A 57,595-nucleotide genomic window follows, 5' to 3' on the forward strand; every position below is an offset into this window, starting at 1 on the left:
TCCATCATGATCTGGGGTGGTGTGTCACAGCATCATCGGACTAAGCTTGTTGTCATTGCAGACAATCTCAACGCTGTGCCTTACAGGGAAGACATCCTCCTTCCTCATGTGGTACCCTTCCTGCAGGCTCATCCTGACATGACCCTCCAGCGTGATAATGCCACCAGCCATACTGCTCGTTCTGTGCAGGATTCCCTGCAAGACAGGAATGTCAGTGTTCTTCCATGGCCAGCGAAGAGCCTGGATCTCAATGCCATTGAGCACGTCTGGGACCTGTTGGATCAGAGGGTGAGGGCTAGGGCCATTCCCCCACAAAATGTCGGGAACTTGCAGGTGCCTTGGTGGAAGAGGTGGGTAACATCTCACAGCAAGAACTTGCAAATCTGTTACTTTTGATTTTGACCCCCCCCTTTGTTCAGCGACACATTACTCCATTGCTGTTAGTCACGTGTCTGTGAAACCTGTTCAGTTTATGTCGCAGTTGTTGAATCTTTTGATGTTCATATACATATTTACACATTAAGTTTGCAGAAAATAAACGCAGTTGACAGTGAGAGGACGTTTCTTTTTTTTGCTGAGTTTATTTCTTTCTTCGTTTTTTGAATATATTTGACGTTCACATTTTTTTTTTATTTGCCCTGTTGTTTTTTCAGTTACATCAGTGTATTCATTCAATTTTATAACTTGTTACTTCACTGTTATTCCTCTCTTTCAGAGTTCACAATCATAGACTGTGGCTTCATTTGCAGAAGTGCGACACCCTTTCCTTGTTGCTTTTGCATGGCAACAATAAACAACAGAGCACGGTTTCTGAACACCTGATATACCATCAGCATCCAGTGGTCCCTCAAAAGCACCCAGAGGCCCTTAAACAGTGGCCAGTGGCCCCTCAAGAGCACCCAGAGGCTCTTAAACAGTCCACAGAGAGACTGTGTTATGTGTTATGGTATGTTGTTTAGTAAAGTCTCTAATCTCTACTGGAGCTGGTTTAACTGCATGTACAAAGCACATTCAGCTTGTCAGTATGTCTATGTGGTATAGTCTGTCTCCATTATCATGAGGAAAGTAAATTGCATTATGAATCAGGGTAGGTAGTAACTGTATATATATGCTCAATGAAATAATATAATTACAAAGTTATAACACAATTTTAACAGTACATGACATACATAACAAGCCTGTTGTTCGCTGCAACAATGTCAGTAGTGGCACGCCCTGGCCATAGAGAGGTTGTATTCTCTATTTTGGTTAGGCCAGGGTGTGACTCGGGTGGGCATTCTAGTTTCTTTATTTCTATGTTTTCTACTTGTTTTTTTTTTGCAGAGTGTGGTTCCCAACCAGAGGCAGCTGTTTATCGTTGTCTCTGATTGGGGATCACATATAAGTTGTCATTCTCCCTTTGGTGTTTGTGGGATCCTGTTTTTTGTTAGCTCTGTGAAGCCTGCAGAACGTGACCTTCATTATTATTTTGTTGTTTTGTTTGGTGTTCTGAGTAAACAAAGAGTCATGAACACGTACCGCGCTGCACCTTGGTCTCCTTCCGATGACAAACGTTACAAGTAGCTTGTCTCAAATATAGCATGAGGCAAAAGTGGTAATGTGCTGGTACCACTTTATATAATATTTCTTATGATCCTCAAAAATGAAATACGTTCGTATTTAACGCGTGCCGTCCACGCACGTGTGTGTTTGTATTCAGTGCGTGACTGTCAAACCTCCGCCCACATTGAGCCCGGCCCTGAACTGGGGTACATGTATCTTTCTGTGTGTGTACAGTACTCAATGCCACTACTACTATTATGAGCAGTATTCTTTTCATTGGGGGACTGGAGCTGCGAAGATCTCTTCTGTTGATATTTGATTGATTTCGTCCTTTGCTGCCATCGCCCCTTCATCCCCTCCACCTCTCGTTCTGTGACAGCATTATGAATGCGAAAGCCCCCCTCCTCCAGAGAGATATCAGAGAGCCTCACAGCGCCAACCAAAATAATCAAGTCATTTTCATAATGAACCGTTGAAAGAAAAAGCACCATATACCTTCTTGGGTCAGAGGAGATAAAAATGGCCAGTCTCCTTTACAACATTTGTATAATATTTTAGTGTGAGCCAGCTGGTTTGTCTTGGCTCAATGGAGTGCTGGTTATTTGCCATCAAATCACTCAATACCTCTCCATAGCTCTTACACCTAAAGGACAATATTTGACCTTCATCTACACTGATTGTTTCAGCTTCATCATCTACCTTAGCCAGCCAGATGAGTCACCTAGAACTGGGATTTACCCCAAATGGCACCCTATCCCCTGTATTCGGCTCTGGTCCAAAGTAGTGCGCTATGAAGGCAATCAAATGCCATTTGGGATGGAGACCTGGGCTTGGGGTAGCAAGCTCACGGGAAGGGAGGGGCCAGGAGATGACGGATGGCCCATTACACCAGTCACGCGACTGCAATACTCATCGGGAGGAGAAAGCAAGGGAGAAACCCCTAGCCAATTAATTGTGACCACTCAACTTTCTACATGTGGCTGAGTACTGAGAGGGAAGGAGGTTGTAATCCAGAAAAGATATGTCGGCTTGGTGGTGGTAGAATCCACTGTGACAAGTGAAATTATTAATACATTTTTTTTTACCCCCACAACCCCCCACCCTGCTCCTTGTTATTCATGGGAAGTGGTTAAGAGATATTGCATTACAATCACAGCAGCATAGTACTACCTATTGCAGAATAGTACTACAGTATAGCAGAGCCAGTGTGGACCGGGGCTTGGCCTGTCTCCCCTTCTTACAGGAGGGTTCACGATCGTGTGCTCGATGAAGACGTACTCAAGGAAAATACGGTCAGATTTCCAGACAAGGTGGTGCTTCCTGTTCCTCTGACCGTGTGCAAAGTCCATCCATGACTCAAGGTTGCTCTGACTGGGAATCAGAGGTGGGAGTCAGCACAAGACAAGGTACATACCTATTGTATGTATAAAAGCCTGTTGATAACGCTGGCTAGAAACAACGGCAACAGACACTGTCCTTCTCTGGCCGATGTTCCATTGAACGGCCGTTGTGTTGTTTGTGATTAATTGATCAACAGATAGGATCAATAATGAGAGACCTGTACCTCCCTCTCTTTCTTCTTCTTCTTCTCTCTCCCCCCTCTCTCTCTCCCTACTGTTGTGAGCTAGTATGATGTTTACCAGAAGCTATAAGTGCAGTGTAACACTTGGCCACCCAAGTGGTGTTATGAATTACCCTATGTGTATAAAAGCGTGTCACGTTGGAGCAAAACACCCATCATTTCAAATCGCCATACACCCGTCGTAGGCCTCGTTCGTAAGTTGCCGCAAATCAAACTACAGTACATTAGGCCATTATACATGTGATTGCTGAATATATATGGCTCTGCAATGTTGACTCGCTTTCAAATGAGAGTTGTTGATCATCGACAGTCAAGATTCAAATAGATGTAAAAAAGATTGCCTATAGCGTGCACTTTGAGTACACTTTTCCAATATCTCCAGCTCGTGGATATGATCCCACCTCACATGGGACGTCTTTAAAATTGCATTACGCAAGTAGATATTAAATAATGCATAAGGTTTCGTATTTATATGATATGGGTGTATTGACAGCAGCAGTCTATGTGGGTCCCTTCAAGAGGAAGCTCTGTTTAAAAGCCAGTCTTAATCAAAGAGGCTCATTCATCTTAGCTGGGATGTTATGGCTGGCTCAGTGTTGATCTATACACATTAGTGTCAGCTCATGTGGGTGGTGTGCTCCTAACCAGAAGACATGTCAATACTTCTGTATTCATACGTAGAAGGAATCATAGCAATATAGCAATCTGTTTGATATTGTATTATTGCATTAATAATGTCAATAGATGTACAATTCTATACTATGAAATGAAAATGAAGTATAATTTTGCTACAGTACAGAGGATATTAATATATACATAACAATTAAAAGCATTCCACCACCCACATAAACAATAACAATCACAAATGCAAATTCTCAGCTGATCAACTATAGGTAGCATAGTGAGTCACCAGTCAATATCTATAAATGTCTATATCATATACCCAGCTTATGGATGTTGCATAAGATAGTCTTTAATAACCCTACACTGACGTTCAGTACTATTGAAAATCCAATATACTGTTATCGTCCAGGTTTTTACCCTACTACCGTAGCTCAGGCCTACTGCCAATTTGTTGCCATGGACATGGGCAGATTGGAGTGGTATAAAACGGATTGATGGTCTGACAGTAGTGATTGTGGATTCTGTCTGTGGCTGTGTGATTTAAGAACGTAAAAGTCCTCCTGGGCCGTGTTTCTGAGGCAGAGCACCTCCAGAGTGCAGCACCTGTCACCAGTGCTACATTCGGTGTTCCACCCAACATCCCTGCATCCCTGCACAGAGGTAGGTCATCATTGTAAATAAGAGTGTGTTCTTAACTGACTTGCCTAGTTAAAATAAAGGTGAACTAAAAATAAACCGAGAAGGGATCCCTAACTCATGGAGCACCCTGCCCTGAACCACGTCCTCCTCCTGCCCAATCCTCCACTCTGTTCCTCTGTCTCTCTCAACCCTATCACAACCTCTAAATGTCTTTCTCACCGTGGTCTCTCCATCTCTCTCTACCAAGACTCAGCCCATCTCTTTCTCTAGGCAACGTGCATGTACTATTATTCTTTGGGGAATTGATGATGTCTTGTGCTTCCCGAGATACACAGAAGAATATTTTGCACTACTATTTTGCAGCATGTATTGTACATCCAACATATGCATATGCACGTATGTTTCCATGACTAAGGATAAATGAATGGATGTACAGTGTATTTCCATGGACAGTCGTGAATAAAACAACAACAAAGCAACAAAGTTTAACTGGAGTAACACAACACACATATCTCAGGCAATATCTGCAGTGGTGAGTTTGAAACCAGGAATCCTCCATAGGGTAGCATAAATGTTGCCTTACTGGGGGGGGGGGGGGGGGGTTACTGAGGAAAACTTTGAGCTGATTGAGACTTAATGACTTCCAATTTAGATTAAATTAGCTAACTAAGAAATGTAGAATACAGTACTCATTTGGTTCGTCTGTGGGGAATAGGCAAGGACAAGCTGAATTAATCAGTGACATTCTCCATTGTAAGCTCATTAGGGACAAGGAGTGTAGATTTCTGCTAAGTCACCTTCACATGGAGAGAGGGAAGAATTGCTCCTAAGATGCTCTGTTTATTTACTACTACAAAAAAATACTAGCTGCCGGCTAAATATAGATAAAAATATATATCTTTTTTTTATAAATAATGATTAGAACAGAGATGGTGAAATTAGAACATGAATCAAATGACAAAGCTACGTCCTTTAATATGTATTATACTTAGGTAGACAGTAGGCCTTTAGTAGTCAGGTAGAGACAGAAATAGATCATTTGAGCATAATAAAAGGCTCAGTTGCTCAAGTCCTCCTGGAATTCACTGACAGTTTACTGATCCCCTTGAATCTATTTCAAAATATGAATAACAGATCTGTAATTCCTTGTATTATATTCTTCTGGCTAAGCTCCTTGCAATACAATATTTGAAATCATATGGCCTAAAGAAATGTTTGTTTTGTAACATTAGAATATTATAGCATAATTCAAGGGAACATTTTGACAGATGTGTATTGCATTTACGTGCTGAAAATAAAGCATTACTATAAGTATAAAGGATTTGATGATGCATTTGAAACATAGCTTGACCTTTATCACTGTTCAAACAGGATGTGCTGCAGTCACAGCTTAAGGTATTAGAGGTTTTAAATGTCAAAGCATTACCTCTGTTTGTCATGCTGCAGACCACATGGAGATTTGTGTTTGAACAAGTGCACACGCATATATCAACACAAACCGTTGTGACGTACTGTACAGTATGCTTGGCAAGGCCAACCACCCTCTTGACAGTGACTGTCATCTTTCATAGAACTCCACAACAAAGGAGAGCCATCCGTAATTCAGTGGGTAAATGTGTAGACACTCTCTCTCTCTTTCTTTCTCTTTCTGTGTGTCTGGGGGTGTTGATGAATAGTGGTGATTAGTTGTGAGAGGCAATGTGGGAGCAGGTTGCAGGATTACAAGCCATCACAAGGATGGAAGACGATCACTGAGGCAGAAAATAACTTTCATAAAGAGTCTACATTTAAATAATACACACCACATACAAACAAGACCTGATAGGCCCAGGGTGCTGTAATGGGCTACGTAAAAACAATTTCAACATGGACAGCTGAGGAACAAATTAAACCCCAATGCTGGTTCCCAACAAGAAATATAAAACCGAAAAAAATCATTGCCATGTTTCAAATCAAAACCAGCAGTCACTGGTGAGATCAGCGTGTCAGTGTTATACCGTTCAAAACTCCACAGCTGAAACGAAATAACATAGAACGTTTATGGAAGAAAAACTGAGCATTGTTAAATAAGTAAAACAATATGTACTATAATAACTGCATGTTTACAACTACATTGGTTGGCTTGACTGTCATCTGTATGCGGTGTACTTGAGAAAAGCATAACTTATGCAAGGCTTGCGGTCATTCAAATCCAGTTGTATTTGTCACGTGCTTTGTAAACAGCAGATGTCGACGAACAGTGAGGGACCCTCCCCAACAATGCAGAGAGAAAGAAAATAGAGAAATAATAGAAAAGTAAATAAAGTAATAATAAAAGTAATAATAAATACACGAGTAACGATGACTTGGCAATACACAAAGATGTTGTGACTTGACTTTCATTACAGTTTTTCTCCATTGCTAAAACACTAAAACCCATTGGCTGTACAAAGTTCTCAGTTGCCTGGACTCATTTAGCTAATTATGCAGTCTGTTGTCAATACCTTAAACCATTTCACATGGTAAAACACAATTTGCAGATCTCACTTAGACTTTTAAGCAAAGCTCTAAACACATTCTCATTCTCAAAACACACTCTGCACTCTAATGCACATGTCATCCATACTGGTAAACACAAGTGGCAACAATCAAATACAAATAGAGAACATATGTCATTGATTGAACACAACCACTCAAAACTGATTTAACCTGTTTCAAATGCTGCGACACAACCAATATAAGCCAGTTCAAAGAGCAAACAGGTTGTTGAAGGTGGGAAGGAGAAGGTCTGAGAATGGATACTGTAGTACAGTGCATTGTAGGCTGTATACTGTACAATGGACAAATTGTATGGCCCTGAACATTGTGCTTTCCATTTATTAACAGTACTGACGGCTCAATAGATGTTGACTGGTTGCAGGTTCATATCAACAAAGAACAAGAATTACAGTATCACAGAGACAATGGACAAGTTTGTGAGATGCAGGGTACAGTACTGTAAAAATAGGGGTACAAGGAGGAGGAAGAACAAAAAATAAAATTGCAAAGAGCAAAGCAGAGTAGTAATTTCTGATCAATTGTGAGCTACTATGATAGAACATGTTTTCGTTCATCAAAAGACAATGACAGAAAAATATGATTTAAAAAAAAATAAAAATGTATGAATTGTATGTTTCGAACAATGTGTTTTCTATTTTTCGGTGTATTGTTTACTGACTGCTTGAGAGTGTATATCATTTTGATCACTTTGTTTATGATTTGAGAGCAGTGTTTGATTTTGAACATTCGGCTCAAACTGTTTTGAGGCGAATGTTTCATTTTGCAAGAGGAGTCAGAGGTTACGTAAATAGTGCTTGAAGATGAGGTTTTGTGTTGAATGTTTTCAGGAAATGGAGCAAGGTTTCAGAAATTGTGTTTTAGCAATTAAGAAAAACTGTAATCTCATGACTGTTATTTATTTAATCCAATAACTATGTTTTTTTAAATGTTTTTTATTTATTTAACCTTTATTTAACTAGGCAAGTCAGTTATGAACATATTCTTATTTTAAGTGTTACCCGATTAAATGAATCATGTAACAATTAACCCATTAGGAATTTGGGGCACCACAGAAGAGCTTGTTTAAAGAGTTAACGTCTCCTGAATTAAATTCTATAAGGTGTGTATATCTATTACATCGATAAATAGTCATCTTATTAATCATTACCTCTTATCATATCATCATTCTGAATAGTCGTAACCTTCTTGGATCTGTAAAAAACCCAGCCTCACCTATGATTCAGTACTACACAAATTGGTTTCATTATTTATTTACTAGCTAACCAAATAATAACAGGATAACATGCACACTTTATACATGACACAAAGGTCCCTAGCGGACGTTTACAAGATGGCAACTTTTTACGCAACAACGAGAGAGAGAGAGAGAGAGAGAGAGAGAGAGAGAGAGAGAGAGAGAGAGAGAGAGAGAGAGAGAGAGAGAGACTCTTACCGTTTATATATTTCAGAACTATCCTCATAGTAGTCACATAGTTTGCACACAAACGCCACCCATTTGGAAAAAGAAATCATTAATGTATTTACGTGTGAATGCCTTTGTTTTCTGTTCATCTCTGTCGGGAACCAGCCCTCCTTAAGAAGGTTGTTGGCCTTTCAGCGGCAAGATTGTATGGCTCTGATTGTCCGAAAGGGGTCACCCCTTTCCCGTCTTCTACTGTTGTTCCCTCTGGAAGATAGCTAGCCAGCCGTGTCGATGGTTCCCATTATGTGATGAGCGTAGTAGGATAGTCTCACTTAGATGAGCTTTTCTAGATATTTGACTCAAGACAGGTAATTAGCTGTCTCAGTGATTGTCTGAGAGGGGAGTTTGTTTTTCCCCTTGTGTTGGTATTCAGGATTCGGACCACAATGGACATGAGCTGCAGCTCGCCGTCTTTCTGGTCTAAAGGAAGGACAGTTTATTTCTTCACCTCATGTTGAGGTTCAAAGTTCAAACCACTTCAAACGTGTAGCTCCTGCCTCACGTTTCCTGGTCACTGAGATTCAGTGTTTAAACCACTTTAGACGTGGGCTGCAATTCCTCGTCTTTCATGGTCTGAAATGTTAACTCTCAGCCAGTCCTTTTAAGCACTCTGGTCAAAAAGGATGGTTCCATCAGGCTGAAACGCTCTTCTGACCTCACTCGGGGCATGGCTACTTACTATGCACAAAGTTTTGTAAAACTATTTTCTCTTATGGTTCCTAAAATCATGTCCCTATCTTAACAATAATACTTACATCATTTTTCATATTACATGCACAATGTATTGGATGGAAACTTTCCAAGTTACTGTATTTCGTCCATACCATTTTTAATGGCATCACAAAATAAAAACCAATATGGCATTCTTCTTCTACCTTAATTTACAACAGAGTGTGGAGGTGTTAAAACCCCAACACCAGTTCCCTCCTCCCCTCTCCTGTTGGTGAGAGAAGGTCTGGTTACTGTCAGCCATTGCCAAGCTGATCTGACCCATTCTGATCCTCACAGGCCAGTCATGACACAGAATACCTGTGCTGAGTCGATGTGTAGGGGTACAAGGTAATTGAGGTAGATACACAATAAATACAAAAGTATGTGGACACCCCTTCAAATTAGTGGATTAAGCTATTTCATCTGCAACCGTTACCTACTGGTGTATAAAATAGAGCAAACAGCCATGCAATCTCCACAGACAATCATTGGCAGTAGAATGGCCTTACTGAAGAGCTCAGTGACTTTCAATGTGACACTGTCATAGAATGTCACCTTCACAACAAATCAGTTCGTTAAATTTCTGCCCTGCTAGAGCTGGCAACTGTAAGTGCTGTTATTGTGAAGTGGAAACGTCTAGGAGCAACAATGGCTCAGCCATGAAGTGGTCGACCACACAAGCTCACAGAATGGGACCACAGAGTGCTGAAGCACGTAGCACTTAAAAATTGCCTGTCCTTGGTTGTAACGACTTCCAAACTGCCTCTGTATGCAATGTCAGCACAATAACTGTTTGTCGGGAGCTTTATGAAATGGGTTTCCATGACCGAGCAGCCACACACAAGCCTAAGATCACCATGCACAATCCCAAGCTTCGGCTGGACTGGTGTAAAGCTCGCCACCATTGGACTCTTGAGCAGCGGAAACTCGTTCTCTGGAGTGATGAATTACACTTCACCACCTGGAAGTCCAACGGACTCATCTAGGTTTGGCAGATGCCAGGAGAACGCTACCTGTCCCAATGCATAGTGCCAAATGTAGAGTTTGGTGGAGGAGGAATAATGATCTGGGGCTGTTTTTCATGGTTCGGGTTAGGCCCCATAGTTCCAGTGACAGGAAATTTTAATGCTACAGCATACAATGACCTTCTAGACGATTCTGTGCTTCCAACTTTGTGGCAACAGTTTGGGGAAGGCCCTTTCTTGTTTTAGCATGACAATGACCCCATGCACAAAGCGAGGTCCATACAGAAAGGGATTGTCGAGATCGTTGTGGTTTAACTTGACTGGCCTGCACAGAGCCCTGACCTCAACCCCATCGAACACCTTTGGGATGAATTGGAACGCCGACTGCGAGCCAGGCCTAATCGCCCAACATCAGTGCCTGACCTCACTAATGCTCTTGTGGCTGATTGGATGCAAGTCCCTTCAGCAATATTCAAACATCTAGTGGACAGCCTTCCCAGAAGAATGGAGGCTGTTATAGCAGTTAAGGGGGGACCAACTCCATATTAATGCCCATGATTTTGGATTGAGATGTTCGAAGAGCAGGTGTCCGCATACTTTTTGTCATGGAGTGTATGTACACATAACTAGGAATAAAGGGAAAGATAATAAACAGTAACAGCAGCGTATCTGATGAGTCAAAAACGTTAGCGTAAAAAAGGGTAAATGCAGATAGACTGGGTAGCTATTTGGTTAACTATTTAGCAGTCTTATGGCTTGGGGGTAGAATCTGTTCAGGGTTCTTTTGGTTCCAGACATGGTGCATCAGTACCGCTTGCCGTGAAGAGAGCAAAGTCCATGACTTGGGTGGCTGGAGTCTTTGACAATTTTCAGGGCCTTCCTCTGACACCGCCTGGTATTGAGGTCCTGGATGGTAGGGAGCTCAGCCCCACTAATGCACTGGACTCTGGACTCTACGCACTACCCCCTGTAGCCTTGGATGTCAAGCAGTGTCCATACCAAATGGTGACGTAGCCAGTCAATATGCTCTCAATGGTGCAGATGTCGAACTTTTGAAGATCTGAGGTTCTGAGCGCCCATGAGAAATCTTTTCAACCTCCTGAGAGGGAAGAGGCATTGTCATGACTGTATTGGTGTGTGTGGACCATGATAGATCCTTAGTGGACACAGAGGAACTTGAAGCTCTCAAACCAATCAAATGCAGATCTGCATGCAGCAAAACCTACTGTACTACGATATGGTTTCTTTCTTTCTAGAGTAATTGGAGAACTTCCTTTACTAGCTTTGTTGGTGACTTAATTTCCTCCATGACGTTATTATGATTATTTATTTGAGGTATGCCATATATGACTTCATTGTCATGATGGATGTCTTGCTGCACTTTCAATGCCGTGGTTGTTTTTATGTGCACTTTGGAGAATGCATCACCATAATTAGATAATTTCTCTTATAAGTGAGCTGAATGAAAAGTCATTAGTGTGAAGCAACGCAGGCTGGAGGATTGTGTTACACTCTTTCACAACACCATTCATCAGAAAGCGTCAAAAACTCAATTCATTAGTGTTTTATGACGTGGTGTGAAGGGAGAGTTAGTTAACATTAGCCTATAGGTATTACATTGCATATTTGATCATATTGCAGCAACCAGGGTGGTTTCAGCGATTAAGCTTCCACTTCATCCACTTGTCTTGGGATGTTTTCCTCATAATAACAGCAGTGTGCATGTGACCATCCCACAGACCTGGTGGATTTTTAAAGAAAACACTTGGCACATATTTAAAGGCAAGTGGTATGGTCAATCACTGAGGAGAGCAATAGTGAATCCGTTCTCCAAGGAGAGGGCACACTTCACAGTGCACAAGGGAACAAACATGACTATATTAGGCAACAGTTTTGTCAATGTGTCTTTTGATTGTATGTAGCCTAGTGGAGGTAGTTGCATCTAGCGTCATGCAAGGATGCAGGGTTCATAGGGGTGGCTTCCAGGTTATTCTAGGCGTCTCCCTCCCTGTATAGGCCTCTTTCCATGTATCCTGGCCAGGGACTCTACAGTGTCAAGTGACTGTCGCTGTCCACGCTGTCCTGGTGCTGAAAATAGGAATTCCGATTATATCGCTGAATCGCCTCAATAATGCTGAATTGCTTGTTTGTTTATTTACTGCCAATGAATCCCAACAGATAAAAGTGAGCTATAGGTAGCCTGCTGTAACCCGATGGTATCACTGACAGTATTGTTCCAGATTGTGTGGCAGGTGTAAACAAGTGTTGTACTGAGAGGCAATCCAGCGTTGTCTTTACTTTACTTTGCTCCTATAAATCGCTCTGGATAAGAGCGTCTGCTAAATGACTAAAATGTAAATATAAACTTCCTGAGGTGAAAAAAATAACTTCCTCAGCAAACTCCCCATGACTTTGAAAGGCTTTGAAGGACATGCTGTCTCCCCCTCTCACGAGGATAATTCATTAGCTAGTATTAAATATGAGCAAGACTATGTGATTTATCAAATACACCCATGTATAAAATACACCTAGCATAGCCTAGGCTACTGGCTATTTAGCGTTAAGCGCAACAGTATGGTTCTCATTCACGGGTTATTGGGAGTGATTTCAGGAAGTGCATGTGGCCATTGTGCCAGCAGTGAATATTTCACGACTCTTATGGCTATTGCGCGTGTTCCTAAAATAACCCACCATCAGCATTTCTCCGTCTTCCCCCTTCAACCAGCACATGGTTACAGTCAAGTAGGCGGCACCAATAGTGTAGTTAGAACTAGGTATGCAAGCACATCAGACAGCCGCAGGTTGCTGCTATTGCAGCAGGAGCAATAGGACTAGTCACGGATCTGAGGTTAATAAGTGGGAGGAATGGCTTGAGATTAAACAACAACTACAAAAAGCAACGAGAGATGAGCAAAATCTGAGTCTTGTCGGGAATTGCTGCAGTGCTCTTTTCCCAGGTGTAGTGTATTATCATACAGATGAACGAAACTGGGCAACGGAGTCTCGTGTCACATGTGCTTCATAGGAAGAAACGGGGCATCTGCAAGCTGGATCTGGAGGAGGATGCTGCGGCAAATGATACACAGAGGGCTCAAAGCTTCTTTCTACTGGCTGGGCTTATTTGTTAGTAGGCATCCGGTTTTTTTCCTCACCGTTCCCGCAGTCTTAACCATCATTTTCGGATCTACAGTCCTGAGCAGATTCAAGCCCGAAACGGACCTCGAGATACTGGTTGCCCCGACCCACAGCTTTGCTAAAGTAGAGCGGAGTCTTGCGAACAGCCTTTTCCCCATCGACCAGTCTAAAAACAAGCTGTATTCCGACCTGCACACCCCCGGCAGATATGGCAGACTGATTCTACTGGCCAAGTCTGGGGGAAATATATTGGAGCTAGCCGACCAGGTCCTGCAGGTTCACAAGCAGGTGTTGGATTTGAGTGTTAATTACAAGGGATTCAATTACACTTTCGCTCATCTCTGTGTCCTGAGCCATCAGGATAAGCGATGCATCTTGGATGATATAATTACGATATTCGAAGATATCCGTTTAGCTATTCTGTCGAATTATACTTTCTCGAAGGTGCCCGTGAGCTATCCAAATACAACCTTAAAGGTAAGAAGGCGAGAATTCTGTTTTATTATAGTAAAATGATAGGCTACAATGTTTCTGTTGGCCGCAAGCATCAATTACAGATTAGAGTGTCAGAGAACGTGACTGACACGCTGTGTTATTTAAAAAACCAACGAATTACTTGGATTAGCAGTGGGACAATGTTTCTGTAATGAGACCATAGCCCACTGTCTGAAACATGCAATAATTTCTCAATGAACGCAATAGTTGTATTCACTAAGCCTATTGTGTAGGTTGCTGATGTCTTCCTATCATGCAGTCAAGGCAAGGAAACACTCAGAATAGATTGATTGAATTGCGGGTGTGTAGGCTAATTGTTAGCTGCAGGTTGTGAATTGGCGGCACAGCCCTGCACTGCTCCAGTATACAGGGAATATCCCAATTCCTATTCTGATGCAGTGTCTTTCTCCCTCTCCTGCACATATATAATGACATAGCTGATAGACTAGTAAGGGCCTGCATCCCGTCTTCCCCTGTAAAATATTGTTATGCCTCCTAAATGTATGCTGTGATTGCAGCCCTCTGCAGATGTATTGCTAGGCTGCTAGGCTATCTATGCCCATGTCATTTTAAACAGTAGGTTATAAATTAGGTTTATATTTTAATCAGCTGTTACACAGTTACAACAGGTAGCCTAATTTTACAACAGGTGACCAGATCTGTTGCTAGTAACATGGCACATTGAGCCCATTAGATTAATGAGTGTAGATAGAGCCTTAGGTAATCATCTACCTTGAGTGAGACTATTATGCTGGGTAACATGAGTAGCCTAGTCACTGAGTGGAAAACTGTACTATACAAAATAATGCCTTTGCTACACCGAGCATCTTAAATTGCAAGGCACATGTCTAGCTACTGTGTCTCCTTCAATATGAGCATTTCTAGTGTGAGCTAGCTAATTCTCCTGCACCAGGCCTAGCTTTATAATGCACTTGGGCCTGCACTGTTAATTCATACTGGGCTGTCCCTAAATCACTTCTAGACAGCACATCCTACTACCGTTCATTCCTCTGCATCCAAGGCCACGGTCTCCACACATTACTATTGCAGCTAGTTGCCTGTTTCCCCATATGTCTCTGGCCCTTGTCCTCCCGTTGCCACCAACCCCCTTCACCTCATCTGGGTAAAAGGCTTCCGTTTTAAGGTTGGAATATACTGACCATATACTGACCTTCTTTTCCACCCCTCTTTGGCAGATATGTCCATGCGTTGTCTGGTTATCGTCTGCATCATTGATACTCCCCGTCTGTCTGAGCTGAATGTCTTGACACATTTGTTGCTCTTCATTCAGTGCTGTGATGTCAGCTGGGGGCTTTATTCATGTGCTTACTAGTCTGATGCTAAACCAAGCCACGGCACTGCACTATGAACGTTTACATCTCTGGTTAGTATGTCAGACTTTCATGTCGTCTGCTTGTTAGAGGAGTCTTTGTGGTGTGGGGTTGGCTATAAATGTTCAGGTCCACTGTTTTGAGAAGTTCTTACTGATTACTCCATCTACATGATCATGATAGTGAATGAATGGCAATAATACCAGGAAATTCCCTGTTCTGCTGACAGTGCAAGTGGTATTTAATTACAATACCCCATGGAATCATTCATTTTCATTTTTTGACGTTACAATCAACATCAAGTATTGTATTGAAGAGATCCAGGATTGTCTGTACAGTACAGTAGGCTGTAGATTACAAATAGGGATCAAATCAGACCAGCTAGGGCCCTTGTCCGAAATGAACAAACAATGCTCTAATACATTTGCATAATTCCACAATTGGCTGACAAGTTAACTGTTCCCCCACTTGTCTAGGAGATCAATCTTCTCTGGAGGACAGTTAAGTGGTGTCCTGTATCTCATCTCCACATATCAGTCACCTTCTGGGGGAATGAATATCACGGCATCCCTATACTAGCGGCGTGCTGAACTGATAGGACAAAATATGCCTTTCTAAAAACAACTCGGCAGCCAGTGATTGGTTTAACGTGTCTTATTCAACCGTGTTTTAGGAATCATACAGTACAGTGCATGTGCTCTGATTCTGTAGTAGCTGTAGTAACCAGACTTTTTCAGGCATGATTCCCAGATACACAATTTACTATAGTATAAATGATGGGAATAGTTTATCATAGTGCAATTTTACTATTGCTTAGTAAATATGATATTACACATTATTTATCTTACCGTAAAATGTATTCAATGTGTCATTATCTCTCCTGCAGGGAATTCATGCATTATGTAATGGTTGATTGATGGGTCACAGTGTTTAAATCATTCACAAGATAATCATAGTCCAAAAACATAACCGACTGTTGTTATTTCAGGTAACAGAAACCAAACAGCGTATCACCAGCTATGCTCTGTAGGGACTTGAGATTCATCTGTCAGTGTGTCTGATAGTATCCTGTCTGCTGTGCTCCATATCCCAGGACGGTCGTGTCTCTTTCATCGGCCACCAGCTGGGTGGAGTGGCCTTCTCGCCCAATAGCCGAGACCAGCAGGTGAAGTTTGCCCGTGCCGTCCAGATCACCTACTACCTCCGCAATCATGGCCCCGTGGTTCAGGACGTCATCGCAGAGAAGTGGGAGAACGCCTTCTGCACCCTCATCTCGCGCCTGTCCACGCTTAGCGAGGACCTGCACATCCAGTCTCTCACCTCCTTCAGCCTGTGGAGGGACTTCCACCAGACGGGAGTGCTGGCTAAAGGGGAGGTGTTGGTCAGCATGGTGCTCCTCCTGCTGGCAGCCACCATCTCCAGCTCCATGAGGGACTGCCTGAGAGGGAAGCCCTTCCTGGGTCTACTGGGTGTGCTCACAATAGCCATCGCCAACGTGACTGCAGCTGGCATCTTCTTCATCTCCGATGGGAAGTTTAACTCCACGCTGCTGGGGATCCCCTTCTTTTCCATGGGTGAGTCTGGAGCTGCTTAGTCTTATCAGGGGCAGCCATGTTGCTGATTGGGGAAAAGATTAGGGTAATTGGCTGCTGAGGGCTTCCTCAAAGAGGGCCACCCCTTCCTCCACTGATTGTTTTCAGTTTGTTTTGGTGGGAGTGTGTTGAATTGTGTTTGTGTGTGTGTGTGTGTATGTGTGTGTATGTGTATGTGTATAAGTGTATGTGTGTGTATATGTGTGTGTGTTTGTGTGTGCCTGCCCTGCATATATGTGAGTGTATCTAACATCAGTACAACAATGCTCGATATTTCCCGAATAATCATCAGATAAATGTTTTAATCAACTATGAAATCACAATTAAAATGCATTGTATTACGTACGTTACAAAGCACTACTGTACATCATCTAATGGCTGCAATAAAAAAAAGCCTGACTATTTATTGTTAGTATGAAAACTTTGAACTGAGTTATGATAATCTTAACAATCACAAATTGCAGGCTACTTATAACATGTATATTTTCTAAATCGATAAACTCTTTATGAAAGAGCCAGCATCTACAAACATCTCCGGCTTAATTGTCCCATTGTCTGTGAAGGGTAATACAAGTTTCCCGGCAGAGTTTTTACTCAAACCATTCTAAGCCACAGTATCACAAGGCGATCTCCTGTGTATATGTGGTTTTCTGCCATATGCAGTAACCTATTTTCCCAGTCTGAAAGGTTCAGAAATCAGTCAATCCCTGGAGACTAAACTACTCTGACGTAAATACAGTTTAAGTAAGAAGCAGGAACAGGAGGCAGAGGCATCTGGGTGACCTGCAGGTTGTGTCTCACCAGGGAAAGGGAGGAGGAGAGACAGAGTCAGGGAGGAATGGCGGGAGGATAGACATAGGCAGGGAGGAACTTAATTAAAGAGGCAATCTGCAGTTGCTACAGCCATTTTTTGTGATTATAAATGAATGATATGTCCCCATTTATTAATTAAGAAAATAACTTATTCATGTCTCATGAGCTTAGTTCAACTGTTGTACCCCATCAGAACTCAAAATATAAGCTTGTTTTACTCCAATGTTAGTTAACAATGTAAATTTAAACAAACACTATGCAGCTTTAAAACATGATTAAAACTAATGTTGATATCGTGGATGGTCAGTCCTTGCATCCATAGCTCAGTCTATGAATTTGAGAGTAGTTACATTTCTCCAGCCCCGTCCCCCAGCTTTTACCGAAACAGAGAGCGCTTTGTTATTGTTTCAACCGCTAACTGCTGCTTTAAAATCACTAAATACACGTGACAGGTCCTCCGAGACTAAAGATTTCCACCACCCACCACCAGGGATGACACTGTAGTTTCACACAAAGTAAACAAAGACTATACTTGACTCCATCCTTGTCCAACAGTTGTTTTGTAGTTATCCTCGAAATGAATGCAACGTGATTATCGCCAGACTCAAAGTCCAAATGATATTTTAGTTATGTAATGTTAAATCATCTGACAAATCGTACTTAACCAATCAACGATAGTCTTTTTGGACTGGGCCAAACCCCATGAGGGCAGTCGACTCTCACCACACGTCAGTGGACAACTGTAAGATGAGACAGCCAGACTGTCTTAACACAGTGCACCTTTTCATGTCTTTTACCAACTATGTCTACCTGGGATGTCATCTTAGTGAAGCCAATTACTGTATTGCTGAGCTTGTCAGTTCTCGTCTCCCTGGGTAGATAGTTGTTAACTGGAGGAAAAGAGGGAGGAGAGAGGGCTTTGTGCCAGGACTCATGAAATGTACATGTCACCACTGGCAGGGCACTGCCTGTTGTTCTCTCTGCACCAAATGAGCCGTGGACATTCACCTTACCTACTGTACTGTAACTCACACACTATTCACTTTGCTGTAAAATAAGTACTTACTTTCTGCAGTTCTTCTGAATCCTCTGTTTTACAACATGTGTTATTCTTTGTCCTAGAAAGATTTCGCTCGCACTACTAAAACATAAATCATTGTAAACAATTAAAAAGTGTTGACGCTGTGTGTATGCTTAGCAGAATGGTTCTGCAGGCAGGCACGGTGGCCTTTGTGGGAGTCTTACTCCATTTCAAAGTAATTTATCCTGTTAGTTGACTACTGAACACTACTCTTGAAGAACTGGTAAAAGCCTACACCTAGTACTTGTATCTAAACCACGCCTCCTAAATCTAGTCCACAGTCAGATCAATCACAGTGAATGCTCGACAGGAAGTCCTTTCTGATTTACAGAGTTTGCATTTTCCTGTCTGGAAAACATAATTCTGGATGAATTGATTTTATTCCACAGGCTAAGACGAATAGTGACACTGGACATGGCTGGTTACAGGCTTCACACAATGTGGCGAACACTGGTCCTCTGAGACCCAGCTGGCCGCTGATGGACTGGAACGCTGATGACACGTTCATTAATATTATTGTCATGAGCGTAGGATGATGATGATTATGGATGTGACAATTTCTCAGCCATTATGATTATGGCCAAAGTATCATGAAACAAGGCGAGACCCAGATGCAGACAAAGGAGGCAGATGGTTGGAGTCTTACAATATTTTTTAATCAAACAAGTCAAGAGAATGGTCGTGAACAGGCAAAAGGGTCAAAACCAGTTCAGAGTCCAAAAGGTACCGAAGGACAGGCAGAATCAAGGTCAGGGCAGACAGGATGATCAGGCAGGCGGGAAAGTAGTCCAGTCAGGCAGGAGTCAAAACCGGGAAGACTTTCAAAAGAGAATAGCAAAAGGAGTATGGGGAAAATCACGCTGGCTGACATACAAGACGAACTGGCACGGAGAGACAGGAAACAGGGATAAATACACTGGAGAAAATAAGCGACACCTGGAGGGGGTGGAGACAATCACAAGGACAGGTGAAACAGATCAGGGCGTGACAGATAGGGAATACAATCTTCTTTAGGGCTTGATTAGAACCTTTGAGTTGTACTCAGATTAGAGTCCAGTAACAGACCTATCAGAGAGTGATTGAAGCAGATATGAGAAACATCCTGAGAGAACTCCACAGTGAATCAATGTCAGGATGAGGGGATGATGTTATTTTAGTGTATGTCAATGGAGACAGTTGTTCCATGTACAGTATACAGTATGGTCGAGTTAGAACCGTTTACATTTTCGAGTGGCGACACTGAAGATACGTGTATATATTTTGTTGGCAAAAGCCTGTCCACCAGGACCAATGAGAATGGAGAAGGAAGCGGTGGGAAGTGAAACAACTGATGTGTTTGGTACCTAATGAGCACACTGAATAATAAGCATGAGCGGAAGTGGGATTTACAGAGAAGAGGGAATAAGTAAACACTGTCGTATAACTGGTCGAGGCTTGATTTTCATTTAGTAGTGTGTTGGTTATTATCATTCATGATCAAAAAGTCCATGGAAAGAATGGATAATGTCGATACACCACCGAAGAAGAAACCACCACATTTACATAACACATTGATTCCTAAGAGCAGTCCAAGCAATATGATAATGTAGGTTCACAGGCAGCTGATGCACTTCTTGGGCCAATTTGTCACCACTGTTGTGTCACAGACAAGTCATCCGTATTCAGTGCTGTGCTGCTGCTGCTGCCACCAACCTTGAGTGAATGGCCTCAGATAGGGTATGTGTGATACAGACAGACACTTTGTGGGTGTGGCACGCTACCAGAGACAGTCCAGATAGGGTATGTGTGATACAGACAGACACTTTGTGGGTGTGGCACGCTACCAGAGACAGTCCAGATAGGGTATGTGTGATACAGACAGACACTTGGTGGGTGTGGCACGCTACCAGAGACAGTCCAGATAGGGTATGTGTGATACAGACAGACACTTGGTGGGTGTGGCACGCTACCAGAGACAGTCCAGATAGGGTATGTGTGATACAGACAGACACTTGGTGGGTGTGGCACGCTACCAGAGACAGTCCAGATAGGGTATGTGTGATACAGACAGACACTTGGTGGGTGTGGCACGCTACCAGAGACAGTCCAGATAGGGTATGTGTGATACAGACAGACACTTTGTGGGTGTGGCACGCTACCAGAGACAGTCCAGATAGGGTATGTGTGATACAGACAGACACTTTGTGGGTGTGGCACGCTACCAGAGACAGTCCAGATAGGGTATGTGTGATACAGACAGACACTTGGTGGGTGTGGCACGCTACCAGAGACAGTCCAGATAGGGTATGTGTGATACAGACAGACACTTGGTGGGTGTGGCACGCTACCAGAGACAGTCCAGATAGGGTATGTGTGATACAGACAGACACTTGGTGGGTGTGGCACGCTACCAGAGACAGTCCAGATAGGGTATGTGTGATACAGACAGACACTTGGTGGGTGTGGCACGCTACCAGAGACAGTCCAGATAGGGTATGTGTGATACAGACAGACACTTGGTGGGTGTGGCACGCTACCAGAGACAGCCCAGATAGGGTATGTGTGATACAGACAGACACTTGGTGGGTGTGGCACGCTACCAGAGACAGTCCAGATAGGGTATGTGTGATACAGACAGACACTTGGTGGGTGTGGCACGCTACCAGAGACAGTCCAGATAGGGTATGTGTGATACAGACAGACACTTTGTGGGTGTGGCACGCTACCAGAGACAGTCCAGATAGGGTATGTGTGATACAGACAGACACTTGGTGGGTGTGGCACGCTACCAGAGACAGTCCAGATAGGGTATGTGTGATACAGACAGACACTTGGTGGGTGTGGCACGCTACCAGAGACAGTCCAGATAGGGTATGTGTGATACAGACAGACACTTTGTGGGTGTGGCACGCTACCAGAGACAGTCCAGATAGGGTATGTGTGATACGGACAGACACTTTGTGGGTGTGGCACGCTACCAGAGACAGTCCAGATAGTGTATGTGTGATACAGACAGACACTTGGTGGGTGTGGCACGCTACCAGAGACAGTCCAGATAGGGTATGTGTGATACAGACAGACACTTGGTGGGTGTGGCACGCTACCAGAGACAGTCCAGATAGGGTATGTGTGATACAGACAGACACTTGGTGGGTGTGGCACGCTACCAGAGACAGTCCAGATAGGGTATGTGTGATACAGACAGACACTTGGTGGGTGTGGCACGCTACCAGAGACAGTCCAGATAGGGTATGTGTGATACAGACAGACACTTGGTGGGTGTGGCACGCTACCAGAGACAGTCCAGATAGGGTATGTGTGATACAGACAGACACTTGGTGGGTGTGGCACGCTACCAGAGACAGTCCAGATAGGGTATGTGTGATACAGACAGACACTTGGTGGGTGTGGCACGCTACCAGAGACAGTCCAGATAGGGTATGTGTGATACAGACAGACACTTGGTGGGTGTGGCACGCTACCAGAGACAGTCCAGATAGGGTATGTGTGATACAGACAGACACTTGGTGGGTGTGGCACGCTACCAGAGACAGTCCAGATAGGGTATGTGTGATACAGACAGACACTTGGTGGGTGTGGCACGCTACCAGAGACAGCCCAGATAACTCCTCCTCAGTATGTCAGCTCATTGATCCAACTCATTACTGTTATTGGCCTTAGACTGGGGAGGAATGTGTGCTATATGCACACACATATGGATGCACGTAGACCATTGCCTCCAGGGCGCTCCAGCCGGTGACGCCTCCACATATGATTTACGAAAATCATCAATAATCACACAACTGAAGCTTAAAAGCTTATTTCCATTGTGGTCCAATATATTTTGTTCAAAACATACACTTTCCTATCCAATAAATTGTCATCTTTCGGAGAATAAGAGTGAGAGAGCATTTCTGTGTGTTGTCACACATGCACACATGCTCACACATACACTGGCACTAACACTCACGTATGCACTACTCACTCGAATATACACCATTACACTAGCAGGCAGCACCTGTCTTGTTTAGAATTGTAAACAGGACAGGGGCTGTGTGGTCATGGCAAACATGCTCAAGTTGCTCTGGGAAGGCATATGACAGTGTCCCCCGCAATCAGTGAGAGAGACCACACACAGACATGCTCTCTCACTCTTTCTCTCACAAACACAACCACACCCAGAGAGAGAGAGAGAGAGAGAGAGAGAGAGAGAGAGAGAGAGAGAGAGAGAGAGAGAGAGAGAGAGAGAGAGAGAGAGAGAGAGAGAGAGAGAGAGAGAGAGAGAGAGAGGGAGAGAGAGAGAGAGATTCACACAAATGAATGCACAGAGCAGACCGAAAGATGTCAATTTATTGGATCGGAAAGTGTATGTTTTGTACAAAATGTATTGATCTGCTCCTGCTCCAAGGAGAGAGAAAAATATTCAGGGAGACATTAAAGCCATTCTGATATAGATACTTATTGCTAATGTTCTCAAGCATGACATATTACATGTCAAAAGGCTAGGGGTCCCGCTAGCGGGACAACTTCCAGTGAAGGTGGAGGGCGTGCAATTCAAATAAATAATCATACAAATGATGGATATTAAACATTTAGGTATATACAAGTGTCTTATATCAGTTGAAAGTTAAAATTCGTGTTAATTGAACTGCACTGTCTGATTTACAGTAGGCTTTACAGCGAAAGCATGCCATGCAATTGTTTGAGGATGGCGCCCCACATCAAAATATTTTTCCACTGGTACAGGTTTCATAAATTCACAAATAGCGATTAAATATTCACTTACTTTTTGAAAATCTTCCTCTGATTTGTCATCCAAAGGGTCCCAGCTATAACATGTAGTGTCATTTTGCTAGATAAAATTCCTTCTTTATATCCCAAAAAGTCTGTTTATTTGGCCCCATCGATTTGAATAATCCACTAGTTCAACACGAAAATGTACCCCTAAATTTTGTTTCAACAAGTCAAAATATGTTTCTATTTAATGCTCAGATACCCTAAAATGTAATTAAACTATAATATTTCATGCTGAAACAAGTATGTTCAATAGGAAAGCGATATTAGCAGGTGTGCGTCCTCTTCGTCGCGCGCGCATACACACATTTCCAAGTCTGTATCCCTGCAGTAAAACTCATATTTCTTCCTCATTTTGGAAGAAACAAGCCTGAAACCTTGAACAAAGACTACTAACATCCGGTGGAAGCCATAGGAATTTCATACTGGCAGCTAGATTTAATGATTTCCCTATGCGTTCTATTGGAAGGCCTTGCTCTCAAAACAAACACAAATTTTGGTTGGTTTTTCTTTGGATTTTCTCCTACCATATCTATTGTTATAATCTCCTACATTATTTTAACATTTATGCAAACTTCAGAGTGTTTTCTTCCCAATGGTACCAATTATATGCATATCTTGGCTTCTGGGCCTGAGCAACAGGCAGTTTACTTTGGGCACGTCAGTCAGGCGGAAATTGAGAAAAAATAGGCCCTAGCCTGAAGAAGTTTTTTTAAGCTAGCGACTATTTAATATCCCATTGCCGTTTTGGGCAAGATGTAGGGAGATTTATTGGCAATGCAGCAGCTAGTATGGCATTTCCATGTTCATCCAGGCAGAAAGAAGAACCACTCACCGTGCAAATCAAATCAATCTGTATTTGTCACATGTGCCGAATACATGTGTAGACCTTACCATGAAATACTTACTTACAAGCCCTTAACCAATAGTTCAATACAGGTAGATGACGGGTAGATGACGCCTACTTTCCTCTATAGTCCATCGGTAAATAGCCCGCCTAATTTACCTACCTCATCCCCATACTGTTTTTATTTATTTACTTTTCTGCTCTTTTGCACACCAGTATCTCTACCTGCACATGACCATCTGATCATTTATCACTCCAGTGTTAATCTGCTAAATTGTAATTATTCGCCTCCTCATCTCCTCATGCCTTTTGCACACAATGTATATAGACTTTTTTTCTTTTTTCTTTTGTTTCTACTGTGTCATTGACTTGTTTATCGTTTACTCCATGTGTAACTCTGTGTCGTTGTCTGTTCACACTGCTATGCTTTATCTTGGCCAGGTCACAGTTGTAAATGAGAACTTGTTCTCAACTAGCCTACCTGGTTAAATAAAGGTGAAATCAAATAAAATACATATCTGAACTTTTGCCCATACTTGGGCATCTGTTTTGCCCAGATTCATTCACGTCATCTATCTTGTCTTTGGTTTCATGCTTGTATAAAGACATAATGAACTCAGAGAGAGGATCATTTTGTCAAACATCTCTTTTCTGTATTTTCTTACCATTTACTCCAGATTACAGCAGTAAGAATTAGGTTGATGCTGTTTTAAGTGATCTGCCTTGTGGTAAATAAGCAGATGAGTATCGACTGGGGAGGAAGCCACTATAGATGACAATCAATGTGGTGGTATGTTCGGGTAATCCATCTTTAATTGAACAATCAGCAGGAAATGTCCTTTGACTTGCCAGATGTGTTCCTGCCAGGGCTGTATTTCCTTCTATTGGCCTCCCAAGCCAGGTCGCTCCAGTTCACGATAAGAGCTAGAACAGCCACCATGTATTTATGTCTAGACGCCAATTTATACAATTATTTTCTAGACAAATACTGTGTTGATACTGTAAGCTTTATAGTCTATTTAATCAGCAACAACAAAAATGATATAACTGTGAGAATGTTTCCAACAAGTCATCTTGAATCGCACAAGGGTTATTTTATCTTGCAGATATGTCTGAATAGCTCCTTTATGTGGTAACATTTCTGAAGTGGAATCATAAAGACTCTCCCCCAACTGCAGTCATGTATGACGTCTGAGAAAGCAAGTGTCAATAAAACCTTACAGCAAAACCACATGCAATAAGTTGTTCTTGAATATATGTGACGCAAACACTCTGTTATGCAGTACAGAGTAAACCGAAGTGTCCATAACTGGAGAAAGTGTTTTGAGTGTTTTGGAGAATTATCCTTTTGGTGTAATATTGGTAAATGTACCAACATTTTTACTCAAATGTTTTAAATCAGGATTGATGCTTGGCTGATATTGTCACGGCTATTGACATGGTTACTGTAATGCCATTTTATGGGCTGATAGGCAATAGTTGGATGTTGAAGGTGCTTCTTTGTTTTTATTGTGAAATTATCAGATGGAAGCCACACATGCACGCACAAGCACACACTCTCTCACTCACACTCACTCACTCTTACAAATCAACTGTCTTTCTGGATTGGTGCATGACCGGAATCAAATGACTGAAATCAAATCCATTAGAAACCAATATACCTTGTGTTGCCTCAGGAATGTCATAACCCTGCACAACACTGAGATGAGTTCTAACCGCACACAAACATACAGAGTTGCAGGTTAAAGTGGATTTCTTCTCCTCCTTTGTATTTCTAGTGCAGCCATCATGAACAGAAGTTTTTAGCAATTTGTGCTAATTCGTTTTCTTCCAGGAAGATAAACCTTCAAAATGCAAATGAAAGCATTTGCTGTTCCATCCCCGCAGGAATGTTTCCTGATCTGTCCCTGCCAACGGGACTCCTGCCAGTTTTACCGGAGTAACATACAGTTGAAGTCGGAAGTTTACATACACTTAAGTCATTCAAACTCGTTTTTCAAGCACTCCACACATTTCTTGTTAACAAACTATAGTTCCAGCAAGTCGGTTAGGACATCTACTTCGTATATGACACAAGTCATTTTTTCAACAATTGTTTACAGACAGATAATTTCACTTATAATTCACTGTATCACAATTCCAGTGGGTCAGAAGTTTACATACACTAAGTTGACTGTGCCTTTAAACAGCTTGGAAAATTCCAGAAAATAATGTCATGGTTTTAGAAGCTTCCTATTGAATAATGTACATCATTTGAGTCAGTTGGAGGTGTAGCAAGACCTCAGAAAAAAATTGTAGACATCCACAAGTCTGGTTCATCCTTGGGAGCGATTTCCAAACGCCTGAAGGTACCACGTTCATCTGTACAAACAATAGTACGCAAGTATAACCACCATGGGACCACGCAGCCGTCATACCACTCAGGAAGGAGACGCGGTCTGTCTCCTAGAGATGGATGTACTTTGGTGAAAACGCGCAAATCAATCACAGAACAATAGCAAAGGGCCTTGTGAAGATGCTGGAGGAAACAGGTACAAAAGTATCTATATCCACAGTAAAACGAGTCCTATATCGACATAACCTGAAAGGCCGCTCAGCAAGGAAGAAGCCACTGCTCCGAAACCGCTATAAAAAAGCCAGACTACGGTTTGCAACTGCACATGGGGACGAATATCGTATATTTTGGAGAAATGTCCTCTGGTCTGATGAAACAAAAATAGAACTGTTTGGGCATAATGGACATCGTTACGTTTAGAGGAAAAAGGGGGTGGCTTGCAAGCCGAAGAACACCATCCCAACCTTGAAGTACGGGTGTGGCAGTATCATGTTGTGGGGGTAGATGGCATCACAAAGAAGGACAATTATATGGATATATTGAAGCAACATCTCAAGACCTCAGTCAGGAAGTTAAAGCTTGGCCACAAATGGGTCTTCCAAATGGACAATGATCCTGTCACGCCTTGACCTTAGGGCTTTTTATGTCTCTATTTTGGGTTTGGTCAGGGTGTGATTTGGGTGGGCATTCTATGTTCTATTTTCTATGTTTTTGTATTTCTTTGTTTTGGCCGGGTATGGTTCTCAATCAGGGACAGCTGTCTATCGTTATCTCTGATTGGGAACCATTCTTAGGTAGCCCTTTTCCCTCCTTTATGTGTGGGGAGTTGTCTTTGTTCGTGGCACATAGCCCTTAAGCCTCACGGTTGTTTTCTATTGTTTTTTGTTTTGTCGGCGCTTTGGTCCAGTTCTTTCGACGGTTGTGACAGACCCCAAGCATACATTCAAAGTTGTGGCGAAATGGCTTAAGGACCACGAAGTCAAGGTATTGTAGTGGCCATCACATATTGCTGACCTCAATCCTATGGAGAATTTGTGAGCAGAACTGAAATATTTTGTGCGAGGCCTACAAACCTTAATCAGTTACACCAGCTCTGTCAGGAGGAATGGGCCAAAATGCACCCAACTTATTGTAGGAAGCTTGTGGAAGGCTACCCAAAATGTTTGACCCAAGTTAAACAATTTAAAGGCAATGCTACCAAATACTAATTGAGTGAATGTAAACTTCTGACCCACTGGGAATGTGATGAAAGAAATAAAAGCTGAAATGAATCAATCTCTCTACTATTATTCTGACATTTCACATTCTTAAAATAAAGTGATGATCCTAACCGTGTCGCGCCTTGGTCTTAGTATTTTGTGTTTTCTTTCTTTATTTGGTCAGGCCAGGGTGTGACATGGGTTATTGTGGTGTGTTTTTGTCTTGGGGTTTTGTGGGGTGTCTACGTAGTCTATGGCTGCCTGAGGCGGTTCTATGGCTGCCTGAGTCAGGTGATTATCGTTGTCTCTGATTGGGAGCCATATTTAGGCAGCCATATTCTTTGAGTGTTTCGTGGGTGATTGTTCTTGTCCTTGTGTTTGCACCAGATAGGTCTATTTCGGTTTTCACTTTTCATTATTTTGTAGTTTCTGCATGTATAGTTTTTCCCTTCATTTAAATATATATCATGAATCATCATCACGCTGCATTTTGGTCCGATCCTTGTTCCACCTCTTCGTCAGAGGAGGAGATAGAAGAGAGCCGTTACAAACTGACCTAAAACAGGGAATTCTTACTAAGATTAAATGTCAGGAATTGTGAAAAACTGAGATTAAATGTATTTGGCTAAGGTGTATATAAACTTCCGACTTCAACTGTAACTGGCTTTACCAGAGCGAACTTGCTATTGTGTGAGCTCACATTTCTAATAATAATTTATTACCCTTAATGAAACTTAGACACAAGTCAGAGTAATTGATTTAGAGTGATATGGATATGGGTCACAGAACTATGAAATGGGTTTGATTCATCCAGAGAAATAATGAATATATAATGTACCTATGTTTGACAGATACATGTAGATATGCATAGACATAGAACCAACCATTCTGTCCCATACAGTATTTCATGTTATAAAGCAGTTCTATTGATCTTACTGAGCCTGCTTTCTATGAACATAGAACTAATTCATTGATTACACTAACCTTTTTTCCATCCATAGTTTTTATGCGAGTAAAGTCATATTGTGTATAAAAAAAATATCGACAGCTGTAATGGAAACAGGAAGTTTCGGTGTAGTTTTCTAAATGTCAACAGATCATTTGTTCGTTCGACATGGTGGTATCTTTTTGTGTCGGTAAAATGAATTATGGCGGTGGATACGCCTTTAAGCAAATATTGATAAAATAACCATTATCTCGAAGTACATTTGAAGTCACGCGATGATATGGTGTGTTGTCCTCCCACTACGACTCGGGAAGCCATGCAGTTTATTAGGCTACAGATGGAATCATGTATGATTAACTTCACAGGGTGGTGAAAGTGCAAGGTGATGAACGTGATGCTGTCTTCCAATAAATGTTGAGTGTCTTATTCTGGTGACATGGTGATCGGTGCTTGACTGCTGTTTGACAAATGAAAATATTCTCGCTCTTGTCCAGAGAACCGAACAAATCAACGCTATTGGACATTACTGTAACGAATACCCCTCACATACATATATACACATTGACTGGGATATTCTGTAATGATGTCGGTGATCACTGTGCAATTGCTTGTGTTAGAAATACAAAAATGACCAAAGCCAAACCCTGTTATATTTTTAAAAGACAATTTAAACAGTATGATGAGCAAGTGTACCATAATAATGACAGAGTAAGTCTGATTCCTGATGTTGACACTGCCTGGGACTATTTTTACGTAAAATTTGTGTCGATTTGTGATAAGCATGCCCCTGGGAAGCCATGTAGAATCAGTGGAAGGGACAATCCCTGGTTTTCAGATAACTTGGCAGAATTCATTAGAAAGAGAAATATCTCTTGGGCTCAAGTTAGACATACAAATGCTCCTGTTGACTGGGCCTCCTTCAGAGTGCTAAGAAACAAATGCACAGGTTTGATCAGGAAGTCCCAATCAGATGACTATTTAAATTCAGTCACAGAGAACCTAAACAACCGGAAGCTAATCAAATCAGTGTCAGGATCTAATGTCTCCTCTGGCCTTCCTGACCATTTAATGATGGATTCTATTGAAGTGAAGGATAAAGCCCATATTGTAGGGTTTTTTAACAAGCACTTCATATCTGCTGGTTCAGTTTTTGATAATGGTGGGGCCCAGGCCTCTAATGTAAGCGCTGTCACAGTCAACTATGATATAGGCCCTGTCAACCATTTGAACTTCGAGCCTGTTTCTTATACTGAGGTCTATACAGCACTAAAGGCAATAAACACAAAAACATCTGCAGGTCCAGACAACCTTGACCCTTACCTTTTAAGAGTATTAGTGGTATTATTTCTGAACCTGTGGTGGCTCACATTTTCAACTTGAGTCTCTTGACCAATTCCATACCCCTCCCACTGCTAAAGGGTGGAGATCCCTCAGATGCTAATAACTATTGTCCCATCTCTAAACTCCCTATCCTGGCCAGTCTATGAATCCCTAGTGAGCTCACAGTTAAAAAAACGTCTTAATTGAAAAGAACATACTGAGCAGGGTTCAGTCTGGCTTTAGATCTGGGCACATCACCACAACTGCCGCTATGGCAGTGGCAAACGACATTTAAAGCACTCAATAAAAAGCAACATTGTGCTGCTCTGTTTGTGGATTTATCAAAGGCCTTTGAGTCAGTTGACCATGAATTGTTGCTAGCTAGAATCAGAAACATTGGTCTCAGTGAAGGGTCAGTAAATTGGTTTAGGAACTATCTTTCTGACAGAACACAATGTGTATATACTGATAATCACAAGTCTAGCTTTCTTGAGGTTAATGGAGGTGTGCCCCAGGGTTCCATTTTAGCTCCTGTGTTGTTCTCAATTTTTATTAATGATTTGGGAAATGGGATGCAACCAGCAAAGTAACATCTATATGCAGATAATACATTTATATATTCATGTGCTCCTTCTCTGGTTCAGGCTGTTGAAGAGCTCCAGACTGCTTTTCAGTCACTGCAGGCCTCCCTTTATGGTCTCAAACTGGTCTTGAATATACAAAAAACTACATTCATGACCTTTACCAGACCTCGCACTCAGCCAGAGAAGGTTAGCATTGTCAGTTGTTTGGGAACTCGGCTGGGGTGTTCAGAGATTGTTATTTTATGTACACCATTTATTTTATTTTATGTGAACGCAGCTGTAACTATTATCCACTTTTACCCAGAGATGACTTGCACTAAAGTTTGATTACTGTTCGATGACGATGACTAGCACCTTAAATCTATTGACATGGAACTGCCATGGTCTAGGGCATGCAATAAAACGGAAAAATATACTATGTGCTCTAAAAAAAGGAAAAAGCAGACATCGCGCTATTACAAGAGACACACCTCTGTGATGCTGAACATGCCAAACTCCGCAGAGCTTGGGTGGGACAGGTGTATTTCTCATCTTTCAAATCAAACAGTAGAGGCACAGCCATACTTATCCATAAGAATGTTCCATTCATAATTGACAAAAATGTATCTGATCCGGAGGGGAGATTTATTTTGATAACTGGGTCACTGTATGGTCAACCAATTACTATCTTAAACATATACGCCCCTAACACAGATACTCCTGCTTTCATGTCAAAAATGATAACCCTGTTTAATGAGCATTGTGTTTCCTTTGGCGTGGTGGCCGGAGATTTTAATTGTACCCTTAACCCAACCCTAGACAAATCATCTCAAGTCCCCACCACAAATCCTAGATTTGCAAAGATGTTGAACTCTCTTACTAAAGAGATGGGACTGATAGATATCTGGAGAGAGACTAATAGCTCATCTATGGACTATACAAACTACTCTCATGCCCATAACACCTACTCCCGTATAGATTACATTTTTATCCCAAGAGTTTAATCAATTCAGCCACATGTACAATCGAACCCATAGCACTTTCAGATCACGCCTTTGTCCACCTCCTCTTTGACCTCTGCAAAAACATCCCGAGGTCAAAGAGCTAGAAATTCAACACCTCCATGTTATCAAACTAAGCGTTCCATACATTGGTAACTACATGGATAGACAACTACACACAAGACAACAAAGATTATCCTGTTTCTCCGGCCACAATGTGGGACGCTGCTAAAGCCACACTAAGAGGTCATCTAATTGCATATGCTTCCTCTAAGAAAAAAGCAATGGAAGCACACGGGCTAGATCTCGAGAGGGAGCTGGAATGCTGTGAAAAAATACATAAACAATCCCCAGACAGCACCTCCTGGAGTCATCTTAAAGCAGCCAAAGCCAGACTGGATTTGGACTATACACGGGAGATAAAAAAAATAATTCTTTACTAAACAGAAATACCATGAGTAGATTGCTTGCTTACCAATTAAAAAAGGAGCAGTCAGAGCGTACAATCATGGCTATCCGAACAGCAGAGGACGAGGTCACATATGACCCAAAAAAGATCCATTTAACTTTTGATGATTTTTACTGCAAACTATTTACCTCTGAGAGAAAACAAACGGAGGCAGAACTCCACTTTTCCTAGAGGGAATCTCGCTACCTAACTATCAGAGACCGACCAAGAAGATCTCAACTCCCCCTTCACTCCTGAGGAGATCCTGGAGGCAATTACCTCCATGCCACCTAATAAGTCCCCAGGCCCAGATGGATTCCCCAGAGAGTTCTACAAAGCTTTTTGGCCCCAGCTCAGCCCTATCATCATGCCAATGCTGGAGGAGTTTTGCAAAAACGGAGTTCCCCCAGACTCAATGCACACAGCTCACATTACAGTGTTGCTCAAAAAGGACAAGGACCCCCTATCCTGCACGTCCTTCCTGCCCATAAGCTTGTTGGATTTCGACTACAAAATAATTACCCAATTGCTCGCCAAAAGACTAAACACGCTTCTTCCCAAAATAATAAAAGTGGACCAAACTGGATTTATTAGAGACAGATACTCTTCTGATAACATTCGCCATCTTTTTGATATTAATGATCAAGGAAACGGACAGAAGACCCCTGTCCTGCTGGCTTCACTGGATGCTGAGAAGGCGTTTGACAGGATGGAGTGGAGCTTTCTGTTTTCAGTGTTAGAAAAGTTCAATTTGGGCCCAAATGTTATTAAATGGATTAAATCACTATACTCTCACCCAAATGCCATGGTGACTACTAATGGACTGAACTCTGACAGATACCCTCTGGAACGGTGCACAAGACAAGGGTGCTCGCTGTCCCCCCTGCTCTTCTTGTTGGGGGCGGAGCCTCTGGCAGAGCTGATAAGGAGCAATCCAAGTATTATGGGTGTTTCTGCAGGTGACCTGCAGCACAAGATTTCGCTTTACACAGATGATGTCTTGCTCTACATATCCAACCCTGAGAAATCCCTCCCTCCCATTTTAGACACAATTGCTCAGTATGGCAAGTTTTCAGGTTAAAAGATCAATTTGAACAAATCCACTGTCTGCCCTCTCAATATTACACTCACCAGCTCTATGAAGACACTTTGTCCTTTCCTTTTCAATACCTCAGGATCTTCATAACACCAGATCTGAATAGCCTTTTCAAGGAAAATTATCTTCCACTCCTGGATCGAATCAAGAACGATCTCCAAACCTGGATCTCCCTCCCAATTAGCTTAGTAGGAAGAATTAATGTCATCCGTATGAACGTCGTCCCTAGACTGAACTATATATTTCAGATGCTCCCATGCTATCTCCCAGTTTCCTTTTTCAAAACAACTAACCAAAGCATCACTACATTTATATGGGGCAATAAAAACCTAGGATCAAGTTCTCCACTCTATCGAATCCTGGGTGGTCTTGCCCTTCCCTCCCTTCAACTGTACTACTGGTCTGCCCAAATCTGCAACAGGCTAACATGGATCACAAACAGACAAGAGTCAACGTGGATTCAGATAGAAGCCCAATCCGGTGGTTCATTGCCCTTAAGCTAAATTATATTAATTAATAACTTTGGTGAAGTGGGCAACATAGCCAAAACCTTTGTTATTTACAGCACCCTACTAGCGTGGAGGGACTGTAAGCAATACCTGGGCATTTTTTTTATTTATTATTATAATTATTATTATATATTTTAATTGTATTTTTTTAAACCTGTTACATCTGTGAATGTGGAATGTGTTTTAATACAACATTAAACAAAACTATAGACACACATACAGTACAGGGGACAGTATTTATTCCCTTTCAATGAATTCCTTTTATTTGTCCCGCATTTGAACTCTGTAACAGTAATTTATGATTTCCCATGAATTCCTGAAGTATCAAACATTCAGTTCTATCTTCCCCATCCACACAGGGACACACTCCTAAAGACACATCACACTCCTGTTGGAAATATCAAGATTCACGGCTGAAACTGAAAGTTTACAGTAGAGCAAACTCTGCCACTTTTGGGTTTTTAGATGTGCACTCAAACTATCCAAATGAAAATAAAAGAGCCACAAAACAAACTAGTCTCTGATTCTGTTTGTACAGTATATCATACATCTGTCAAAGGAATTTGAAGATGATTGATGTTCCAAGTGCAGTGAAATCTTTATTTACCCAAGGTGGCTCTGTTAGTCAGCAGATTTTATTTATTTTACTAGGCATGTCAGTTAAGAACAAATTCTTATTTTCAATGACGGCCTAGGAACAGTGGGTTAACTGGTCTAGGAACAGTGGGTTAACTGGTCTAGGAACAGTGGGTTAACTGGTCTAGGAACAGTGGGTTAACTGGTCTAGGAACAGTGGGTTAACTGGCTGTTCAGGGGCAGAACGACGGATTGTTACCTTGTCAGCTCGGGGATTTGATCTTGCAACCTTTCGGTTTTTATATCTTTCATATGTTTTCCAACATGCTGCAGGTTTAAGGAGTAGCCTGATAGTTCCTCTGTGTGTGTGTTTGTGTGTTTCACATCCCTCCACTTCTGACTGTTAGTGGTGAGTTTCTCCAGATGGCTGGGCATTCCCTCTCCATGCCTCAGGGCAGGCAGTGGGTGGATGTGCTGTACTGTGCTGCTGGCAACACGTGTGATGCCCATGTGTAGGCTAGCTAGGCTGCCGCTGTGTTTGTAGGTCTGTCTTCATGGCTTCCCTCTATCACTCATACAGTACTGTAGGCTTCACTCATTGCATCTGTAATCCACTGCAGAGGGATTAGCTCACCTACAGAGAGAACGAAGTCTGCTAACTAGGCCAGGGTTTGGAAAAAAGGCATATTCTGGAGTAGACAGCACTGGAAAATCTGTAGCCTAATGAGAGCCTAACGAAAGACATGTCTCAAAAGTCTAGCAAGAGCTAGTTTGTTGTTCTGAGGGAAATATAATGAAAAAAATAATATTATAAAGTAGGTTATTATCTAAACACCTAGTTTTATTAGAAATTTTGTCAAGATGTTACATTTGACATTAGTTTACTTCGTTATTGGTAAGCTATACTCCGCAAAGACGCTTTCTCTATTACACACAACTCATCTGTCTTTTTATCGAGGTTGATACACACACAAAAAATAATCCAATATTTGCTCTGTCACATTACCTGTGACAAATGTATGTGGTTTATAAATCCCTTTCCTCATCTGAGATTGATGTGTTTTCTGCCTGTGTGCCACTGACGTTTTAGAGCTGTAATTTGGTTTAATGACTCAGGCTTGGGGTTGCGGTCTCCCTACTTCCAATAAGGGTTTCAGTTCCTCAGTGTTGTGCCTGAAATGGTCCACCAGAGGCCTTTGACAAACTGCCCTCTTAAGCTCAATGGAACGTTGTACCTGGGAGCTGCGGTGGACATGAAGCACAACCTTTCATCTCACCGCCTGCCTCCTCTTGAGACACCGTTGGCCACTGCCTCGTGGCATGCCGCGTCTGAGATCATTCCCCGTGTGTTGTCCTCCGTTCGTCAGGAACACAATTTACAGCATCATAAAACGTTTCCCTCCTCCTGAGAGAGTGCGACAGGTGTGCCCCTCTAGCCTATTGCTCATGGCTCTAAACGTCCGGAGATGTGTGGCTGTCCTGTCGGTTACAATGTGTCTTGACTGTTTGGCTAAGGGTTGTCCTTCCGTATGGCGGTAGGACAATTTTTAAGATGAGATTGTGAAGGATCAAGAGGCACTGGTTTTGTTTTATTGGCAGATTGATTTGAGTTGAAGCTATGCTAGGCCTTAACCTCAGCCCATTGTGTATGTGCTGCCAACAGTATGGATCTACAGCGCATGAGGGTTTATTGCAGGGAAGGCCAGCGGACTGCAAATGGAACATTCTGAGCATAACATTCTCTGTCTAGAGGAACGCTTTGAGCAGCCCTGTTTTCAGACCTCATGTTTGATTGAGGAGTTTGGATTCTTTCAGACATTGCATTTCAGACATTGTGTGCATATTGGATGTGAGTGTCTCCTCAACTGTTTGTGGTTGCTCTGCCTGAATGAGTATCACACTCGTGAATATGTTGTTTCTGAAAGTGCTCTCACCCCTTAATTTAAATTCTGTTCCATTCCCTGTTTTACATAGTGGTTTCTTGTTAAAGTAGCAGAATTCTTAAAAGTAGACCTCAAAGTAATCAAGGTGAAACTGTAATCTTCCAAGTTTGTATTCATTAAACAGTATTATATCAATACGATCAAGTTTTTGCCCAGAGGCAAAAATTGATTGAACATATTCCCCAAACTATAGTCTTGTTCTTCACTTGTTTCATAACTCTACCTATACAGAATGATTAGATCAAAGAAAGAGCCCATGTGCTCAATTATATAATTATATATTATCTTTCGAGTTACCAGCTTCCATAGCCTTGCATTCTTTGTCTCAAACAGTAAAGAGAGTTAACACCATGCCTCAGGGAGATCAAGCATCTCCTTCCCTCCCCCTCCTCTCTCCCTGATACTTCCCCCCCATGTGTTGCTGCATCACAGGCATCCACAGCGTATTCCCGCTAGCTCCCTTCACACACAGCAGCCACAGTGTATTCCCGCTAGCTCCCTTCACACATAGCAGCCACACTGTATTCCCGCTAGCTCCCTTCACACACAGCAGCCACAGTGTATTCCCGCTAGCTCCCTTCAGCACACAGCAGCCACAGTGTATTCCCGCTAGCTCCCTTCACACACAGCAGCCACAGTGTATTCCCGCTAGCTCCCTTCACACACAGCAGCCACAGTGTATTCCCACAGCAGCCACAGCGTATTCCCGCTAGCTCTCCTTCACACATAGCAGCCACACTGTATTCCACAGCAGCCACAGTATTCCCGCTAGCTCCCTTCACACACAGCAGCCACAGTGTATTCCCGCCACAGTGTATTCCCGCTAGCTCCCACACACAGCAGCCACAGTTCACACACAGCAGCCACAGTGTATTCCCGCTCCTTCAGCTCCCTTCACACACAGCAGCCACAGTGTATTCCCGCTAGCTCCCTTCACACACAGCAGCCACAGTGTATTCCCGCAGCCCCTTCACAGCAGCCACAGTGTATTCCCGCTAGCTCCCTTCACACACAGCAGCCACAGTCCCCACAGCTTCCCTTCACACACAGCAGCCACAGTGTATTCCCGCTAGCTCCCTTCACACACAGCAGCCACAGTGTATTCCCGCTAGCTCCCTTCACACACAGCAGCCACAGTGTATTCCCGCTAGCTCCCTTCACACACAGCAGCCACAGTGTATTCCCGCTAGCTCCCTTCACACACAGCAGCCACAGTGTATTCCACAGCGAGCAGGCAGGCGGAGTGTCAGAGGGAGGCAGAGCAGCAGACTTGTATGAATCAAGCAGCCAGCAGTGCTGCTGACCTTGGCCAGCCCAGCACTCGGCCATGATTAGAATATGCAACAGGGATTCATAAAGCCACGTGGGACACATCTGTATCACGCCGAGAGTGCCTCGTCGCATCGCATGGCGTCTAGTCCTCTTTATCCAGATCCTCTCCCTGCTTATGGCCAGCTTCACATCTTACATTAGCTAACAAATGCAGCGCTATAGCAGCATCTGAAGGGAGTGATAACACACTGTATTTATCTCTGTGGAAAGGGTCCTACATGGAACCCAAAAGGGTTCTACCTGGAACCAAAAAAGGTTATTTAAAGGGTTCTCTTATGGGGACAGCCAAATAACCTTTTTAGGTTCTAGATGGCACCTTTTTTCTACGAGTGTGGAGTTTCATGATAATGGCCCTGTCAGGGGTTCGGTGGCGTGGAATGAGAGGAGCTTTGTTATTGGCTGTGTGTGGAGGCTAATTCATTCCCCTTTTTCTTACATACATCTTAGTCTGCACAAAGTGAGTGGAGCCCTGTCCCAGTCTGCCTTAATACGTTTTTATGTTTTACATCAAGATGGTGACATCAGACCAAGGCTTTGGTAATGGAGTGGAGATATTATCTGGGGATATTTTACCAGATGGGCCCAACCTTATTATCCATTCCCCACCTGTGACTCATAAATCACATTAATGTAACCCAGGGCTTTTCCAATCATACACAGAAATGCCAGATATGTAGAAAAAGGAAATCATGGGTACCATCCTTACTGAATAATGTTAGTAAACTGCTGCGTATACTGTAGTGTGAAATTCCCACACACCATCTAAATGAACTGACACTAACTAATTGACTTGTACCGCAGCTTAATAAAACTAAAAGCAAGCCAAGTAAATCCACCTGACTCATTATATTGGCCTAATCCTTTATAGTTAATTAACTTTTTTTCATTGTGTCAAATGAGTCTAAATTTATGACGCCGTCGAGAGCAAGGAACCAACCAGGCAGATTTTTCAGGAAATCTTTAAAACAGTGTGGACACAGCATGCAGACGAGCCAAATCCACAACTCCCACTGAAATATTTAGATGGAGGAGCGTTAAATTTATTCAAATGTTTCAAAGCCAACACATTCATGGCAGGCAACTCCCAGCCAGAAATATGTCAAAATATGTGTGTGTGTGTGTGTGTGTGTGTGTGTGTGTGTGTGTGTGTGTGTGTGTGTGTGTGTGTGTGTGTGTGTGTGTGTGTGTGTGTGTGTGTGTGTGTGTGTGTGTGTGTGTGTGTGTGTGTGTGTGTGTGTGTGTGTGTGTGTGTGTGTGTGTGTGTGATATGGGTGTGGGTGAATATGGAGAATATGCCCCTGAGTGTGTCTATTCAAGTCTACTTTTATAGCTCACAGTCCCACAGATTTAACTAATTTTTACAATGCATGTGTTGTGTTATATTAATTTTAAAATGTTACCATACTTATACACAGATCATGAATACTGTGTATTCACTGGCATTGGCATTAACAAAGTATGTGTTCCTGTCATTTCAGGTCATGGAACCAAAGGAGTGTTTGAGCTCTTGGCGGGCTGGAGAAGAACTCGAGAGAGCCTTCCCTTCAAGGAGCGCGTGGCAGACGCCTTCGCCGACGTGATGGTGTGCTATACCATGACCAGTTCCCTCTACATCATCACCTTTGGCATGGGTGCCAGCCCCTTCACCAACATCGAGTCGGTGAAGATCTTCTGCCAGAGCATGTGCGTGGCCGTCCTGGTCAACTACTTCTACGTGTTCTCCTTCTATGGTTCCTGCTTGGTGTTCGCTGGTCAGCTGGAGCAGAACCGCTACCACAGTGTGTTCTGCTGTAAGATCCCCTCAGTGGAGTACCTGGACCGCCAGCCCACCTGGTTCAAGACCATGATGAGCGACGGCCATGACCACGTCACTCACCACGAGGTCTTGCCCTACCACAACCACTTCATCCAGCACTTCCTGAGGGAGCACTACACGGAGTGGATCACCAACACCTACGTCAAGCCCTTCGTGGTCATTCTCTACCTGATCTACGCCTCCTTCTCCTTCATGGGATGTTTACAAATCAGTGATGGATCCAACATCGTCAACCTCCTAGCCAGCAACACGCCCAGTGTGTCCTACGCCACAACCCAGCAGAAGTACTTCAGTAACTACAGCCCCGTGATCGGCTTCTACATCTATGAACCCATCGAGTACTGGAACTCCACGGTGCAGGAGCACCTCACAACGCTGAGCCACGGCTTCAACAAGATCTCCTGGATGGATAACTACTTTCAGTATCTGAAGGTGGTGAATGTGAGCGCCTCGACCAAAAGTGATTTCATCACCATCCTGCAGGGCTCCTTCCTGCGCAGCCCGGAGTATCAGCACTTCATGGAGGACATCATTCTGTCCAAGACAGATGGAGATGAAATGGAGATCATCGCGTCCAGGATGTACCTGGTGGCACGGACCACGGAGAAGACACGGGAGGAGGTGGTGGAGCTGCTGGAGAGGCTCCGCCCACTATCGCTCATCAACAACATCAAGTTCATTGTCTTCAACCCCACCTTTGTCTTCATGGACCGTTACAGCTCCTCCGTAGTGTCGCCCATCCTCACCTCAGCTTTCAGTGTGCTCACCATTCTCATCCTCACCTTCTTCCTGGTCATCAACCCTCTGGGGAACTTCTGGTTGATCCTGACCGTCACCTCCGTAGAGCTGGGGGTCCTGGGCCTCATGACCCTCTGGAATGTACACATGGACAGCATCTCTATCCTGTGCCTTATTTATACTCTCAACTTTGCCATGGATCACTGTGCACCCCACCTGTATACCTTCGTACTGGCCACGGAGCACACCAGGACCCAGTGCATTAAGATCTCGCTGGAGGAGCACGGGGCGGCCATTTTGCAAAATGCCTGCTGTTTCATCATCGGGATGTTGCCCTTGGTGTTTGTGCCTTCCAACCTGACCTACACACTGTTCAAGTGCTCCCTCCTCACCGCAGGCTGCACAGTGCTGCACTGTTTCGTTATCCTGCCTGTGTTTCTAACGTTTTTCCCCCCGTCCAAAAAAAGGCACAAGAAGAAGAAACGGGCCAAACGGAAAGAGAGAGAGAGGGAGCGGGAGATGATGGAGAGGGAGAGAGTGAGGGAAAGGGAGGAGATAGAGTGCATTGAAGTCAGGGAGAACCCTGATCATGTGACTAACGTCTGAGAGGCCGTGTGTCTGAGTGGTGAGCGGCGAACGTTGAGCGTCAGCGGGGACGGTCTTCAGTGATTGGTGGATGAGGTGTTGGAAGCCTTTCCTAGAGTGAAGGTGGCCATGCGGTGTAGCACCTCACAGGGCCCAAGGGGTTAGAGCTGACTGGTCCTCAGAGGGAGGCGGGAGAGATAGGCTAGCAGCCATGACCCAGCCAGACAGCCAGCAGCCATGCTGTCCAGAGTAGAGACCAGACCAGATCAGACCTATAGATCAGCTACGCCTTCAAACTGGATGGGACAGTGTATATTATCTGCACAGTCTGCTCATGGTTCCCTCTGCTGTTCATGCAGACACGTGCACACAGCCAGGACGCAACTACAAACGCCTACATTCACTTACAGTGTTATGTGTATGTGAATAATACATCTTATTTTAGCAATTGTAAATGTACAGTACCTTGAGCAAAGCATGCTAGCATGACAATGAGAGACATGTCTACCTCCAGGATGGTTGTCAAAGTTATCTAAATTGTTTTCTACCATTTGTCAAAGTAAATCTGGCCATTCACTGGCATATATGACCACCCTTATAGTATGATTAGTTTGATGAATGACAGGCAGAAGGATCTATACATTAGAATTGGTTTGAGAGTACACAGAGATAATGAATACCAACAGTACATTCCATTCTGTCTTTTCGGTGAACACCCAAGCGAACAGCTGAACTGGGCAGATGGCATACACTGTGTCCATTATGAAAAATGATCTTGCACAGTACAATTGTCAAGGTACATTTTACAGGAAGACAAGTATATCTGCTTTATTTCTGTTTTCACATCTGTTCTTAGCCAACAATTACAGTGGAACTGAAGCAAGGTATGTCATTTAATAGAGTCATGCATGTTCTAGAAAACCTAGCAGAATGAACTAGGTGTGAAAGGGCCTCTTTTAAAGCAGTAAAAACCCAAAGGACGGAGTACTGTAGAGGTTAAAGGTTGTGTTGCCACACTAACTGGGCTCGGATATGGGGTCATCTGAACATCATGGTTGACGAGGCATGGTTAGTGTTTAACACATTTCAGTGTCACATGTTCTATTGGCCCATGATTATGGGTCATGAACCAAATAAATGATTGGGTGGGTTAGACACGACAGGCTACATGTTAGGTCATCGTTTAATCAGAGATGCTGTATATTAGCTATTTTTGCTTGTGTGAAATTCTATGGTGCCACATATCTAGAGAGAAAAACAACTTTTGGGTTGCAGATAAAACACTTCTTGATTAGTTTTGTAAATGTGGACATTCTGTCAAATGAAATCATGGTGTAAAAGACGTCTTATTGGATCTCACCTCACAAGCAATGTCATACATCACAATTATTCTAGTTTATTCATATTCCAATGGCTTTTATTGTCCCATGCTTGATGTACTTTAGAACTTTCCAGAGAATATCAACGTTCTCCTCCAGTAGCCTCTCTACGATCCAGAGTGGTCCAAATGTAGTCCCTCTCCCCCTGGGGAAAACCAAGCGCATTAACTAGCAACGTCTGGATGAGATCTCTGTAAGGGCTGAGAAGCACACTCTCAAGGTCAGATTGCAGGAGATAGTCATCACTGACCTCTGACACATTATCTTAGAGTGGCTTGTGGCATGTGACAGAGTGCCTCTCATGTAAAAGGATGTGGCTGTTATTCTTATTTGAAAGTCATGACTTTGAGAAAGCATTGCTTTCTTTATATGTTGCTTGAAAGTGTTGAGGTACTCCTCAGAAAGGACAGGTAAAGCTAGCAGGGCAGCTGAAGCAGATTTGTGTGTGTTTGGACCAAAAGTTAGAGAAGCTTCCATGAGAAAACGGGTTAGTAGAATTAACCATCGTGAAAGCATCATGTTGTAGGCGTACATATTAATGTAAAGAAAAGAAGAGTGGTTTATACTTCAGTATGATAGTTCGCTAGTTATCAAGATAAAGCCTTTACTTTAAGTGCACATGGGCTTTCCCATTCCTCCGTTAGTGAAATAAATGCAATTAAAGGGGTCCTCCATCATGAAATAATCATCCTCCTTACAAAATTCTTTGTCTCAGAGTTAGCAAAGAATGAATCTCTCATGTTAAAAATGTTGACAAGGTAAATCCCTAATTTCATTTTCAAATCTCTTGTCTGTGGTGATGATTAATCATAAATAAGCATTTAAACCTAAATAGCCAGAGAGAATCTGGTCCCTTTGAACCAGACATAGTTTAGTGAGGGGTATAGGCTAGCTACAACACCTGCAGCTGTTGGTATCTCTGCATTTTGTAAAAGCCATGTCATGTATGTATAGCAAGAAAGCATGAACATTTAATATAATGGGAACAAAATGCCAATTGAAATCATTGACTTCCCAAAATGACTGTACGCATGGCACTGTAATGTATGTATGCATGTATTTCATTTTTGTACATTTAGTCTGTGTATCCTCATTTTGCTACTCTGTAGTAACCTATTTCAATGCATATTCTAGAACATCTTGTGCAAAAAAAAGAACTTACATGTCCTCTATGTTCAACAAGACAAAAAGCCAGAGAATCATGTAATATAATTGTATATGATTTTTTTTGTAAGATTTTATAAGAAAAATAGGGGAAAAAAACTCTACAATATAAGATTTTTTTTAAGCTGAAGTTTTATTCTAAAAAAGCAATAAAGAAACAAAAAAGGTTTGAACACAGTAGGCCAGTAATAAACTGTGGGACGCCAACAGTATACAGAATGGGTCGACCCATCGCACACTGCAGTGGACCTACATGTTTGTTGTGCTTCAACAAATGTAACATGTTTTCTATGGGGAGACTTCTTTGTCTGTCTGTTTGTTTGTTTGTCTATTCCTCACTACTTGGCCATTATATTACAGGGAAATATTACAGCCTCTTTTTTACTACACCACAATTTTATCTGGCTTGGTTAGTCTACCAGAATAGTTTGCAAAATAACAAACATTAACGACAAAGTATTTGCATTTTATACGCTGAAAATGTCTAAGACTGAGCTTAAAGGCTTGCCGTGCTGTTATGACCCATACTTACATAATTTCTAATGAATATTCAGATTACAATATGATTATACATGATCCATGAACATGCTTAACCCTCCAATAACTTTCGTTGCTTTTTTTGCAAGACTCTCATGATACAGGATAGTCGATTCATATTTTCAAATACTCTGCTTGCTGTGGTTACTGTGTACAAGTCATCTCTGATGAAGCTATGTTTAATGCTGTCTTTCTGAGTCTACTGTGTGTTCAAACGTGCGACCAATCATCACTTGTCTAATCATTTCATTGTCTGCTCAGCTGAGAAAGTCAGTACCTCCACCAATGTTTCATTTGTCATCATTAAGTATTCAATATCCAACATACAGTACGTGGCTGTCCAGTGTCCAAATCCTCTCGATTTCCAAACTCCCTTGCTTATGGTTTTATTTATCCCTTAAATCAGGCTGTCTGATGTGTGGTAGGGTGTAATTTTGAGTTTGGAGTTGGGACAGAACGTGGTCATTGATTGAGGACATCCGTGAAGACGTCATTATCTGAGGTTTGGTATTGATCACTGTGGTGTCTGATGCTCCATGTGTGAATATAAAAACCCAAACACTGTTATTGAGTTGCAGGCTACTTTAAACTTTCACCACACTTTGTTATACTAAGGATTGGCATCAAACCTGCTTCAGTTGGGCTCATGATTCTAGCTTATACTTCTTGCCAGGAAAACACTGCAATAAGATGTGTGAAACAACCATTGAACATGATGACTGAATTAGAATATTGAAAGATGCATAGGAAAGTCAGAGTAACCCAAGCAGCAGGTGAACTAATGTCTGCCCCTCGATCATACACAAGCATAGTTAAGTTTGCATGTTCAGGTATGCAACAACATAGTGCAATAAGATTATGCAATTATAAACTGTAGTTGACTACGCCGCATTACTGTTATAACAGCAAGAACACATTTATTCTGTATTGTTAGGTTGGTTGTAACCCTGACAGTGGAGGCTGCTGAGGGGAGGACTGTTAATAATACTGGCTGGAATGGAGCAAATGGAATGGCAACAAACTATGTGTTTGATGTATTTGATACCATTCCACTGATTCCGCTCTAGCCATTACCGCGAGCTCGTCCTCCCCAATTAAGGTGCCACCAACCTCCTGTGGACCCAGCCAATGTATTTTCTGCTCATTCATCAATACTGTAGTCATCCCCCTTTTTAACATTTGCAATTTTATACAGCATTTCTACACCACATGTCAATGTCAACAATTGAGAACTGCAGTAGGATTTCCCCCCTTAGAATTAAGCAACAGACTGAAAGGGGAACTGTCTCATAACAACTTGTGTGTGCTTGGCCAGTTTAAATACAATGCTACTAACATAGTGAACATTCATGTCAGCCATCTTTTAGACAGTACAAAGTGCTCAGTGTTAAAGACAGAAAGTCTTGGGTGAATGACTTGATGATTTATTTGGAGTCTGGATTAGGTTTGAAAATGCTAATGTCTGAGGCTATGTACGCGTCATCATCAGTTTGAAATAACATGTCTTTGTGTACGTCATAAATAACATGTCTTTGTGTACGTCATAAATAACATGTCTTTGTGTACGTCATAAATAACATGTCTTTGTGTACGTCATAAATAACATGTCTTTGTGTACGTCATAAATAACATGTCTTTGTGTAAGTCATAAATAACATGTCTTTGTGTACGTCATAAATAACATGTCTTTGTGTACGTCATAAATAACATGTCTTTGTGTACGTCATAAGCTCTACATACGGCTGTGGGGTCCAGGAGAGATGCACACCATTCATCTACAATGGAATTACTTTTGATTTGTCAGAATGGTTTGGTTGCATTGCTTTACTTTTCAATGCTTTATGTGTCTTTTATGCAAAATAACTGATTGGATTCTGGTGAATGGTTTGTGGGTGCTGTTGTGATCCTGTCAGACAGAGTTGAAAACTGGTGGTGGGTTGAGCTGACTGTATATCAATCAATACATGGTATTTGGAGTTTGATTGTGACCAAGGTTGAATGTTATGTTGGATATGCTGTACATAGATGGGATACATAGAATGTAGGCCTGAATCAAGCAGCTAGTGTAAGGATGTGGTTATGACAACAATTTGTGTTTGTGTACTATAGTTATCACAGCCCCTCATCCCTAAAATTACACTTTATTTAATTTGCATACACCAACTGTAACCCCTGTGCTGCTATGAGTCTTATGGTGAAAACAGATGACATTGCATGGGGAGTAATCACAGCTTTGTTTAAGTGCACATCAGTGTAGGCTCCTGAGAGGAGGAAGGGGAGGACCATCCTCCTCAGTGAATTTCATGAAAATATCAATTGTGAAACATTAAAAAAGTAATACTTTTAGATAAAACTATACTAAATAACATCACGTCACCAAATAATTGATTAAAAGAAACTGTTTTGCAGTGGAGTTCTACAGTAGCTTCAACAGCACACTAATTATGTTAACTTCCAGAGGATATCCTCCAACCCATCAGAGCTCTTGCAGTAATAACTGACATGTTGTCGACCCAATCAAAGGATCGGATAATTAATCTCGTTGTGAAAGCATAATCCACAGCTAGCTAGCACTGCAGTACATACAATGTGGTGAGTGTTTGGCTCAAAGAGAGAGAAAGATGATAGTTGAACAGTTTTGAACAAATTAATTTCTTAAAAAATAAAGAAGAAGCGAGAGAGAGGGAGGGAGAGATGGCTCGCTAGCTACATTTCATAGTATTTTCACTTTGAATTACCTAGCTACCGAATGCAGCTAGCTAGTTTAGCCTACTCGAACAGAGCTGGCTATGGCTATCCAACACTGGAACTCTTCCAAGTCAAGAGTAATGGAAGGTAGATCAGATTTAATATTTCAGATAAATTGTAGCTTACATCAATGTAACACATATGTAATCATGTAGTTACCAAACAAGGGTTTAAACAAGTCTAAATATATTTTATAAGTAGCTACCGTTTGCCTTGTTGACAGCTTATTGGCATTCCTTCAACCAGCTTCATGAGGTAATCACCTGGAATGCATTTAATTTGGTAAAAGACCAAGTCCATATTATGGCAGGAACAGCTCCAATAAGCAATGAGAGATGACAGTCCATCATTACAGTCCATCATTGACTGACATGAAGGTCAGAGAAAATCTCAAGAACTTTGAAAGTTTCTTCAAGTGCAGTCGCAAAAACCATCAAGCACTATGATGAAACTGTCTCTCATTGGGACCGCCAAAGTTACCTCTGCTGTAGAGGATAAGTTAATTAGAGTTACCAGCCTCAGAAATTGCAGCCCAAATAAATGCTTCACAGAGTTCAAGTAACAGACACATCTCAACATCAACTGTTTAGAGGAGACTGCGTGAATCAGGCCTTCATGGTCGAATTGCTGCAAAGAAACCTCTACTAAAGGACACCAATAATAAGAAGAGACTTGCTTGGGCTAATAAACTCGAGCAATGGACATTAGACCAGTGGAAATCTGTCCTTTGGTCTGATGAGTTCAAATTTGAGATTTTTTGTTCCACCCGCAATGTCTTTGTGAGACGCAGAGTAGGTGAACTGATGATCTCCACATGATACGCCATCCCATCTGGTTTGCGCTTAGTAGGATTATCATTTGTTTTTCAACAGGACAATGACCCAACACATCTCCAGGCTGTGTAAGGGTTATTTGACCAAGAAGGAGAGTGATGGAGTGCTGCATCAGATGACCTGACCTCCACAATCACCTGAGCTCAACCCTATTGATATGGTTTGGGATGAGTTGGACCACAGAGTGAAGGAAAAGCAGCCAACAAGTTCTCAGTATATGTGCCGACTTTTGGAAAAGCATTCCAGGGGGAAGCTGGTTGAGAGAATGCCAAGAGTGTGCAAATGTGTCATCAAGACAAAGGGTGGCTACTTTGAGGAATCTCAAATCTAAAATATATTTTGATTTGTTTAACACTTTTTCGGTTATTACATGATTCCATATGTGTTATTTCATAGTTTTGATGTCTTCACTATTCTTGTACAATGTAGAAAATATTAAAAATAAAGAAAAACCCTTGAATGAGTAGCTGTGTCCAAACTTATGACTTGTACTGTATATATATATATATATATATATATATATTTTCCACTAACCCTACCAACCCTAGCCTACTTGGAGTAAACTAGTGAACATCACCACTTAGGCTTTTACTTTCAACTTATACATACTATATACATTTTACGGACACAATGTATTTTACAATAGTTATATTTGTTTTGTTTTGAATCCCATCCTTCAGATTCCCTCAACCCTTTTTGAGATATTTTTTTAATTGCTGTTTCACAAAAGTTCTGAACCTATTTACATTTTACAGGCACAGTATATTTTACAAATTGATTTCAAATCATTCAACTGTGCTGTTATGTTTCAGAAAAGTTCCGAACCTTTCTATTCTCATAGTTTCTACAGATTGTAAACTAAAGATACATTTTTTTGCTAAAAGTATGATTATATTATTGATCGATTGACTATGACTTTTCAGATCACCCAGCAGTGCTATTTACAGAGTTAGCTCCAGGTAAATGTTGCAATTCTTGGACCTGCCACCAAAAACAAGTTACATATGGGCAGTACCGAAACAAATGATATAATGTTTCTGTCTCTTCGCAGCAACATCTGCAGAGCTGGGATGGTTGTATCCCCCCATATTCAGTATATAACATTCTATTGGTTGCAAAAATGTTGTATAATTTAAATTGAAAAATTATACGTTTTGAATCTGGTGTCATTTTGCGTATCAGTTCATAAACCATGTACCGTGGAATCGGTACATCGGAAATCTCTTCCCAACTATATGGCACAACTGTCAGTTTTGGTTCTTAAATTAAACTGGTATACTTTTTTATGTATCACAATTTTCTTTAACCAATTTTCGTCTTTAATGAAGGGTCGACAGACAAGTTCCTTACTTTATCCCCCTTCCACTTCCCTTTACCATTTTTGCGGTAAAGCTGCAATTAGTTGGTTGTATTTTTGGGTAGAGACAGACATGTCCATATATTTTTGTTAGCTGCATGTGTGACATAACTGCACCAGTCCTATGATATCATTTACCAAGATTATACTTCCTAAAAAAAAAAAATTAGGACATTTGAGTAACCATAATATTTGTTGTATTATTTGAAATTGCAACCAACGTTTTACTGCAACCAACTTTAAAAATAGCGATATTTTGGAGGTTGTAATCTGAATAAAAGGAAAAAGGCCATTCTTGAACATAGGGTGAGACATTCTTACTCATCTGCTAGAGAACTAGTTTGGATTTAAGTATAACTTTTCTATGACTGAAGCTTTTAGTAAAAGTTATAATGCTTTAATATTTAATCATTTCTGTCCTCTTAATTCATATGCATTATATAAATAGGCCATTTAATTTTGTGTGGCTTGCTGTTCCAAATAAAATTGAATATATTATCAAGGTAAGATTTTGGTTTTAAACATTTATTGCTACTGGGGCCTGCCGGTGTAACTGCTAAACTGCTTGCTGTACATTGTATTGCATTATTGTAGTGGGTTTATTAACGCGTTAGTTATAGTAGCTAGCTATGTTGACTATGACGTTAGCTAAAATGGCGGCAATGATGTATGCTGTGTGTAGCTGCTAGCATTCCACAAGCCATGGGAAAAAGTGAGATGAGGAGAGCACGTAGATGCGAGAAGGAATTGTACAAAGAGCAAATTATCATGTTTGTATGTGGCTGCTGTGAAAGTGAACTGTTTGAGGTTATCAGGGGTGTATTCATTCCACCGATTCTGTTGAAAAACATTTCTTAATTGGAAGCACATGGAAGGGAACGGGGATAAACATAACTGAATTTGTCCAATAGAAACTCTCGTTTGCAACTGTTGGACTAATGATTACACACTAGATCAGCTAGATGCAGGCAAGAGTGTGCAAGGCAGCATTGAATGTGTCTGTCACCTTGAATACTCAAATATTTATCTCAACCTGTGCACCTATGTTGTAAACTTTAATTCATAGGCTAGGTTGTACAGTAGCAACCTCATGATGGGTATATGGAAAATTTGAGTATCATTTAGTAGCCTAAACCTATTGATGTTACGATGAGCTGGATGAATGGAATATGAATGACAGTCATCTAATATGCTGTAATAGAAATAAGGCCATGCTCATTAAAAAAGATTGTCCTCCCTCATTTTAAACGGCACCGACCGCCACTGGTGCACATGTTTAAGCTAAATCACTTAGCATATTTTGTCTAAACCATTGTTTATAGGGACAACGTTTCTCCATGTGTAATCACCCCAAATGTAATCCATGTACTGTAATGTAAATGCAAATGTGGTCAGTCACCCATTAGGTCTTCCCATGGCTCAGAGACACTCGGCCCGGCGTAGAGAGAATGATGGAGGGAGAAGGGATGCACAGGGGTGTGAAGTGAACAATACCACAGGAACACTGGCTAGTGACCCTGTGACTACCACAATGGTCTTTCACACTCAGTAGCATAGACAAGGGAGCCCTCAGACCAGGCCATTAGTGTTGAAATGTAGAACTATCATTTCTGATGCTCTACCCAGCTCCTCAGTGGCTGACTGAATAGGCTTTTCTAGGCTCCAGTGCTGTGGTAGCAAGCTGGCAGGGCTCACAGCAATCTTCTCGCTCTCTTCTTATTCCTTATCTTGTGGCAGCAGGAGAATATTTAAAAGATTCAGAGAACTGGAGAGGTAAGCCCTCATTTTAATCTCAAACGTTTTTAGCAGCTAGCGCAGGAAGGAAACTGTGATAGTCATTACAGAAGATGACTGCAAGCTGTCTGATTGCTGCAACAGCAGAAGGACTCTCAACCCGCAACATTTACTCCTCATGTTGGAGAGTTTCCACAATACTTTTTTTAGACTACTTGAGAGGAAAAGTTGGTCGAATGAAGGGTGTTTTGTGTCATGTATTTGGTTTGTGTCTTTACTGTTCTGTATGCTGAGAGGGATATTCTTGGCTGCTGTTTTTGATTCTGCTGACGCTAATGTGTGCTGCATTTCTGTCTCTCCTTCCCTCGACACCGGCCTGTCTGTTGGGCTGCTTTGGGCCCGGTGTGGCTACTGCTGCCCGCAGGTGGCTAATTCAATTAACTGTTCCCATCACATGCTAGTGGTGGTAAAATACTTCAACCAAGTTACAGTGATTTCTTCCCCCTCACTTCTGCCACTTTCTTTCCTCGGGGGGTGTCAACCCAGCTGAACACTGTGTTTTTTGGGCAGAGAACTGACTGTTTAGTATGAGTGAGCCTTGTTGTGGTCAGACAATATTCTGATTTGTGTTTCACTGTGGTTGGTACTATGGCTGGATGATGACAGTGTTTAGAGTGAGTTGATTTTGAACTTTTGTTGCAAGCGTGCTCATTCACCTGCTCTCGAAGACCACATTCGGTACAATTGTATCTTCAATGATATATCTACTTAAGCAAAACACTACAAATGGTCATAGCACCAAATGAACGACAGTCTTCCATAAATGCAGAATTCGCCCTAATAAATGTTCTCTAGGACAGTAATCGTACATCTCAGCTGACGTTCTCGAGACAAAAGTTTAGCTATGCAGGTGTCTGGCTGAAGTTAAGTAATCCAACTCCAGGAACATCTTTACATTTAAATTGTAACATATAACAACCTGACCAGCCAAAAATGAAACCATAGTGAATTGATTATGTAAAAGAATGTTTCAGTGTGAATTTATTAGAAATATGCTTTTGAATGCTATTCATATTTTCATTGTAAACTATTTTCTGCTGCCTGCTATGTTGAAGCTATAAATAGTATGCATATGTGACAATTTTATATGACCAAAACATTTTAATTAAAACCTTTGTCTATTTAACTGACTGTGATTCTTGACTCTCAACTTAACTATAGTTCAAATGTTTCATCCTCATTTATTATTTGATGAATCTTCATTTAGTATTAGCCGGCAATGTTTTCATATATTATACAGCAGGCAACAAGGTCCCGCTTGCTCTCAAAAAGACCTATTTATACCTGGTTCTAACTTGCGTCCTTTGTCCTGATCTTGTCCACATTCTGATTGTGACCACATTTTTAGTCAGGTGTAGACAATCAAAAGACACTTTGTGGTCTGATTGTGATCAGATCAACCTGCCCACCTCCGGAGGTAGTCAGACATGCATTGTGTCTCTATATCTTACAGGTGTAGACAGATCTGGACAGAGAAACTATTTCAATCGTAATTTTCTGCACTCTAAAATCTTCGACGGGTGGCACTGCTGACTAATTACATCCATATGTGTCTTACATTAAATAAATAAATCATATTTTGAATGAATATCTATGAAATCATTTGCATAAAGGAAGGGACCAGGAAATCTGGTCACAATGCAGACACAGTAGATGGATAACAGACACATTTTAATACAATGCATAGACACATTTCGGGAAATATGGGTACAATCAGAATGTAGACAAAGGCAAGACAAAGGACCCATGTTAGTACCAGGTATAAACAGGGATTAAGTCATTGGCCCTGATTCTCAGCACAATTACAGTTTGACTCACCCGTTTGCCTTTTTATAACATTACAGGCCACCCCCCAACATTTGTTATTTATTTCAGCTGAACACATTTCCACTTTACTAGGAAATCAGTCTCTGTTTCAGACTGGAGCTGTATCAGAAAATAACTCTGCTCTTCTGAACAACTCACGCATGCACCTAAGCATGCACATATTCATGCACACTCAAACGAAACCCCAGAGTCTCTGTGTCCTTGTTTCTTCAATATGTGGCCCAAACCATTACGTTCGTCTGTCCATCCTGGGAATGTGATGACATGTGATTTTTATTTGTATTTATTTGTGTTTATTAAGGATCCCCATTAGTTCCTGAGGTTCAAACAATATTAAGGCAATTGCATCACACATGCAACACGTTCATTCCACCACGCTACCTGTCAGGGTGTGCGCTACTGGTGAAGAAGTCAGGTGCAGGAGAGCAGAGAGTTGTGAACAGGCGCCCACTTTATTAAGGCAGAGGCAAATAAAACAGACTTTATTAAGGCAGAGGCAAATAAAACAGACTTTATTAAGGCAGAGGCAAATAAAACAGACTTTATTAAGGCAGAGGCAAATAAAACAGACTTTATTAAGGCAGAGGCAAATAAAACAGACTTTATTAAGGCAGAGGCCAATAAAACAGACTTTATTAAGGCAGAGGCAAATAAAACAGACTTTATTAAGGCAGAGGCCAATAAAACAGACTTTATTAAGGCAGAGGCCAATAAAACAGACTTTATTAAGGCAGAGGCAAATAAAACAGACTTTATTAAGGCAGAGGCAAATAAAACAGACTTTATTAAGGCAGAGGCAAATAAAACAGACTTTATTAAGGCAGAGGCAAATAAAACAGACTTTATTAAGGCAGAGGCCAATAAAACAGACTTTATTAAGGCAGAGGCCAATAAAACAGACTTTATTAAGGCAGAGGCCAATAAAACAGACTTTATTAAGGCAGAGGCAAATAAAACAGAGAGACGCCACTGCGTCAAAACCTCAAGCCAAAGGTAAAAGTGCTATGCGCGAATCAATCACAAAAATTTTGCAAATGTTGTGCAATTAACATCCCTAGTGAAAAGCCACAGAAATAATGGGGGGAAACCCAGCCTGGCTGGGGACAGTGGAATAAATACATGCAGTGTGATTAGGGAATGAAAACCAGGTGTGCAGGGAACAAGACAAAACAAATGGAACAATGGGAAAATGGAGCAGCGATGGCTAGAAAGCCGGTGAGGTCGACCGCCGAACACCGCTCGAACAAGGAGAGGAGCCGACTTCGGCGGAAGTCGTGACACTACCTCTACATTACTACAGTACAACATTTATAATACCACAATATTACAACATTACAATGTACGTGTGTATAGTGCGTGTGTTTTCCTGTGTGTGTGTCTTCAAAGTCCACGTTGGGTCCATAAAGTATAGTGTTATCTGTTTTTTAAATCAGATTTTACTGCTTCATTGAGTTACTTGATGTGGTATTTCCCAGAGTCTGTTCTGGACTTGGAGACTGTGAAGAGAACCCTGGTGGCATGTCTTGTGGGGTATGCATGGGTGTGGTCGTCATTTCAACAGACAGCTCGGTGCTTTCAACATGTCAATCAATACCTTTTACAAAGACAGGTAGTGATGCAGTCAATCTCTCCTCTACTTTGAGCCAGGAGAGATTGACATACGTTTTATAAATGCTAGCAAATCGATGAACATTTAAGGGCCAGCCATGCTGCTCTGTTCTGAGACTACTGTAATTTGCCTATGTCCCTCTTTGTGGCACTTTACCATATGGCTGGGCAGTAGTCCATGTGCAATAAAAGTAGGTTATGTAATAATTGATGACAAGCTTCATGGTAAATGGTAAAATTTTCTACCCAATATTTTAAAAATAAGGTACAGTCATCGCTGCACTTTGAAATGTATGTGGGGGCAATTTACCTGTGGGACTCATTAGCATATTTGGGGTTGTGAGCTAATATATGTGTATTTGTGCCAACTGTCAATTGAAGTATTGTACCAGTTTAAGTGGTTGATGATTATGTTGTCAAAGGTTGTCACCTCTTTTTTAACATGGGCAGTTCTGCAATTGTTGTAAGTGCATGTGACAGGAAAGAGCTACACTGTTAAAATGTTATTGTGCATGTCATAGTAATTTAATGAAAAGTTGTTGCTGTGAATTTTGTATTACCTAATTGGCATCCAGCTCTCAATGAGTTATTGTAAAACTCACAGTAACTGCTAGCAATGCATTGGCAACCAGATGTCAGTAAGTTATTGTAAAATGCACTTGCAACTAGCTGCCAGTAGCTAGCAGTAGTTTTCTGATTACAGAAAAGCTTGAAACATTAAGTAACAACTAAGTATTCTTTGTGGTGAGCACACTTGGGATCCAGCCTCACCTTCTTGGTTGGCAGCAAACTGACCTTCCTGTCACACCATCAGTGCAGTGAACATCACTGTGATCAGCCACAGTAAGTTACTGTGAATGTATCAATAACTAAACGCAGTAAGCTGACAGTAAGTTCCTGAAAATTAAACATGAACTTCCCAATAACAAACTTCCACTTACTAGAAAATGGACAGCAATCTCTTAACTTAAGAGTGCACCTCTCGAGTGTCACACGCACTTACAAAGACTATAGAACTGGGAGTGGACAAATTAATAAATCTAACAATATTGAACCACTTAAACTGGTACAACACTTCCACTAACGGTCGGCACAAATACATCATAGTTTAAAGCATACCTACAAACATGTTAAATAGCCCCTGCCAGCATATTTCCCCCGCCCACCTACGTTTCAAACTGCAGTACATTTACATTACATTTACATTTAAGTAAGGGTAAACAAGTTATTTTACAGCAATAACTCCTTAAGTCAACTGTAAAAATACTGTATTTTTACTACAACTCGGTAGCCAGTAACTTACTGTCAAATTCTAGGTACTTTTTAACAGTGTGTGCCAAAAGCAGTAGTATCCTGGAAGTATAACTGTAGAACATGTCATTGGTTCTACCTGGAACCAGAGGCTTCTTCACGAGAGGTAGTGAACTCAACTCCCCAGTGAGATTGATGCTCAAGTAATCTGAATTTTGACAGTCTGCAAAACCACTCCGTCATTAGATTTTTTGAACTGTTTGTTGCAGTATCTGTGTTTTTGCATGTTCATTGATTGATTAATTTAACAATTAATTTGTTTTATGCTACACAAAGATAGCATACATTTTTCTAAACTAATCCAATCTGTTAGTTTGATTTATTGCGCCCATTACTGAAATGGTTGTTCCACTTTATATGGTTTACGTAGTCTCATTCATTCATCTTTCTAACCTTAGTGGTCATTCTAAATGCAGATTGTGGGATCCACTCTAGGAATTAAACATCACTTTGTAAACCAGCATAATGTGACTTGATGCTGATTTCGCTTTAGCTTTTCCTTGTCACAAAAACACAACAAAGGATAATCTGGCAGAAAAAACAGCTAGACCATACTGGTTGGCCAGACGAACCAGTTAGACATGCTGGTCAGACCAGCTTGACCAACATCGAACAGCAAAGATCAGCATGGAACAGCTTGAAATGTATGCTGGTCTATGCTGTTTTATTTTTTATTTTTAGGCTGGGCTGAGACATCTGTTAGAGCCACATTGATTATCTATGTGGACTAGCACTGCCTAAGGCGGGGAATATGTATAACCTCAATCAATTCACAATGCATAGCACTACTCCTACAGTTCAGTTCGCCTCCCATTCACTGTTGTGTGTTTTTTTTACTCCTGTGTAGCTACAATGAGGGCATAGATTAATTTGTATTTAATGGCACTATACTTTTTAAGATATATTTCCAAAGGAACAGAGTGGAATTCATTCAAACCTGCCAGTCATATTTATCATATTTATTCAGTATCTTTGTTTACAAAATTATTCCTGACACTCTTACTATGAATTCAGTGGAAACGCAAATCAAAGGAATTATCAATCCATTTATCAATCCTCGCCGTGCTGAAGCACATGATGGGATTCAACTCTACTTTGAATTAACATGGGGATCACGGCTTGACAAATTCATTTAATCATCTGACAGGACCCAATATTTGAGTTTCTCCACACAAACACCAGCGCCCAGGTTTTCCCTATTGTATTCCAATGAACCAGCTAGGCCACCAGATCCCTGCTACACCAATGAAACTGACTAACTGGAAATATCTCCCTGGCGCGTCTAGCCATGCAAAGAACAATGACAATATCATGTCTGATTCAAAATTCATTACGTTAGAGGGAATCTCATCTATACTAATTATAAAACCCCATCAGATTATGAAAACAGTCCATTTGGCTTGGCGAAGGCAAAGGGTGGCAGAGGGAGACAGGGAGTGCTGTGGCCTGGAGATTTAGTATCTCTCATCAGCTGTTCGTGTTTGTGCTGTTGCTATGTCAAGCTATGCCCCTTCTCTCTCTCTCTCTCACCCCCTCACTCACTTACCATCTCCCCCTCTCTCTCTCTCTCTCTCTCTCTCTCTCTCTCTCTCTCTCTCTCTCTCTCTCTCTCTCTCTCTCTCTCTCTCTCTCGCTCTTTCTGCTCCACTGTCTCTCAAGGAATTAAATATTGATGGAAGACCTGGATTTTATCTGCTGCGTATCATACAGCCGTCCCCCACTGAGTTCACACAGTTTATTATAAGAGCAGAGCCCAGGCAAGGGTAACCTCTATCCATCCTACTTCCACTAAAATAATGCAAACTCCTTTCACGGAAATGGATAATGAATGAATGCATCTCCAGATGCCAAGGTGGAGCTAGCCATTCCTAGTAGCGATCATTTGCTACTAGGACTGTTTCTACAACACAATATATTTTTCTTTATTTAACACATCTATTTTTTTCCACGCCCCCATGCGGAATTTAATGATTCAATCAAAAAGTTTAGAATAAGTGGAATGCAGTAAAGGCTCATAATAATATCTGGAATACGGAGTAAATGGAATGGCATGAAACACACGGAAACCATGTGTTTGATGTATTTGATTCCATTCTAACCTCCTGTGGTGGAAGAGCAATTGCATCTCATCCAGACAGAGTGAAAAACAGTGGTTGTTTTGTTTTTAAAGCCTTGGAAGATGGCTCCCTCTACAGGGATAAAAGTGTATTTAATCGTCAGTCTCTCAAAGCACTCTTTGTCTTTGGGGTTTAAATTGATTTGTGACTAATTACTTTGTAAAAGCTTTACAAGTTAAATGTACACTGCTCAAAAAAATAAAGGGAACACTGAAATAACACATCCTAGATCTGAATGAATGAAATATTCTTATTAAATACTTTCTTTACATAGTTGAATGTGCTGACAACAAAATCACACAAAAATGATCAATGGAAATCAAATTTATCAACCCATGAAGGTCTGGATTTGGAGTCACACTCAAAATTAAAGTGGAAAACCA

General features: G+C 41.7%; 1 protein-coding gene across 1 annotated transcript; it reads left to right on the top strand.

The window, feature by feature from the left end:
• Nucleotides 1-12,972: 12,972 nt before the first annotated feature.
• On the top strand, nt 12,973-46,803 carry LOC123995139 (patched domain-containing protein 1). Its single transcript, XM_046298516.1, has 3 exons — nt 12,973-13,675; nt 16,118-16,598; nt 38,877-46,803. The coding sequence occupies exons 1-3, from the start codon at nt 13,076-13,078 to the stop codon at nt 40,556-40,558; spliced, it is 2,763 nt and encodes a 920-aa protein (XP_046154472.1). The 5' UTR covers nt 12,973-13,075; the 3' UTR covers nt 40,559-46,803.
• The last annotated feature ends 10,792 nt before the right edge of the window (nt 46,804-57,595 follow it).

The sequence above is a fragment of the Oncorhynchus gorbuscha genome, linkage group LG14 (genome assembly GCF_021184085.1).
Source record: "Oncorhynchus gorbuscha isolate QuinsamMale2020 ecotype Even-year linkage group LG14, OgorEven_v1.0, whole genome shotgun sequence".
Taxonomy (NCBI): domain Eukaryota; kingdom Metazoa; phylum Chordata; class Actinopteri; order Salmoniformes; family Salmonidae; genus Oncorhynchus; species Oncorhynchus gorbuscha.

Coding starts and splice junctions, on each gene's coding strand:
- LOC123995139 (XM_046298516.1), top strand. CDS start 13,076: ATGTGCTTCATAGGAAGAAACGGGGCATCTGCAAGCTGGATCTGGAGG. Junction 13,676..16,117: donor ATCCAAATACAACCTTAAAG/GTAAGAAGGCGA, acceptor TCCATATCCCAG/GACGGTCGTGTCTCTTTCAT. Junction 16,599..38,876: donor GATCCCCTTCTTTTCCATGG/GTGAGTCTGGAG, acceptor CTGTCATTTCAG/GTCATGGAACCAAAGGAGTG.